This window comes from Zingiber officinale, chromosome 4A, assembly GCF_018446385.1.
Source record: "Zingiber officinale cultivar Zhangliang chromosome 4A, Zo_v1.1, whole genome shotgun sequence".
Classification (NCBI taxonomy): Eukaryota; Viridiplantae; Streptophyta; class Magnoliopsida; order Zingiberales; family Zingiberaceae; genus Zingiber; species Zingiber officinale.
The window spans coordinates 159967349-160039260 of NC_055992.1; the positions used below are offsets into that span (position 1 = coordinate 159967349).

The 71912-nt window shown below is 37.7% G+C and overlaps 4 protein-coding genes across 7 annotated transcripts; 2 read left to right on the forward strand and 2 right to left on the reverse strand.

The window, feature by feature from the left end:
• Positions 1-209: 209 nt before the first annotated feature.
• On the forward strand, positions 210-19429 carry LOC121971957 (zeta-carotene desaturase, chloroplastic/chromoplastic-like). Of its 2 annotated transcripts, XM_042523506.1 has the most exons (15): positions 210-708; positions 2577-2701; positions 3128-3262; positions 9947-10019; positions 10177-10250; positions 11437-11541; positions 12380-12433; positions 13734-13924; positions 14024-14111; positions 15049-15091; positions 15177-15333; positions 15510-15638; positions 17282-17354; positions 18092-18256; positions 19073-19429. In XM_042523506.1, exons 1-15 carry the CDS (start codon positions 552-554, stop codon positions 19238-19240), a joined length of 1737 nt encoding a protein of 578 aa, XP_042379440.1. In that variant the 5' UTR covers positions 210-551; the 3' UTR covers positions 19241-19429. The 2 variants fall into 2 exon arrangements, with proteins under 2 accessions (XP_042379440.1, XP_042379441.1); XM_042523507.1 differs by lacking the exons at positions 12380-12433; positions 13734-13924; positions 14024-14111.
• Positions 19430-20914: 1485 nt separating this feature from the next.
• LOC121971958 lies at positions 20915-32799 on the forward strand. 2 transcript variants are annotated; one of them, XM_042523509.1, is made up of 3 exons: positions 20915-21277; positions 22767-22835; positions 32005-32799. In XM_042523509.1, the coding sequence occupies exons 1-3, from the start codon at positions 20990-20992 to the stop codon at positions 32593-32595; spliced, it is 948 nt and encodes a 315-aa protein (XP_042379443.1). In that variant the 5' UTR covers positions 20915-20989; the 3' UTR covers positions 32596-32799. The 2 variants fall into 2 exon arrangements, with proteins under 2 accessions (XP_042379443.1, XP_042379444.1); XM_042523510.1 differs by having other exon boundaries at positions 22767-22800.
• A 6607-nt stretch (positions 32800-39406) lies between these two features.
• Positions 39407-51051, reverse strand: LOC121971959. Its single transcript, XM_042523511.1, has 13 exons — positions 50800-51051; positions 50636-50698; positions 49109-49195; positions 46126-46224; positions 45886-45981; positions 43096-43161; positions 42922-43012; positions 41650-41717; positions 41517-41582; positions 41143-41193; positions 40259-40323; positions 39977-40045; positions 39407-39688 (listed from the first exon to the last, which is right to left on the reverse strand). The coding sequence occupies exons 1-12, from the start codon at positions 51013-51015 to the stop codon at positions 39985-39987; spliced, it is 1029 nt and encodes a 342-aa protein (XP_042379445.1). The 5' UTR covers positions 51016-51051; the 3' UTR covers positions 39407-39688; positions 39977-39984.
• Positions 51052-52344: 1293 nt separating this feature from the next.
• On the reverse strand, positions 52345-53823 carry LOC121971960. 2 transcript variants are annotated; one of them, XM_042523513.1, is made up of 4 exons: positions 53250-53823; positions 52849-53146; positions 52684-52761; positions 52345-52574 (listed from the first exon to the last, which is right to left on the reverse strand). In XM_042523513.1, the coding sequence occupies exons 1-4, from the start codon at positions 53492-53494 to the stop codon at positions 52527-52529; spliced, it is 669 nt and encodes a 222-aa protein (XP_042379447.1). In that variant the 5' UTR covers positions 53495-53823; the 3' UTR covers positions 52345-52526. The 2 variants fall into 2 exon arrangements, with proteins under 2 accessions (XP_042379447.1, XP_042379446.1); XM_042523512.1 differs by having other exon boundaries at positions 52345-52590.
• Positions 53824-71912: the final 18089 nt, after the last annotated feature.

Here is a 71912-nt window from a genome sequence, read left to right on the forward strand (position 1 = left end):
AACTATTTCTAAAGCGCGCGCGAATCACTGTTGAGTGTTGAATTTGTTGATGGCTGGCGCAGTCCGTGTGGCTAAATTTGTTTTTCTTTTTTCGTCGCCGCTTATCCTACGACTTAGCGTACGACCCCGACTTGTAGGTGCCGCAGACTTGTCGTGACTAAAGTCGTTGCTCGGGTCGGGGCTTGGTGGCCTATTGTGCGTCTGCCGACCGTGGTTGGCTTGGCAGTGGAGGGGAGTGGTGAGATAAGGCGCACTACGGCAGAGGTGCGACACCTCGCCACCCGATCCCGTCACCTCCTCCCACTTCGCTTCGCCATTAACGCGGGTCGGATAGCTCGACCCCTTCTTGATTCCTCCAGCTGCTCCTCGATTCCGCTTCCTGATCCCTCCTTGTCGTTTCTGCGTCGCAACAAATTCGACGTCTCCCGCATCTCTGCCACTCGAGATACCTCCGCTCGTCGGCGTCGTCGCGCTCTTTGCGCTTTTCGCTTCCGCTGTTGCTGATCTCGAGAGCTTCCCTAGGGGACGTTCCGCTCGACTTCGTGGTCGGAATGGCTTCGGCCTCCTGCCCTTCCCTGTGTATTCCTGCTACCTCGTTCCGTGATCCACGCAGGGGGGCGCTTCTGTCCAAGTCCCGACCTCCGCGGTTTCCGCCAGCGGCGGCACGATGTTCGCTGGATAGCCAGGTTTCGGATATGAGAAATAACGGTGAACTTCTTCAGCTGAGCTTTTGCCTTCCCGTGTCAGTTTTTAGTGTATAATTGGCTTGGGTTGGGACGCCTGTTAGGGATTTACGCCTCTTTCCGTTCTTTCATTACAAAATTCATTCTTTTTTTTTTCTTTTTAAGAATGCCACTCTTCCCTGAATTGTATTGTTGTCGTGAATTCAAGCGGTCGGACCTTTTTTTCTTCTCTCCTTGCAGAGAACTATGCAAGGAAGTCAATTTTATTACTGCCCTTAAAAAATGAAAGAAACATACTTAAAAGGTCTTTTTTACATACCCTAATCCATAGTATTATTTTTCTGTTGAAATTTGCTAGTTTATGACATTAATAGATTAGTCAAATCCATTTATTTTGGTGGAAAGCAGATGTTGTCAAGTTTGAAGACGGGTCAAAGTGGTGCTGCTAATGATGCTTTCTGAAACATAAGAATTTATTTTGTATTTCCAATGAAGCTAGGCAGGCTTGACACTCAATGCTCTCTTTGTTAGTATCAGAAGTCTAAGATAATTGTAGCAATAATATCAAAAATAGGTAACCAGCATAGAGGAAAAGAATTCACTATATTGAAATTGGTGCAAAAGGAGAGTTGCAACTTACATCACATGACTGTGAAACCCTAATTACCTATATATAAATGTGTGCAAAAGTAATAATAAAAGTCCATACCTTGGGATGCCCCACCTCCACCATCTTGCTTGGATTGTGGTGAGCTCCGGATTTGGCAAATCCTTCCACTAGTTCCACAAATTTCCAAAAATTCTCATAATTGAAGTTGCACAATATACATTGCACCAGGATCTTTTCGGATCAGGCCTAACAGAATATAGGTCATAAACTCTTAACAAAGATAGACTGAAAAACATGTTTGAGGATTTTACAACTTGGGAATTGAATCAAGCATTGAAGCCTCAAGTTGCGGTGATATTGATTCAACTATTGCTAATTAGCAGTAAAAAGAATATGTTTTGTCCAAATCTGATCAAACTTATGATATTACTGCCATTTTGGCCCAAGTATAATACTTATGCTTCATACAACTATGGTGGCAATATTGCTGCCGTTATTTATATACTTTAATATTGCAGTTTGCATTGTTTAAGCGGGTTCTTCTAAGGATTGATGGAGAGAGAACTCCATATATCAATCTCCAATAGTAGGTACTTAAATCCTTTTAATTTTGTTGTAACAATTAGCAATTACGAATAAGTGATGGGATATTTTCTTCTCTTAATGGTTACGGAAGGATCATTATTTTCAAAACAAACCTAGATCCTTCACATTTCATTATATTACTATTAGGAACCAAGTTCTAGATGTGGGCACTTTGCTCGATCATGAGGGAAACAAGCCCACAACACGACTTGTGTATTCTAGGGGGAGTAAAACAAAAAGGGTACTGGACAAAATTAACACATAGGAAGTTATATAGTAGACAATTATGTTTTAGAGTCAGGTATATCTGTGTGGTAGTTATATTAGCATGTTTCAGAGTTAGTTACCTAAATATGCATGGTTATAAGTATGTGTGAAGTTAGAGGAACGGGAATGGATATATTTTCTGGTTTGTGGAAGAGAACATCGGCTCTAGCTAGTTGAGAGAGTCTCTTTACCAAATTTGAGTGTTCTTTGTTGTACTATTTGTGTGAAACCTAATTAAATTCTGAGTGCTTTTCTATTTTGACTTTTGGTATCCTAACACGCACAGTGTTTTTATTAGATAAGATTAGCTGCATCAGTGCATGATCATTTATCTTATAGCCTCATTGGTTTTGAGTATGAGTGTATTTAATAGCCACTCTGTTTTCAAAGTCTTTAGTGTGTGATATTGATGGATTTTCATCTAATGACAGCTCCAAAAGGTTTATTTCCACCAGAACCTGAAGTCTACACAGGGCCTAAGCTTAAAGTTGCAATTGTTGGAGGTGGCCTTGCTGGCATGTCAACTGCAGTTGAGCTTTTGGATCAAGGACATGAGGTTAGATGCTTAAATACTTTTTAATATACTCTCTTCAACTTTCTTGTCAAATATACTGGCAAAATTTCTAATTTTTACTAGTAACTTTGTTGTAGATCTATTACCCAATCAGACTATGTATTTTGGTGTCATATGCTTGCATCATTGGTATTGCTCTTTACCTAGTTCCTGTTAAATCTTTTATGCTGCCCCTTTTCCTTCACAACATCTGTCAGGTTTTGGATCAGCTTTCTATGTAAACATTGGTTGATTTTTTAGAACATATTTTATTTTGCAATATGCATATAGCTTAGTGTAGGATAAGGTTCACGTAGCTGACCTCAAATAGTTTTGTTAAACATAGATGATAATGATAATGACCATGACAACTTGCATCTGCAATATATTTACATGTATGTATGACAGTCTCCTGATGTTTACATGCAGGTTGACATCTATGAAAGCAGACCTTTTATTGGTGGAAAAGTGGGCTCTTTCGTTGATAAGCAAGGAAATCATATTGAAATGGGATTGCATGTATTTTTTGGCTGCTACAGCAATCTTTTCCGTCTTATGAAAAAGGTAAAAGCTCTTCACATGATCAAAAAAATCAGATTTATGCTATCCATTTCAGATGATATGATGCATGGAAGTACTTGAGCACTCTTGATTCTTAAAGTTAGACTTTTACTTATTGGTATCCATAAAATACATGTATAACTTTTTAATATGAATCCTCACTTAACATGGTAATTCATATCTTCAAATTCCCAAATGATGATTTTTCAGACTATCTTTTCTGTTTTTTTTTTTTTTTGCATCTAGAATAATAGGTTTTAGGTGCTGTGCCTACTTTTTTTTTCCTTTAAAAATATTTCTTCTTATAAAAAGTACCAGTGTTTGAAATCTCATTCCATATCATAGTTTTGGTGCTTGGTTGGAATAAGCTAATTAATGGTGCCAAGTGAAGTACCATGTGTCAGCAATCAGCATCAACCAAGAGAAAGAAGTGGAGAGAGAAAAAGAAGAGAAAGAAGAGGGCGAAGAAGAGGCAAATGTAGAAGAAAAGGAACAAGGAAGAAGAATCATATCAAGGGTTCCACTATTAGCTAGAGAGGTCTACTCTATTGCATTTCCTGCCCACTAAGATCTTAATTTGTTGCTTACTTGACTCTCCCTTGCCCATATTCACTGTCCTAGGATTGACATTTGATGTGCTTGTGCCATGTTTGACCAATGCTAGCATCTCGATATTTGGGAATGCAACATATATACTTGCTTCTGCTGATACAAAATGATGGCTAAAGCTACGCCTTATATGCTATCTCTTGAAATGTATGCAACAACACCTAGAAGAGAGATTACCAAAGAAAGATGCCATCGTGGTATCTCTATCATACTAAATTCTTGAAGCAAATATGGTTTCAGACATTTGCTGTAATTTAATGGATCATCTGTTGGTAGCCTTTTACATTGGCTATTCGTTTAGGTCAAATTGTTGTTTTATTATGAATTAACATTCTTCCTATATGAGAGGGTAAGCAATCCACCCTTTAGTTGCATAGTAAGGGAAGGCCTTCTTGGACATTCAAGTACAGAGGAGCTCCTATCTAAGTGTCTTAACATTTTTAGTTGGATTGAGCTTCTCCTTGGACATCTTCATGGTATCATAGCTATAATAGGGAAAGATTAAGGCTAACTTTTTTCCTTCTACCTATATGTAATATTCATAATTGTAACATTAGATTATAATCCCTGGAATATATGTTATTCACAAAGAGACCCATTTCTTGAAAACCTAGTGTATTACAACTATATGCAATCCTAGAACCTCTTAAGGACCTGCTTAGTAAATTCCTTGATTATTGGAATTGAAAAATAATGAGATAGTTTTATTGGACACACCATTCTCTCAAATAAAGCGAGAATCAAACCCTGTATTTTATTCATTTCTTATCTTTTGATATTGATAAACCGTCACCTAGAGTAGGTAAGTCCATTTCATGGGCTACTCTTAATTGCAAAATGGGTACTATTACTACTTTGATGAGAATTACATGTATTTATCAACACTTTAAGCTCACCCTATTTTTTTTCATACTTATCTAACTTATGTGTTTGTTAGTGTGGTGCATTCAATTCCGACACCTTTGTCCATTCTATTATCTTCTCCTGCTTGCAGCGGATGCCCACTAGACTCCATTGCTCATCTGGCATTGCCTTCCATTTTGGATGCAACTTTTGATTTGATCTGTCTATCACTCTTTAGAGAGGTTTTTCTAGTTGTTTTATGTCTCGTCCGATTTCTTGTTTCTTAAATTGTTGCATTGTCACGTAGATATTGTGCTTTTATTTCTTCTTTGAATTCACATTATATTCCTAGGATTACCTTAAAGGCACTTTCACATTCAGGGTGGAGATGAGGGACTAGTTAAAGAAATTCAAGGCTTGCATAGTTGCATTTGAATGCTACACGGGAGGTGATACCTCTTCCTCTTAGTAAGTGCACAATAGGTTGTAAATGAATATTGTCCAAAGTGAACAATATCATACTATTTTGGAGATATATGAATTCCATCGGTCCAACAAGTTGTATAAGAGTCATGGTCAAGATGGAACGATGTGGTGAACCTTAACAAAGGAGGTGGAGGAGGTCTGAACCATGGGAATAATGGTAGGGGGCTTCCAGTAAAAATCCATGATAAGCTCTCGAGGCAGATGATGCTCCAGGTATTTCACATAAGGCGTGCCCCCAATTGCAGTGGAAAGAAGTGACTTCGATCGAAGTATGGTGGTCCTTATCTTCGTTGGTATGAGGACTTTTGGGTAGAGTTCAAAAACAAATCAATGAGGGCTTAGGTCCAAAGTGGACAATATCATACCATTGTGGAGATGTGTGAATTCGATCAGTTCAACACACTCAAGTTATGGAATGGTTTACTTGAATACCTTTTCAACTAGGCTAAAATTGTTCCAGCTCGATTTTTCCTTAATTTGACAACCATAGTTGAATGACCTTTTATCTCATGGACACGAAGACTTCCATTGTGACCTTAAGGAAGATGTGTGTATGTAGCAACCTACAAGATTTGTTGCTCAAGAGGAGAGTGATTTACTGTGTAAATTGAAGAAGTCTTTCTTTGGCTTGAAAGACCCTTAGAGCATGATTTAGTAAACTCTGTTATGCTCTCCTTCAATTCCAGGTGATCAGAAATGTCATATGATTTCATTTTGCCTCTCCATCTAGAAAACATATTGTCTTTATTGCTTATATGGATATTATCATTGGTGATGACTTGGCAAACATGGAGTTGAAATGTCACGGCCCGGGGGAGTCCTTGTCCGAAGAAATTTCGGTAGCATCTCCCTTGTACGGGTGACAATCTGAAACTTTTCTACAATGTCCTCTGGGCCACATATACATCGGCCAATACGACCGAAACAATAACAATAATATAAGCACAACACACAGACATCCATGCTGTTTAATAGTTAACAAACTAGCACAGTAATAATAAGACTCAAAAACAACCCTACTCAACTACACCCATAAAGCACAAAACCGATGTCCTACTCCACTACACCCATAAAGCTCAAATCCGACGATAAAATCAACTCACCTCTTCTGCCGTCTAAGCAGGCATATAGTAAAACAAATCCAATAAAACTCATAGGCAATATCCAAAAGTAAACTAATACAAATCCAGATAATGCAATAAGAAACATAACAAAAGACTAAATAACTCTGGATCTTCAGGGGACTAGCGACTAGAACTCTCCGAACAACATCAACCTGAAAATAGCAACGGAGTTGGGTGTGAGTCCAACACTCAGTGGGTATCAACTGATATGCATAATAAAGAAAATAACATCCAGCACTAATCATGCGTACAGTCTCATGATACAAGAAGGATAAATGCAATTGAAATAAGCAGGAGAAAACTGTACTAATCAGGACCAGGGTATAAGTACAACAGGTCGTCAGACCGAGAGTGTCATAAATCCTGTATGCATGTCAATCATATGCATCCATACAAATGCAACAAGTAAATGCAGCAAACACAAACAATAAATGCATCATGCATATGATGCCAATGTCATGGTCACCCCTGACGCCAGTCAGTGATCTCACACACAATGGTGAGACTGAGTGGGTAGGGCTGTGACAACCGTGCACTCTGCCGTCACTGCTCCTAATGAGTGACCGAGTGGACGGAATGCTGTCAGAGTACACACATACTCCTACCCCAAATCATAAATGGGGGAGCACAATTCTTTCATCTCCCGGAACACCATGACGGGGAGGGATCCCGGCGTGCTACCACGCTACAGTACACTACCCATGAGCGTCCCACGGAGCACCACCGAGCAAACTGACGTGCTACCACGCTGCGTCACGCTACCCATGAGCGGACCAACGGAGCACCGACAGTGATGAAACTGGCGATGTGCTCAACAATAATGAAGCAGACTATCGCGCAGCATGCAATCATGCGAATGGTGCATGATACTAAGCATGACAAAATACTGAGCAGCATAGCAATAATCCATATATATGTAAAATGTGTACCATCGGAAAATGAATCAAATCAAAGTACACAAACCATATAAGGTATCAAAAACCCTAGGTCCTGAACATGATAAATAACATGGTTGTGTCACTACCTCTATAAGCATGTAAAGTCAGATAAGTACTAACATGATGTGCATAACAAACAAACAACCAAGCATGTAACAGATCGGGTAGTGATCAACCGAAACAGATAAGAAAACACAATCGTTGCTATTTGTTAAAGACATTATTATGCATATCAAATGACATAAAGTCAAAGTACCCGCCTCCAAATCGAAAAGTCCAAACCGGTAGTCGAGATACTCGTCTCGTGTCAAAGTCCTGTGTCAACCGTATAATGTACATTTTTATTTAGCTACAAATTTAAACGAATAGCTAAATAAAATCTTCTAAATTAATTTAGGGTAAAACCCTAATCATTCCACTACCCGAATACATTAAAACCTACACATGAATCCAAGTTAACAATTTTTGCTAACACAACTAGCAATCATCTACAACGAAAATCAAGACCCTAAACCTTACCTCAATTCATAGCCAGGGATATTGCTAGAAATTGTGGCCGAAAATCACAGCTGCCGCCGATAAACCTAATCGGAGCGAGGTGGAGCTGTGGATTCCCAAAGCAATTACCCTAATAAAAATCATTACATCCACTGCTAAACATTAGATTAAAATTACTAATGTATAATCCTCTAAACCAACTACTTACCCGCCAAATCGATACTCTTCTTCTAGCCGGATCAAGCTTGTTTGCCCGGTACAACCTGTCTGGAAACTTCTGGCCGAAACAAAGGAAGAGATCTAACACCAGGTGGCGGCAGCCGGCTCTAGGGCTGAGGAGGAGCGGCGGTGAACACAAACTAGGGCAGCAGAGGAGGTCGGCGGCGCCACTGGAATCTCCACAGCGAGAGGCGGCGCCGGCAGTGAAGCGAGGAGTCGGCGTCTGCGTCGGCCAGGGGAGAGGAAAAAGGGGGAATTGGCTCGGCCGATTAGGGCACGGCTGCGGTTGGCGAGGAAGACGCGAGGAAGATGGAAGGCGACAGTGGATCGGCGGTGGCAGATCGTCGCCGGCGCTTGGGGGAAGAGGAAGAAGAAGGCGTCGAGTGTGCGGCTCGGAAGGAAGAAGGAGAGAGCTTAGCGTCGCGGAAGACAAAAAAAAAAAAAAGAAAGACAAGAAGGAACCGCCTTGGAACGGTTAGGGCACAGGAGGAGGCGGCGTCGGGTGAGGAGTCGGGCACGCGGGGAAGAGAAACAGAAGAAAGAAAAAGAAAATAGAAAAAAAATAAAAAGAAAAGAAAATGAAATAATAAGGGAAATCAAACATTTCCTCGCTTAAATTGGGTAGCCTAAACAGGCTTTTCCCGAGCTCAATTTTCATCCCCATAAACTCGTCCATACGAGATCCGAAAAATTCTCGAAAAATTTCTAAAAATTCTGGAAAATTCCCTTATCATTATCTGCCCTTTTTTTTTAAAGTATTTTACATGAAAGCCTATCTTCATCCATACTTTCAGTCCAAGAATCTGAGCTGTTTCTTGGAATAGAAGTGGTTCAATGAAGAGGACATTTATATCTCCCAATAGAAATATATAAATTGTAATTGATACGCTAGAGAAAATTGGTATGTTGGGGGCTGAACCAGCTGATACCTATCTTGAATCCAAATGTCAAACTGATGCCATGATAGGGGAACCACTGATTGATCTAGTCCATCTCCTTGAGCTTGAGAGTAAGAGACAAACTCCTTTGTTTACTTCAACATGGTTAAGTGAGGCCCTGGTTGAATGCTTTAGTGTCAATCGACCCCATCTAAATGCCTTGTTATTTTTTTGTTCTTTGCACTCCCATTGAAATTCTACCTTAGACTTTTCTACTTTGAATAAAACTTTTGTCAATATTTGTCTAGGACTATTCAAATGAAGTTTCATTTGGTTGATTTGCTACATCATATGAAAGCTTTTGCTATCTTCTTGATCATCAGTTCTGTTTTTTTTTTTTTCTTTTCATTTTTATTGTTTTTAGAATATTTATTGCTCACTGGCATTGACTTCTTTGCATTTTGATACACTCAACTAAATCATAAATTAGTTAAGCGTGGCAATAGAAACTTATGGGAGTCTGATAACAAGATGAGATTTGAAGTACCTGTTGTTGAGTAGATATTAGAAACACAACAGTCACAAGAAAATGACAATAAAAAGGAGTTGCAAGTAAAAGAGTTCGCTGTTGATGTTGGGTTTGGAGATGTTTGATGTAGATTGTCTTATTCTTGCATAGCAAAACAAGAGAGACGGTTTCTATGACTAGAACCTTGATCACAGTAAAGCAACATACTGTTGCACTAAAGCTCCTTCTCTCTCAATTACAAAAAAAAAATATTATGACATAAAAAATACTATCACAACATATTATTATATCAGTACTTTTTTATCTTGTTGTGTCTATTATTGGTGACATCTAATGGAAACGTAATGTTCATATTGGGATAACTTTTATGTTGAGTAGACAATTCTGGCCACACACACACACACACAGAGACGCTATATGTATTATATTGGTTTATTTCTCTTAAGTTATCTGTTTGTCTAATTTCTTGGATTGTATTTTGTTATTTCTTATTTCTATTTTATTGCTCACATGGAGATATATAGCATTATACTTTAGCTTGTTCTCTATGTTTCACTTGTCAGGTAGGTGCTGATGAAAATTTGTTGGTTAAGGATCACACTCACACCTTTGTGAACAAGGGGGGTAAACTTGGCGGTATGGCATGATTTTTTTTTTTTGTTTGTTGTGATATCTTTCAAGCAAAAGGATTTAAAGCTAGGATATTTTCATTCAAAAAAAAAGATGGAGAAGAGTTTCTTTCATGTTACATTTTCTCAAATTTCATATCTATAAATTTAATCTTTTGTTGCAGAACTTGATTTTCGGTTTCCTTTGGGGGCACCAATTCATGGAATACGAGCATTTCTAGCAACCACACAACTAGAGGTGTGAACTTAAGTGAAGTTATTTAATCACTAAATTGATGGTAGCTTATTCATCAGTTACACTGTGATTGCATAATCTATTGGAATAGTTTAAATACTTCTGCTAAACTACTTTGGTGTGAGTTATCAGTACTTTGTGTTCCTTGATATTGCTTATACTTGGTACAAAAGATCATAAAATAATGTCTATGAGGTCATGGAACATGAGAAAGTTGCCTAATTGTTAAAATGGAAAACATTCAGAAAATCTATTCACATGCTAAGAAATGTTTGGTATTTTATTAATTGTTCTGGTGTTGCAATTCTTGTCTTTCTTTCTTTGTGTTCACTTCCAGTGGAGATACATTTTATACAACTGCCAGGAGGACTATTATTACTCTTCTAATGTGATTACTCAGTATAAATTGATTTGTCTTGCTACAAGTTCAAATATAGAGATCACAGAACTCAACTCTCCAAAATTTTATTATCTCAATAATTTATTGTGAGCCATCACAGTTCATTTCCTCCAAAGCTAATTAAGTATTCTCTCTTGAATAATCACATGACTGTGTGGCCATTACGTATACAAAAATTACCAACTTAATGTGAATATGGACATCATTATCCTATATGTGTATTCATGTTCCATGTTTTTACTTGATGTTTCTTTTGTTTCCGTTGATCTATAGTTCTCTGCAAATTGTTTGGAATAAAGTTCATTCTGAAACTATGCAACAGACAGCAACATAATAAGTAATTTCCAATTTATGCTGTCACTTTGAGTACAATCTGTGTCATATTGATGTTTTTATGCTTGTCTGTCATCATGGCTTCAAGGTGATTATTTCATGTAAAGTGAGACTGTCACAGTAGTGCTGAACCAGCATGTCCTATTTAGTATTTCTAGAACCGCCAAAAAAGTTTTGAGAACCTATCATTCTACAGAAAAAATATTCAATCTTTAATAACTAGATACTTTTGTTTGACAATTAAATAATGTGTTTTATTTGAAAAACAATGTATTCCATCGTGTAACATGTTTGGATTAGATACTAATGGTGTATTATGTATGAGCATGTCTCGGCAGTTCCCCTTTCTTTCTAAATTTTCTTTTATTCTGTTTGAGAATGCATTTCCATTCTCCTTTTTTGTGATTTTGTTTTCTTCAGTTGTTGACACCTGATGTTGCCTTTACATTTTAATAGCTCTATGATAAATCACGGAATGCTTTTGCCCTTGCTCTAAGCCCTGTTGTTCGAGCTCTTGTTGATCCTGACGGTGCATTGCAAGAGATAAGGGACCTAGATACTGTAAGTTTTTGCTATTTATGGTATATGAACTGTGATTGATACCGTTATTATGTTATTGGAGTCATCACTTAGATGCTTTGTGAGTTTGGTTTACGGCTTAAAATTCCGTACCGGGCTAGACGAAACGGGCAAAATTTAGTTCTGTCGCCCAGCACCGGTACTAGTCTGCGGCAATCTCCATGGGGTCGCGGGGGCGCCGCGATCCCACAACAACGCCCATGGGGTCATGGGAGCGTTGCGATCCCGCAGTGACCTCCGCAGGGTCAATGGCTCTGGGATCCACATTTTTTTTTAAAAAAAATATTTCTCTCTTTTTTAAAAATATTTAGGCTAAATTTTTATTTAAAAATTGATATATTTTATATTTTAAAAATACTGAAATCATATCTGCCGTATCGTTCAGATGATAAACCAAAACTCCGATACGGTTCAAAATTTTAAAACATGGTTCGGTTCCACTTTGAATATTTTAATTATAGAATATTATGTTGCCCTATATGTCATGTAATAGTTGTCTCTTTATAACAATAATATAATATTTCCTCCCTACTAACTGAAGCTTTGTTCAAAGGATTCTTGCAAATCAGAAGACTCAGACAACTTTAGTAATATATATATCATCTTATGAAGTGGTTACATATGATAATACTTTGTATACGTTGACATGGATTTGCCTGCATCTTATCTGATATATTGATTGGATGGTATCCTTATCACAGTAATTGTCTCTGCTTTATCATTTCCTTCCTATTGCTAGTAGAAAAAATCTGCTGATTATGCTCTCCTGTCTAATTGCATATGGAAGTTAATAAAAATTTTGTTGATTGTGCTTTTCCAGATTAGTTTTTCTGATTGGTTTTTGTCGAAAGGAGGTACACGTACGAGTATTCAGGGGGCGTTTGGTTTAGGGTAATAGGAGTGGGGAATGGGAATGAGAATCATTGATTCCCATTGTTAATGTTTGGATTATAGGAATAGGAATACAAATAAGGGAATGAATCCTTGAAATTGGGTAATAACTCATTCCCATGTACCCCCCTTCAATGAGCCATTACCCTATTTTCATCAATCAAAATATTCCCTTATTCCAAAAATACCCTTGACTTAAAACTAAAATTTTCTCCATTAATATCAAATATCAAATATCAAAATATATATATTTATTTTTTCTTTCATATCACTTATCTCTCCTTATTCTCTCTCATTATATTTTCTCTCTCATCATAGTTTCTCTCTCATCATTTTATCACACACTTTCTCTCTCCTATCACACTCTCTTTCCTCTTTTTTCTCATTACACTTTCTCTCTCATCATACTTTCTCTCTCCTCAATATCTTCCATCGCATTCTCTTTCTTCTTTTTTTCCTCATCACACTTTCTCTCTCATCATACTTTCTCTCTCCTCAATCTCTTCCATCGCATTCTCTTTCTTCTTTTTTTCCTCATCACACTTTCTCTCTCATCATGCTTTCCCATCACACTCTTTTTTTTCTCATTACACTTTTTCTCTCATCATACTTTCTCTCCCCTCAATCTCTCTTATCACACTTCTTCCTTTTTTCCTCAACACACTGTCTCTCTCATCATACTTTCTCTCTCATCATACTTTCTCTCTCATCATACTTTCTCTCTCCTCAATCTCTCTTATCACACTTACTCCTTTTTTCCTCAACACACTTTCTCTCTCATCATACTTTCTCTCTCCTCAATCTCTCCCATCATATTCACCATACTTTATCTCTCCTCAATCTCTCTCATGACACACTCTCTCCTCATTTTTTTCTCACTATATTTTCTCTCTCTTCATCCTCTCCTATCATACTTTCTCTCACATCATATTTTCTCTCATCATGCTCTCTCCAATCACACTCTTTTTTTTCATTTTCTCTCATCACACTTTCTCTCTCTTCATTCTTTCTTATCACACTTTATCTCTCATAATACATTCTCTCTCATCATTCTCTTTCATCATATTTTTCTCTCACATTCATCTTTCTCTCACATCTAATTTTTTCTCTTATTTCCCTTTAAGGGTAAAAAAGGAAACTTTGATTTATTCCGATAGAAGATATACAATTAACCAAACATTACTTTTAAGAGTGATATCCATGCTCATACCCATTCCCATTCCACAATACAATGATTTACATTCCGATTCCTATTCCTAGAAAAGAACCAAACGCCCCCTCAGCGAATGTGGGATCCTGTTGCTTATGCTCTTGGATTTATTGACTGTGATAATATAAGTGCCCGATGTATGCTCACTATTTTTGCACTTTTTGCTACCAAGACAGAAGCTTCCTTATTGCGAATGTTGAAGGGTTCTCCTGATGTATATTTAAGTGGGCCTATAAAAAAATATATAATGGAGAAAGGTGGCAGGTATGACATGAATAGAAGGCCTTCTCAATAGTTAATATTAACTTGAATTCTTTGTCAAAGGGCTGATTATATTTTCCACCATTTCAATTTTTTCAATAGGTTTCACTTGAGATGGGGCTGTAGGGAGATACTATATGAGAAATCACCTGATGGCGAGACATATGTCACTGGCCTTGCTATGTCGAAGGTTGATCCATGATCCTGTATTCATTATATGTGGTCACACTCATTCTTTGTAAGATGGTATTCAGAGATAATGGTTGAACACCAATTAAGTTGAATTATACGAGTTGCAGTTATGACAGGTTGAAGATAAGACTCAAGCTAGCCCTACTTGATATAAAAAATGTGATTGAAATGACCTTTAGTATTACTGGTGATATGACCTTTCAGTATAAGTGATCCCAAAAAGTTGGATACATTCATCCATCTAAATTATAATGAACACATATGTCATTTATATGATTTCCTGTATACAGTCACAACCTTGCACATCTATGCATTTTTATGGCATAAAACTACAAAATCTCTGCCAAACTATTCCAAGGCCAGTTAAATTGATGCATTCATAATTGGTTCTCTGCTATTGTTAGGTTTGTAAATTCTGTTGCATCAATGCTTCAAACAAGTTATCAGTCTGTCCAAGCCATGTCACCTGTATATCATAATACAAGCAACTATGTTTGCTCAGTCTCATTTAGCAGTACAACACGTGCATGAATGTAGGAATCTGGCATATTTTCTAAAAGCTTTTGTGTGACTCCGAGTGTGAAGGGTAATCGACCAAGAACTTGATCCTTACCAGCATATCATAACTATACTATTGAAATGCTTTTAAGTTGTCGGAAGAGCAATGGCTGCCCAGGCACCATGCTACGTATTTTTAAACTTCTAGAACAGGTATAGCTTTGAGTTATGGTTATAGGGTATATTCACCAAACCTTGAACCTATGGTAGCATTATTTATTGTGTTCTCCCTACCATATTCTGCCAATATTATGTTTAAGTTGATTCTGTATTTCATCTACATTGTCTATGTTTCCTATATGAATGGCTTCGAAAGTTAATTTTCTGCTATTACTTGCAATTACCAACCTTTTAATATTGTAAATTTAACTTAACAGGCTACACACCAGAAAATTGTGAAAGCTGACGCATATGTTGCAGGTCTACCATCATTATCTTGCATATTATGTTTATTTCCTTTTTGCCTCATCATATTGTTTGAAATGATCTGTTCATCTTATTTCAGCATGTGATGTTCCTGGTATTAAAAGATTGCTTCCATCTAAGTGGAGAGAGTGGGACATGTTTGACAATATCTACAAATTAGTTGGAGTCCCAGTTGTCACGGTTCAGCTGCGGTACAATGGATGGGTAACAGAGCTGCAAGATTTCGAGATATCAAGGTAACTCCATCTTTATACATTTTGACTACAATGCGTTAATAGTGCAAGGGACTTTATCCAGTACTAACCTTGCACTATGACAAAGGTTAGTACTGGATAATTGTTGTTTTTAAGTTGATCCTATGATCCTCTCTTTCTATTTCCTTTCTGAAAAGTTTATGCCATTGTGATTGCAGACGACTGACTCAAGCTGTAGGGTTGGACAACCTTCTTTACACCCCAGATGCAGATTTTTCTTGCTTTGCGGACCTTGCACTTTCATCACCAGAAGATTATTACATCGAAGGGCAAGGCTCACTTATCCAGTAAGAATACTTATTCCGTCATATGGCTGTGTATTAGCTTCTGAACATACTGTGCTTTTGCTGATGTAGTATTTCTTCTTTTTGTTTGATAACTTTCCTCTTTCTATGAACTTTTCCTAATTTGATCAAAATTCTAGAGGCATTTGGCAGTCTGATAAATGATAATGGATAAATATGTTCCATTTTCAAGTCTCATCATTCATGATGTAAAGTGATGGTTAGAATCAGAACGTTTGTTAACAATCCTAAACTATATAGTTGAATGCTTTGCTAGACCATCCAATAGACAATATATTTATGGAACAGTACATTGCTATGTAGTATTCATCATATCTTATGTCTAAATATTGACTTGATGAACACTTTTGGAGAAGCAAATGGAAATATCAATGTGATAAATAAATTGCCAAAGATGTCATGTTAGAGCCGGGTAGTCGTTCCCCCTGGATCCACAAGCTTTATCTTACTTCATGAGGAAAACTCATGTTCTGTCAAAATAATTGGCTGCAGCCTGTAGTAAAATAACTGTAATGTGTGTCTCAAATTTGGTGTACAATTTTGTCCCACTGCTTTGCCATGTTTAGTGAAAATATTTCAAGCAGAAAAATGCGAGTCAGTGGAGACCAAGAGTCCAGGCTGGGGGGTTATGATATATATGCAATTGTGAACTGAAACCATCTTCCTTCTTGCCTATTCTTTTTTGCCCTTTTCCATCTTTGGGTTTTTCATGTAAATATATTGTGCTTGTGTTATCTTAGGTACTGCAAGTGGTAAAAAATTGTCTCTAGTTTTAGAAAATAGTTGGTGTAATTTTTAAGGATATTAATGTAAATTTTTTTAGAGTCACAATGAAGAAATAAGTTTGGAATGAATAGATTGATAATATTAATGCAACATGAAATTTGTGATAAATAAGATTAGAAGGTAATAGTTGGAGAGTCCAAGAAAGTAAAATGTATAGGGAATTGGTGGTGGTGTGACAATTCGCAAAAGCTATTAATCTGATGATGATATATCTTAAAGATTGCAGAGAAGTGAGAAGTTGAATGTGTAAAAAGTAGCTAAATTACCATCTTGCATCTTATTCATCAATAGTAGAAAATTTCTTTTGCTATTCATGTCTGACTGAAACCAGGTGATGCATCTTATTAAAAGTCAGATTGTTATCAACTGATGGGTCTTGAATGCTGAACGTTCTTAAGAACACCTACCTTGTGATCTTTTTCAGATTTATATCATTCTCAAGAGAAAATATGCCTCCTTCAAGTTCTGAGAAATTATTTGATCTGCTAATGCATTCTTGCTGCTTCATAAGTGATACATAATATCATCTATATTGACAATAGGACAAATCAAAAATCTATTTCTGCAAGTGCTATACTGTACTGGTAATTTAAGTTAGCACTAGGCAGCACATATTCCTACTAGCATTTTTTGATCATTTCTTTTGATAATATGCTGTTTACTTATCATCCATGCAGCACATACACCCTTATCCTCCATTCCCATGGTTGAAACTGTCCTTGGTAGAATTGATGTTGGCTTTACTTTCTTTGTTGATAAGCTTCCTTCACCATAATATGTTCTCTTTCAAATGATGTTAGGTGCATGATTGAAAACTGATCCACCTTTCTTTTTTGTAGAGCTGTACTAACACCTGGTGACCCCTACATGCCATTGCCTAACAATGAGATAATCGAAAAAGTCCAAAAGCAGGTGGTCATTTACTCTAATTGAGTATTAGGTTCAAACTTTTTTTTTCCCTAATCAATCATTTGCATGATTCACTTGCAACGTTCAGATTTTACATCCACTTCCAGTGATTATAATACAGTGGATTTTTTCTTGTTTCCTACCCGTATGCTGCAATGTTTTATCTTGTAGAATATTGTTTTCATGTCGTGTGACTGGTATGCTGACAGTGAGTTATTGGTTTATTAGCTCTTCCTGGTTTTTTTTAAACACTTTTTTAAATGCCTGTTATATGTTCACACAATCCTTCTTTTTGGTTGCTGTTTTTCATTGTTTGACTAATAGTCTGTCATTTTCACGGTCACTGCTGATAAAAAGAATAAGAATCACCTTTTGAAATGCCTTAGCAAGAAGTGTTGTACTTGAAACTTGAGATTGGTTTTAACGAATAAAAGATTGAAGCGGAGCTTCTCGCCTTGGAAAAAATAGTGTATACATAATCTGCATCTGGTTACATGAGTCATTCATTTAATATAATTCAATGTCTGACTCATGATAGTTCGTCTTTAAACATGATATCGATTTTTTTTTCATATATGAAGTAATTGTTGGCAGAAATAAGCTTCATAGCACTATTCAATATATCCCTGCTGTAGAATCTTTGTACCTCCTTTACTGCTCGATCCGGAAAAGGAAATAACTTCATGTGATCAGTTAACTGGCACATAAAGATATAATTTCATTTCATTTTTTTTTATCAGGTCTTAAATTTGTTCCCCTCCTCTCGAGGATTAGAAGTTACTTGGTCGTCAGTTGTTAAAATTGGGCAATCTTTGTATCGCGAGGCACCTGGAAAAGACCCATTTAGGCCAGATCAAAGGACACCAGTCAAAAACTTTTTCCTTTCTGGTTCTTATACAAAACAGGTAAATGAGCTGATATTCTTTTTCCCCTAAATATGTTTTATTGGCATTAATCATATTCTCTAATCATATTCTCTTACTGTCTTTTATGCAGTATTCTGTAATATTTTCTTGCTGTTTAAATTCTCCACATTCCAGTCTCCTCCATTAAACTGAAATCAACAGCCATCACTTGTTTTGCTATGCTGATTATAATGTTTGAATAGGATTCTCTACTTTTTTTTTCTTAAAAAAATAACATTTGAATTTTTTGCATATTAAAAATTGGATTTTGCTTGCGTTTTGTACCACATGGGATAAAAACTGTTTTATGCTGCCGTTATGACATCTTGACTGGGTAATACAGTGATCGAGTTAGTCATGACCTTCCAACCTAGACTATTATTTGGTGTAGAATGTGTGGGTAGGCCATCTAATTTGGATGCCCATGGGTACTGATATAATCACAGTGAAAAAAGAAGTTAATTCAGATCGGGCACTTTGTTTGAATACTATTCTCGTTTTTAGGTTGATACTTAACATTTTCTAAGTTCTTGCGATGCTACTATCATCACTCAAAAGGGTTACTAGTGAATGATCTGCGTGTTTCGAGTTTTGGGTGTGTCGTATTAATGTGCAGAATTGTCATTTTTTAGGATGAGCTTTGACTTCCTACAAGATTTACATTGCTTTCTTCCTTTACATCTATTCGATTAAATACTAAACAATAGTTCTCTCAACCAATTTATACCACTTTCCCCTAGGGTTTATTTATCATTGTACTTCACAGAAATGGGTCACTAAGTGGATGAAACTTTGGTTTGCTCCTATTTCGCACAGGATTACATTGATAGCATGGAAGGTGCAACTCTGTCCGGCCGGCGGGCAGCAGCCTATGTCTGCAATGCCGGGGAAGAACTAGCAGCTCTGAGAAAGAAGCTTGCTTCCGACAATCTGGGAACGACGGAAAAAGACTTGAACACGGCTGAAGAACTGAGCCCGGTTTGAAGTTTTGGTCAGTTTTCTCTGTCCATGTGGTGCATCACCATTGAATTGTTGCAGCCTCTAAAACAATCTTCATATCTGATAGTTGTGTATCTGTTTTTTAGGACCAAATTACATATGGCATACGGTATTAATTCAGGCAAATGACAAATAAAGTCATTGAAAAGAAATAAATAAATCTTTGTTGTATTATTCACCTTCAATAATTAAAATCATTCATCAATAATAAATTTAAATATATTTTATAAAATTAAAAATATAAAGTAGAGAAAAATCTCCAATGACAATTTGAATTTTGCATGCAATCCCTACTCATAAAAAATTTTGTTTCCACTCTATGTATGTAAAGTTTTATTTGTTTCAACTCCCTCATGTAAATATTGTGACTTAATTGTCTCTCAGATTTTTAGGTACAAAAGGTCCAAAAATGAGTATAATTCCTATTAAATTGAGTATATTTTTTTTCCTATTTTAATATAATTCCTCTTAAATTTAGTATCATGTAAAAAGAAAATCTAGTATATTTTCTATCCAATTAAGTATCATTTAAAAAAAATTTAATATATTTTCTATCCAATTGAGTATCATTTAAATAAAATCTAGTATATTCGAGTATATTTTTTATTAAAATTGTCCTTCATATTTTTTTTAGATATAAATAATCTAAAAATGAGTATAATTCTTATTAAATTCAGTATTTTAAACTAGAATCGAGTATATTTTCTATTTAATTGAGTATGATTTTTTTCCTATTTAATATAATTCTTCCTAAATTTAGTACCATTTGAAAAAGATTTAATATATTTTTTTATCTAATTGAGTATCATTTAAAGAAAATTTAGTATATTTTCCATCCAATTGAGTACCATTTAAAGAAAATCTAGTATATTTTTCATCGGTGGAAAAAGAATCATACTCAATTTGATAGAAAATATACTAGATTCTAGTTTAATGTACTGAATTTAAGAGGATTTATACTCATTTTTAAACTTTTTATACTTAAAATATCATAGACAATTATGTAAGTATATTAGATTAGGGAGTGAAAACAAAGAATTTTTTCAATGGGGAGTGTATGTAAAGTTGTGTTTGCTAATGGGGACTATATGCAAATTTTTCCTTAATTTTATTTATTTTTTAAAAATTAAAAAAGTAAAAAAATAAAAATCACTTCAGGGTCTGTGTGTTTAGATTGAGCCCCATTGAATTGTGCTAACCTCGGTCCAACTTGGGTGGATCCATGCCAAGTCCGGAAGGACTTAAATGGTTCGACAACTCTACAGCTAATAGCTGCTTGAAATCCAACTTTGACATGCTTAGGATGGATGGCACAGAATCTAATTTTCTCGAGCTTGTAATTGGGGTGGAAGGAATTATTTTTCAAGAATTAAGCAAGCCTTGATCTTGTTGAAAAAGTGATTAGATCATTAAAAAAATGTCGATTTTCTATTAACAACTTAACTATATTTTTGGCTATGAGATCAAAATATTATTTTTAAACAATGAAATAAATCAAGGATAATATATATTCAATAACGTATGAAAGAATGTTTACGACTTGAAAAAAGAAATTTTTTTTTTATAAAATATTGTTTTACCCACTTAATCCATCTAAATGGCCTAACAAAAATTTTGAAAAAGTGTAGGTGCTTTTGTAAAATGGACCATTTTCAGTACTTTAGTGGTGGAGCGGGCCGGAGCGGATCGTCGAGGTCGAGACCTACCGCCTTCCTCCTCTCGTCCCAAGTGCCGATGGGAACGAGCACCACGGCCACCTCCTCTACGGCCGCCGGCGGTGGATTTGGCGGGCGGCTGTGCCTTCCTTCCCGAGCCCCGATCGCGTTCGTGGGTCTTTGGGCCTGGGCCACTGGCCCCGTTCGGGGACCGGCCGAACGGGCAGGACATGTGTCCGCGGCGGCGGCGGCATCCTCACGGAGAGAGGACAGAAGGGGTGAGCAGGACCACTACGAGGTCCTCGGTCTTCCTCGGAGCGCCTCCAACACCGAGATTAAGCGGGCGTACCGCCTCCTTGCTAGAAAGGTCCCTGATCTTTTTGCATCATCATTATCCTCTTGTTCTTCTTGCTCTTTGATTTTTTTTCCCCTTCGGATCTATCTGTTTCTCTGAAAGGATTCGTGGAAGTTCCCGGTTTCCATTTTTGTTCGACTCGTCTTGTTGAGATTTAATAAACTAAAATGTGGCAATAGAATGGTCGAGAATTGCCTTCTCTGTTTTTCCCGAACTTCGAAACTGTTTTTTTGTAATGTTAATATACCTTCAAGCAAGTTTTACTCAGTTTTTCAGCGGTCAATTTGGTCTTGAAACAGTTTGTGGTTGGATTTGGCTTCTTCTTCATTGTTCTCATCTTATTTTACTAAGGATTTGGGTGTTTCTATCATTTTGCTTGCGTGTTTGGACTACTGAATTGTTGAATTATCATTCACTTCAAAAGTTTTAGCATGCTAGGAAGGGGCGCAATTTATATATGTTATTCCCACAAGGTAGGGTTATTATCTAACAAAGCCGTCGCTGCTAAATCAAGCAGAATTTGGACCTGTGTGTAATTAGGAAATAGCAATTAGGAAAATACCAAGGGAAATAATTACAGCATAAGGGAACGTTGTTGATGTGTAAGAATTTGACTGTATCCTCTTCCTAAAAACTTAGTCCTTCGAAAGGGACCAATTTGTGCTTTTGTGATTGTGAAAGAAAGAACTTGGACGACTATCAAAGGATAGGGAATTCAAAAAAAGAGATCATGAGAGTGGAGAGTAAACTAAATGCTGGTTGACCAAGTTTAGGCTAGTTCTAATGGGTATAAGTACATGTTGATCAGGCATGGAACCATGTGTTGTACTCCATAAATTAGCCCTATACAGGGTGTCATGGTCTGTAGAATTATACAGAAAATGCAATTTTGTTACTTGTGGAAGTACAATTACTCAACAAGTCATTGAGAAATTTTCACATAAAACCAGCAAAATCACATGGCAGCTCTTATGAGGAACAAATACACTGCTAAATTAATAACTATGCAGGTGAATTTCAATTTTACATCTGATGAGCTACATACTGTGTTTAATGCATTGGTTACTCCATCTAATAGCGGAGAGGATGCCACCAGTGCAATATTGGTAGCAAAAGTACACCACTATTGTTGGATGAATATGAATATATTGACAGTAGTGAAATGGGCTTAGTGGTCAAATTTATATGAGCATCTATCATACTTCCAACTGGTAGTGACAATGGATCATGCTGAGTATGTGGCAAATTAAAAGTAAACCTCTCAATTTCATCTGGTTCAACAATTGGGTCCATAGTAAAAAACCCATTTTGGAGTTTCTCAAATAATGTGAGATATGCTACCTAAGAAAAACAGATATTTAGAATTTCAGACCAATTTTAGGGCATTTATGCTTTAAAATATTTTGAAATTTGGCATTATCTGACCTATTATGAACTGTTCCCTATGCATTGAGACCTGAGCTCCTTGCTAACAGGTTTGCCATAATATTGTTTTGTGCAGTATCATCCTGATGTTAACAAGAACTTGCAAGCTGGTGAGATTTTTAAAAGCATCCGTTATGCATATGAGGTGATTATCATCAATATTGCATTAATTTTCTCCAGAACATGCACAAAATCTAGTTGGGTATATGATTCATGCTCAAACATTTATGTATAGTTACAAACATCGATTATTTGCTTTATTTTCTCATATTGTTTCTTGCTCCATGTCTGGAATTTTTTGCTTCTTTTGCTACCAATATATGTATAGCATCAGTATACAAGTTCTGAACATTTAGGTCAAGTATTTATTTGCACAAGTGATTTTTTATGGATCATCATAATCATGATAATCATCTAGGACCTTGGTCGAGTAGTTTTCCATGAGCAGATAGAAACTTTTCTTTTTCGCATATTCACTTATTCTTGGCATGCTGCATGGATTGTTTTCCATATCAAATAGTATATTGGGAATTACTATTAATATAGTTGAGAGGGATGAAATATTGTACTATTGTTCTGAAACTCAATCATAACACCCTATAACTAAATAGCTAATGTGTGATTAAATTGATTGAACATGTAGTCATGACTTTAAAACTATTAACTATTGGTATTAATGCTCTATTAGTATTAAATCTAACACCTTTCCTCAACCTTGAGTATGGGTATTATCTATTTTCAATTTGTTAGATAAACAAAAAAAAAATTAAACAGAGAGAAAAATGAAAATGACAAATACACTTGATAGTAACAAAGGAAAAGGCACAACAAAATTGACTGTTCAGAGAGTCATAGGTCTACGATGCCTAAACACTACAAACACTGCCCAATACAAGGGAAAGGAATAAAAACTTACCTTAAGCAATCAACTCATTGCTTGACACATTGTTGCTCAAAGGATACCCAATGATTTGTGTTGAAATTTGATTTATGAGGAATTAAATTCGTTATCAATCCATAAGTTGAAGCTCACCAAGAGCAGCACAAGTATCATCAAGGGGTTGCACTTATGGCGAGTTCATGAGGACCTAAACAAGGTTGTCAAACTAGAAGTAGTGTGACCAAGGGGACTCACAGTGGGGTACAACAAAATGCTTTCTCAACCAGAGGAGACAATGTCAACCATAAACAACAAAAAAAAAATGGTCTTTATGCATCCTAAAAAGTAATAGGATCACATAGGAGAGGACCCCATTTAGATGCAATTATGCTATGTCCAACACAAAGAAGTTCTGAGAGATTTGTAGTATTTCTCAATGTCACTATTATTGAACGACAAGAGTTGAAGAATTGCTCAATTGTGTGTACTATCAGGAGGATGGAGACCAATAAACATAGTTTATAATTTTGGTTTGTGTTGGTCAACACAAGCAAAGCTTCTCATTTTGCCCTAACTGGCAAATGAAATTCACTAAAATGATAAAATATCACCACGACAATGTGAGGCTTCATGCAAGGACAAAGACCACAAAAGGCTTCATGCAACGATGATGAGGCTTTTGATAAACCCTGAGGCTTCTACAAGATTTGCAAGTTCTCCTCTTCCTCGATCGTTCTCCTTCCTCATCTAGGATCGGTGCTCGATATAGCCACCGATGTTAGGTGTGCTCCTCCACTTGCGATTGGTGCTCAACGGAACCACGACACTCAACATGGCCAACATGTTTTATTTTGATTGTGAAATAAAATCCCATCTTAGAATGAGATTTCAAACTTTGTCAACGATGATGATTCCAAGAGATCATTACAACACTCATCTAAGAGGAGACTAAGTTGCTCAACTTTGAAGTAGGCAACAAGAGGTGCAGGGATGTAGAAGATCATGTGACAATCTTAAGCTGGACTAGGGACACAAATACATATTAGGTCACAGCTCAAAAATGGCCTTTAAATATATTGTTTTATCCATAAACCAATTGTTTAGCCTAATATACCCTAAATATGACTAACTGGAAAATGACACAAAATTAACTATTCATTGAAGTTGTAATCAACAGGGATTGAGGTATTGCAAATTAAGGTCATTTCACTCCTTGTGAGAGAGATGTTAGAATCAGAAAAATTAGCTAATATCATCTTAAATGGCTCACAGAAAAACATAATAAGGATGGCAAATCTACGAGATAGAAATTTGTGATATCTCAACTCAAGATAACGAGGAAGGGAAGATGAACTTAGCATGTAAATAATGTAAAACAAATGCTTTAAATCTTTCACCAATTTTTTAATTGCTCTCTTTCTTTTCAATTATTTCTTCATTCTTTTTATAATTATTTTTCTTTTCTATATATATTTTAAATCTAATTCCATTTTTTAAGTTTGCTATTTTTTTTTTTTTGAACAGTCATCCTCTCCCTTATCCTCTCTTTATTAATTGGACCCTTCTCTGTCTTTGCATTTTATCAGTAAATTATTAATAAGAAATTGAACTAGGTCTTGACACTTGAGGCCACTAACCTAGAACTGGTTGATATTGACTCTTGGCGTCTTCCTTGAATGGATTTGGATAGGGGTGTTCATTATTTGATCAGTTTTCTTCAAAATTGTTTAATTTGGTATAGTGTTGATCAAACTATTTAAAATTATGGTTTGGTTTCAGTTTGCATAATTGTAAATCAATCTAACTAAAAAATTTGAATATTTTCTGATAATAATTTTTTTTTTTCATTTATAGAATAATCAAATAAGATGTATTAAAGATAAATGTAATATGATACTAATAAATGATGAGAAAATAAAAGAATGATGAAAGAGGTATTTTCATCAACTTTTTAACGAAGGTTTAGATGACTAACTTAATTTAGATAATTTAAGTATAGAAATTTAAATTTTTATCCTATAATTCTAACTTCAGAAGTAGAGCAAGTTTAAATAGGATGTAAAATGAAAAAGCAGTTAAAGCAAATGATATTTTGATAGAGGTATGAAAGTGCCTTTGGAAATAAGGTATTGAACGACTCACAAAATTATTCAACCTAATATTGAAAACTAAAAAAAATGTATGATCAGATGGTAAGTACTTTAGCTCTCTTATATAAGAATAAAAGAGACATACAAAATTGTGTAAACTGTAGGGGTATTAAATTAATGAGTCATATCATTAAATTTTGGGAAAGAGTAATAGAAAAAAACTAAGGAGACTATGGTGACCAAAAATCAATTTGGATCTATACCTAGAAGGTCGATAATATAAGTTGTACATCTTCTCAAACAACTAATTGAAAAGTATCGGAAACAGAAGCAAGACTTACACATGATATTCGTCGATTTAGAAGAAGCTTATGATAGAGTCCCAAGGAAAATTATATGGAGAATTCTAGAAAAGGAAGACCTTAGCATAGCGTATATTGAATTAATTAAGGATATGTACGAGGAAGTAATGACAATAATGAAGACTTAACCCAAGCATTTCACATAAAGATAGGGTTACATTAAGGATCAGTTCTAAGTCCTATTTTTTTACACTAATCATGTTAGAACTCATTGTACACATCCAAGATACAGTATCGCGATGCATGTTGTTTGCAGATGATATTATTTTGGTAGATGAGACACATGAAGAGTAAGTGATAAACTCAAATCTTTATGGGAAACAATAGAAGTGAAAGGTTTTTTAAGACAGAATATATGAAATTTAAATTTAGAAATATTAGACGTAATGAAACAACTATTAAGATAAGAGATGACAAGTTGTCTATAACTAGAGTATTAAATATCTAAGATCATTTTTTACAAAGCAATGGAGGGATTGAGAGATGTTTATCTAAAATACAAACGGGGTGGTTGAAATAAAGGAGAGCGTCAAATGTTTTTCGTGATCGTAAAGTACCTTTAAGACTTGAAGGAAAGTTTTACAAAACGATGGTTAGACCTGCTATGTGGATATGCGAACATACAAGAATGGACAGGATAAAAAATGAAAATATTAGAGAGAAAGTCGGGTTGCACCTATTGAGTGAAAACTCTGGGAGACACGTTTAAGATAATACAAATATATACTTAAATGACCAATAAATACTTTAGTTAGATGATGTGAAACTATGACAAATGTTCATATCAAACGAGAAAGAAGAAGAAAAAAAAAGACTTGATTAACAACAATAAAATAAAATAAAATTTATTTAAATATAAATGATGATATAATATGAGATAGGGCCAATGACTTAGAAGGATTCATATGGCCGACCCCACCTAGTGGGATAAGATTTGGTTGTTGGTTGTTGGTTGTTGTATTGATATCTTTTTTGAATATTTAGATGTTAAATTTATGTCAACAAGCCTACCCCACTTAGTGAGATAATGTTTGGTTGTTGGTTGTTATTGTAAATTTATGTCAATAATTTCAATATGACAATCTAATTTAATTTCTTTTTTATAAAAAAAAAATCAACGGAAAAGATACGGTGAGTAGATGTAAAGTCAATTCAAATCAAGCTAAATTGAATTCAATTGATAAGTATGGTTCCATCTCAATTTAGAGTGCATACTAACTTAGTTTGATTTCTTATTCATTTTTCTTTCATGCTCATTAGGCTCTCATTATTTTGAAGGCGTTTGGCATTAGTTAAGATATACAGAAAAGTGGTACGTGATAGACATAGCAAACTAGGAGACCTTCTAAAAAACATAGTCGTCATTCTATTGAGGTTGAGAGAGTTTAGAGGACATCAATGAGGAAGAGAAATATATAGCATGTCAGTGAGCCAAGCTGCGAGGCCCTTAAAAATAAAGAAGTCAGATTTGGATAACTTAATGACAAGGTGGCAGTGATAGGAAGGACTAGGACAAATCTATTTGAGCTAGAATGTCAAGGAATTTACATGTAAAAAGTAGTTATAGAAAAAGAGGACACAATAATGAAGTGCTCACTGTAGGTGGGTCACATAGCAGGAGTCACTAAAAAATGACAAGTGATGAAACACAGCCTAAATATATAGGGTAGGCAGTGGTAGCCGAAAGAAAAAGAAAAATTATATAGGGGGAGAAAAATTATGTTTGGCAATGTGTTGGTGGAGGATGAGGAGAGAAGTGCACAGGAGTGAAAACTGAATTATGGTTGGCCAAACAATGACGATTGGGGAGCTTATATCACCATATCAAACTCACAACCTCCCTTAAGGAGATTGAGGAAAACTTTAGCCTTAAAAGAACATTCTATCTTGCTAAATTGAGAGGGATGAGATATTATATTATTGTTAGGAGAATAGGTACATTATATTTATAGCACAACCATGACATCTTTAGCTAGATATTTAACGAGGGACTAAATCCATTCAACGTATAGTTGTGACTCTTGCAACTGTTACTACTAAGTCTGACAATTCTCACAAATATATTTACACAAGATTTTTATTTTGATGTATTTGGGATCATCATTTGTATCGTTAGAGTAGCGTATTTGGGTATGGAACTAGATATCCAGTACGTTATTTTTGTATCGTTATTTTTGAAAAGGTTTTTTACAAGTGATCATTGGGAGTGCGTGTCTGACTTGAGGTGTTGATGTTAAAGTGCAAGCTTTTTGACATGGTTAAAGGGGCATCTAAGCAGTTTAGTTTCTCAAGGTTTAAATGCTCCGATTGTGGTGCAATGTGTGGTATATCATTTGGGCCCTAGTGTTCAAATGGCAATATCATTTTACCATCTCAATTTAGGCAATCTACCTACAGTTATCTCCTATTTTCAATATTAATTGAATAGAGGGCTTGATGTTTCAAAATTAAAACAGCACTGGTGATAGTCTTTTCCCATGAACCCCTCACTTTGTTCTAGTGTGCTGTTTGGTTTTCCCTCCAAGTTGGATCCACATTGGGCTAAATTAAGCTATTTCAATTCAGTTGATATTTATCTAAATTATATGGTATTTTATCAATACATTTAATATTTTATGTGACATTAAAAATGTCAAGCGTATAAGGTTATCTAAAATATTATAAAATAGTAAACTATATGATTCTGTCCGAAAATCGTGGAGATGACAAGCTGGTGATGTGGTTGCTGCGTTGATTGGATATGGACCTCACTCCACTCTGTAATCACAAGAAACATCAGTGTCGAGCCAGGGAAGGGGTCCTCGACGTTGGTCTTCCGACGTTCAAGTCAGTCACCAGAAAGAGGGAAGAAAACGGAACAACAACAAACGCAAACGCAAGCGTGAATAGTGAATAACACGTACCTCCGCCGTTGCATGGATCCCTTTTATATAGTGCCCTGGTGGGTGACGTGCACGTTCCTCGAGGCGTTTACATGTTCTTCAATTTGCCCTATGAAAGGATCTATTAGGAAAATACCTTTGATGTCATATCTTAACAGGGCATGCATATCTCTGATAAGACAGTAGAAGCTTCAGTCGTATGATCCGCCTATTGACCATGTCTCGTGTCAGCAGCACTGTCTCCCAAAAGGATGTTCAGAGATACGTCAAGGATCTCGCTGCTCGACCGAGCGAGGAAGCTGCTTGGCTAGGGACACCTCCTCTTGGTCGGTATCGGCTGCTCTTCCTTAAGGTAATTAGGTACAGTGGCTCGTTCTGCCCGACCGAGCTAACGCTCTGGTCGCCCGGACGCTCCTTTGCTCCGTGATGAGCGCCTGATGATCTTGGCTGCACGGGCATTCTGCTTGGATCAACCCTTTGCCGGTCTGGAGCTTTATGCCCGATCGGCCATTGCAGTAGAGTTCCACTCGGACCCCCTTTGGTGAGCCCGTTGGTTTTTTAGCGTTGATCTCCTTGACTCTGACTACCACGTTGGCTGCTATCTCATTCTGACCCGCACTTAGTGGACCCCTTTATCATCGCATCACAAGTCTTCCCTTCAAGTCTAGTCGAAGGAGACTGCAAGTCCGACTTACTGGACGAGTAGTGCCTTGGGTGACCTCCCCTGATCGAACACTATTTGTGCTCTGGCTGTCGGTCGGCTCATATCTTCCAATCGTTGTTTGACTTTAGTTTATTAGCTGGAGCCCAAGCGTCCTTCGACAATAATAAGCGTCAAAGTCTTATCGTTGACTCGGAGACCTAGTTCGCCGATCGACCATTCCTTTCTCTGTTCTCGACTCCTGATCGGATCACATAATCTTCGTCGTTTTATTTCATTTGCTGACCTGAGTGTGTAGCTGCCGCTCAGATCATACCTCATAAGCCTGATGGGGATCGGTCGCTCGGCTATATCATAGTAAGACATCTGTGCCGATCGGGATCGTTGACGACCACACTTAGTGAATTTTTCCATTTCTTTGCGGTTTTCTCAAATGAGTGCCTTTTCGTAGTAGTTGACATCATCTAAATTTTTGGAAGATCGTGCAAATCTTTGATTATTATGGTTGAGCACGTGGCCTCGCCTTTTAATTAAGTCCCATTAATGCTCTCCCATAGCCGACTGCCACGTGTCCCACCTTCTGCGGCCGCACGTTTGACGTGACAAGCGGATATCCGCTGATGATGTGATAGGTGCCTTTTCAAATTCCACGGCCAGATCTCATCGTGGTTTTGCGCAACACTTGATAGGACGACTTTGGCGATTGGCCGCGAGTTTATAAATCTTCATCTGCTCGTCGTCGTCTTCACATTGCCCATGCGATTTCGTCTTCGAGCACTCTCTGCGATGCCTCTCCTCCTCATCTTCGCCGGTGTCCTTTCTCAGTAAGGTTCTTCTTTCTTCCTTTCGTTGAATCCGTGCTTTGCTTCTTCTCGCTTTCCTTGTTTTCGATGGCTAGTTCTCCGTAACCTCCTGTGCCCGTCCCCGAGCTTTGGTACACTTCCATCGCGTCCAAATTTAATGGGGACGAGATAGACCAAATGAAATCTACCTACCATTTCCCCTCTGACTATAAAATAGTCATTCCCTCCGCTTATGACCAGTCCCATGAGCCTCCAGCCAGCTTCCTGCCTTTCTTTACGGACCAATTTTGCGTCGGTCTTCGATTTCCTGTGCAGCCTTTCTTTTCTGCCGTCTGTAAATATTTCCACATCTCCCTACATCAACTAGTGTCGAATTTGTTTAGGTTGCTGTGCGGGGTTGTCGTGTTATTTCGTTTACATGACATCCCTTTAGTGCCTTGGGTCTTCCATTACTTTTATTATCCTAAATTGTCCGAGCTGGGATCTTTCTGTTCCAAGCCCGAGTCAGCTCCGTCTTTTTTGATAAGATATCTTCCTCTAATAATCACTGGAGGGAACACTACTTCTTCGTTCGCTTTCCCGATCGGCCCGACTTCCTAACCAGCTGACAGTTGGAAGTGATGACGTCTCCGTCACTCGGGATATACCGAAGTCGATCGGGCTATCTCCAAGCAGCCTCTAGTTTGGCCGGTCAGAAGTATCACATCCACCGGTTGTTGTTGGAGGGCGTCCGGCCTAGGCCTGATTTGAACATGGCTGCCGTCCTGTCTAGGTATGCTCTTTCTTCTCCTCATCTTTGAATCTAACTGATTTTTCTTCATTTTTTGCAGCCCAAATTATGCTGAGGGCACGTTTAAGCGAAGGCCAAGATCAGTCACATCCTCGTACACCAGATGATTGCAGAGTGGAGCAAGGTCCACATCCAGATGAAATGGTGTGACACTTGGTGTACGGCTTCACACCGTTTCATCTAGCACTGACATTTTCTTGTGATCATAGATCGAAGCGAGGTCTACATCCAGTCAACGTAGTAGTCACATCCCCAGCTTACGATCTTCACAATTTTCAGAGAAAATCACTATATATATAGCTAGTAAAGTTTTATTAATTTGTAATTATAGAAAACTATACACTCTACAAGCCCCATAACTGGCATAAAGGAAATGGCTTCTTTCTTCCTACCTCAATTCATCAAGTCATGAAGATTTCTTTCAATAGTGTTATGTAAACTCTTAAATATGACAGCACTGAATGTCCTCATATAGTGGTATCTTTAGTATTATTTATTATTTTGCAACCTAATCAAGAGATTAATAAAAAGACTCCTGTTCAGGTAAATCACACTCGTAATTTAATTTAGTTTTCATTTTTAGTTGGTTAAGCAAAGCACTGTGGTGAATATATGCAGGCATTAGATACTAACTAGGTTTTCTTTGAATGTATGTTCTTAAGAGAAATCAACATTTTGTTACTTATTTTACCTGGCATAAAATTGTTTACGAAAAGGAAAGAGAAGATTATATGCAATTGCAATCCAGAAAGATCTGATGTCTGCTATGATTTGGAAATTTCAGGAAACATAAAATTGAGTTTGTACCATGATTTCTCACACCATATATTATGATCTCCATTTCAGGAGCTGTCGGATGAAGACTCAAGGGCTCGATATGACATGAAACTGAGATTTGTTGGGCATACAGAGAGAACATGGCGAAGAAATAAAACGCATAATTTTGAAGATGATGAAAGGAAAAGGATCCGCAGATGGGCAGAATTGAAGCAACGGATGTGGAATGAGAGGCAGAACAAGGCGTACTCCCAGTATTACAAGAGAGAACGAAACCAAGAATCTTCACATTACGAGAGGAGTCCATTCATCGGAGTGTTAAGATTCACTTTCCTCATCCTCTTCTTGATGAAGATAATTGGGTACCAAGTATCACTTGCAATCTGTAGCTCCATTGCCTTTCTAGACAATCAGTTGGATGCTGGATACAAGATGGGTTACTTGATCGCCTGGTTTATGGGAGGCCAAGCCGGTATCATGCTCGCAATATTGATCCGTTTTGCGAGTTGGCTGTGTGGGAAAAACAGCAGTAACCTCGTCGCGGTGGTCGTGATAGCAATGTGGGTCGGGTCTAATCTTGCCAGAGTTACTCCCCTTCCTCAGGGTGCAGTACTTGCCTTGCTGTACATGTCTGTCAAATTTCAGGCTGATCTAAAATGAGCCCTATTCCATTGTGGCCACATGATTCTTTTGATTTCCAGCGCTGGTCGAGGTTTACCTCTGTAAATATTGCTGTGTCATGCTTTCTTCAGATGGTAGTACATTAATTTGGGATAGGGCAAAAATTAAAGGACGCTATAAATTATGTAAAATGTTTATTTAAAAAAAGTCAAACATGTCTAATTAGATATTTTATTCCAAAAATATTTTTACTTTCAGTGATGTTATGATTCTTTACTTTCAACTATTTTAATAGTGATGATTAATTGTTACCGAGTGAATAATTAATTAGTTTAGATATACTCAAGGAAAATTTTCAAAATTTTTTTTTTAAGGATAGACATGTAAATGATGAGATTCATCATTTCATTTTTTTTTAGTCCCATCATTTATGTGTCTATTTTTAAAAATTTTTCTTGAGATTTTTTTTTAAGAATATCATTTTTCATAATTAATATAATGTTAATAACTATTTAGTAGCTATTATTGTAATAATGCAGTAATTATTTAAGTAGTTGACACAGTATCTTGATCAATTTTAAAAAAAATTGATAAAATTTAAAATTTTTGATAAGTCACTAAAAACGTATTTGGATATATTAGTATTTAGTCACTAAAAACGTATTTGGATATACTAGTATTTAGTATTTAGGATTTAAAATTTTAAGTTTTAAAGTATAAGATTTAATTATAACGGTACACTAAGTATCTAAATAAAAAATAATAATAATCTTGGTTAGGTTTCACGGAAATTTTTTATCGATCATCAGGATAAATCGAGAAGTACACGCTGCGGCTAGTCTAGAAATCCAATATTCTTTGGTTACACTCCTCATTTGGAGGAAAATTTTTTACAAATACATCATAGTTAGGGTTTAAATCACAGGTGTCTGAGTGATAACTTGAATGTCTTACTACGATACCATGGCTAGGGACAACAAGTATCTAAATAGTTGTTACGTGTAGTTGCTATTATAAATATTTATAGTAATTTTGATAATTTAAAATAATTTTAAGACAATTTAAATAATTTTAAACAAATTTATTAGTAAAAAAATAATATAATAATATTTTTTTGTATATTATTATTATATTAATTTTGATTAAAATAAAAAAGCAATTTTCTTAAATAAGGATTATTTTAGATAGAAAATATACGTGCTTTCTTTCTTTTTTGTTCTGGATTTTTTTTAAAAAAAAAAAAATACCCCCTCAGCCATTTACATAGGGCTATAAATGAGTCGAGCTGAGTAGAACTTTGGGATGCTCAAATTTATTTGATAAGGTAATCAAGCCAAGTCTAGTGGAGCTTAAAATGAATCAAACTTTTGAAATGATTGTTCAAGTTTGGCTTAGTTTATTTTTTATGAGCTTGAGCTTGGTTGAAGCTTGACTTGAGCTTAGCTTGTTTAGATGTTATTGAGCTCGTAATTCAAAAAAAATGTGAAACCGCCATATCAGCAGCCCCCTAGAACCGGTCCCACGGATATGGAGGGAAGTAAATACAGGTACACAGTTGAAAGGGCATGGTCGAAACGCTAACCCCAGGCAATGACACTCCGAGCTCTCAATTCAAGCTTGGCTTGAGCTTGGTTCGAGCTTGTCTTGAGCTTGGTTCGAGTTTGGTTTGTTTAGATGTTATCGAGCTCTCAATTCAAACTTGTTTGATTGTTTGAAAACTTTAATTGTTTGATTAGTTATTGAGTTTGATAATTTAAACTTATTTGTTTATTTTATTATTTATATAGCATATTGAAAATAATTTTATTAATAAATATGATTCGTGAACATTGTTCGTGAATGTTAACGAGTTAAACACGTATGTGTTCAAGCTTGTTTGTTTAGTTTAACGAGTTATTCAAGTTTATTTATTTAATTAATCTTATGTATATTGAACGAATATAAACAAACTCTTACCAAACTAAACTCCAAACTTGTTGACGAACATTTGATCCATTTACGGTCCTACATTTACATAATTTAGCGTGCTCTTTTAATTTTTACCGTTTGGTCAATTAATTTACTATTATTATTTAGAAAAATGATATGTAGAAGAAAAAAATCTCAAAGAAAAACTCAGGAATAGACACATAAGTGATGGAGCCCACAAAAGTGAAATAGTGGGTCATGAATTTATGTATCTATCCTTCAGCTTTTCCTTGAGATTTTTTCTCTCTACATATCATTGCTCTATTATTAATAAAATATCTATCTATTATCTGTATAAGAAAAATGATATACTCAAGGAAAAAAAACTCAAGGAAAAGTTTAAAGATAGACACTAAAGTGATGAGACTCATAAAAAATAAAATAATGGATCATGAAATAATGGACCATGACTTTATGTGTTTATCCTTGAACTTTTTCTTAAATTTTTGTTGGTGAGTATATGATTGCTATTATTATTAAATTCCTTTGGCCTCTTTGCACGCCCCAATCCTTTCTTTACGATTCGTGTCTAAACATCTGGCCGTTGGATGCACATCTTGACCGTAACCGTTTTGAGCTAAGTTATTGGGGTCGACAAGGATTAACCCGATTCGCTACCTCGTGGGCCCGCCACTGTCTCTTCCCTGACTGGCTCGTCCACTCGGCCACCCTAATCGCGTCGCGGTAACGAGGCCTCTGTTTTATTTTTTTTTTCCTTCTTCTCTCCGCGTTTAAAAAGTCGTCTTCCTTCCTTCCTTCCTTCCTTCCTTCTTCCCCACGGCGGTGGTACCGCGGAGGAGAGCCTGATCGCGAGATCGGGAAGATGGTGTTCCGCGCGGGGTGGGCGGTGGCAGTGGTGCGGCTGTCGGCGGAAGCCTGCCAATATGTGGCCTGCAACCCCGAGCGGATGAGCAGCGACGAGGCGCTCGATCTCATATGCTGCCTCCCCCTCCGCCACATCCGCCGCCTCTCCGTCTGCATCTTCTCCTTCTTGTGGTTCCCCCCATTCTTCCCCGACGACCCTCGGCCTCGCCGCCGCTACGCCTACCGCTACACCCTCTCCCCCTCTTCGTCCTCCTCCCTGACCTCTTCTTCCGACGAATACGATTCGGCTGGCGGTGGCTACGAATACCACTCCGAGTGAGGGATTCTCTCCCTGTTTACAGTAATTAATCCCCTCTCTATTTGCTTCCGATTTGATAGGGGAAGGTATAACAAATGCTTCGTATTATTGTTTATGTTTATTGATCGTAATGATAGGTGTCGGCGGGTAGCATTGTCGTGTTGGTGAGTTAATTTCCCTATTCGATGCTTGACATTAAAGTTATTCAATTGAGTTTTTGTTTAGCTCATCATTCTACAAAGCTATGATTGTCGTTATAATACATTTAGTTTGCATTGTCCATTTCTAAAATCAATACTGGAATGCACATGTTGTTGAGAACCTTGATGCCAGTTAGGTACATTACTAAATTTAAGCTTGAACATGAAGTCTAAAATACTTGTGTAGCTTCTGAATCGTACTTATAAGGCATATTTTGACCTTCCATACTTGTTGAGATGTGAGGAAGAAATTCATCAATCCGCATACTAATAACTTCTACCTTCAAAGTTAGGAGACATAAATTTTTACTAGTATCCTCCCATAGGCACTTAGGAAGTAAACTTAATGTCATGGTGAATACATTATGCTTTTAACTTCCTAATTCTAGAATAACCTGCTATTGGGTATATTAAAAGATGCTTCAGATGGTGGCTTGTATTTACCTATCAAATGTATCCTTGAATGAAACTTCTTTTTTTCTAATAAAAATGTGTTAATGCTACTCGGCTTTAGTTTCGAGTTACTGACATTGTTGAAGAGTTATCAGTGTTTTGTTATTCTCTAACTCGTCAAGCTGTACCTTGCAAACAACTAAAGGCTAAACATCCCATATCCATTAATGCCTAAATTTTATAATATTCTTTACTTGAAAATGGCAAAAAGGTTGCATCTTGTTACCCGCTTTGCAATCAACTTAGAAGGCTGATCTTGTCTCACATGTGGAACATGTGTCTCTTTTCTTTGTTTATAGTTTTCCTTTCATTGTTGACCAATTAACAGATTGATAGATAATGCGTTCGTAAGAATATAACATGTCTTTCAAGTGCATGGTTATTGGATTGCATATTTGTTCAGAAACACACATATGGAAGACATCGTAAATTTACATTGTATATGCTTTTAATGATTAACCAAGTCTTTGGAGTGATTTGTTAATACATCTTAAGTGTTACATTCCCACATAAAATTATAATTTGTTTAATCTCATAGTAGTGAAAAGTGATTAATAAAGTAGATGCTAGATTAGTTTTATATTGTCTCACATACGGTTGTCATGTTACTTGCCATCTAATTTTTGGATCAAGGAATATTTGTCTCTAAAACTGATGTGTTAAACCTGATACTCATTGCTCTATACCTTGATGTCTATATATATTATCCCATTAATCACACCCTCATGCTCCTATTCAAGACTATAGTTGATTTTATTAACTAGAAATTGCTTTAGTTGTTGAAGTGTTGGTCTTCTGTTCTTTGTTAGTGAATTATTTCTTGTAGTTATCTGTAGGGAAAATGCCTTAGCCTTCTTTTCTTCTTTAGATAGTTGTTTACTTTAGTTTTAAGAGTAAAATGTTACTTGAGTTGATTAGAAAAGTGAATAACTACATATGTATTATCCCACTACATAGTGACTAATAACCTAATAAGCGATCTGGGAATCCTAACACACTTTCTCCAACGTAGGTTAGGTATTTATCATGGCAATTTGTTTTACTTTAGAAAATTCTATCTCGCTAAAGAGGTTTTATGAATGTTTCTGCAATATATATGTATTTGATTTTTTGATACCTTTCTCAAATTGAAGATTCTGTGGGAATATAAATTTTGCAAAGGTAGAAGATTGTTGATCTGAGATTGGGGTGAGAAGAAAGAGAAGAGAGTGACAAAAGGTAGTAAAACATAAAGTTTGAGCATTCTTTCCATTGAAAGAGAAAAAGGAGCAAATGTTTCAGATTCTATTCCATTAAAAGTAATGCTGATTAATGTAGACTTATAACCATATAAACCAAGATAACATACCAAAAGTTTCCTTAGCAACTGATTGTCGAAGTTTCATGAATCGTGATTACTCTGGCTTGCCTGGTTCGTCCAACTATTTGGTTCCTTCCACCAGTGTGGATTATATTAGGATCGTCAGATGTCCATCTAATTTCCCAAGCGAGAAACCGGACACCCTTTAGATTACTGGAATCTAGAAAAATCAAGGTAATATCAATACTGAATTCATGATTAGTAGTTGGTAATCAATTCAGGTAGGGGGGAAATTTGGCTCATTGGGAGAGATTAAATTGATATCTCTTATTCTTGTTTGGGAATCTTTTCCAAATGACTCCCATGTGGGTCAATGTGTTGATGATAGAAAAGAATGAAAATCCAAGTGAGGTTTCAATGTCATGTAGTAGGAGAGAGACGACAGATAAAAGCAGAGGTTAAGGTAGATGGCCAATGCCTATTCCATTTTGTGATGAAGACGAAATTATGCTTAGCTAAGCTTAAACATATGATGTAGACAAATTTCAAGTAGAATTAAACAAATTTGTAAAAATCTAGTTCATCTCAAATTGTCATCTTTTGTGTAAGTGACAAGATATTGTCAAATGGGCAAAAAATAAATTCAAAACCAAAATCACAAGTTTCAATAGTTTTATAAAATCTAAGGCCTAAAAACCCACTGTTCTTGACTTTAAACCTCATTATTCATGTTCACCCCCCTTGATAATTTAATACAAAAACTTCAAATGTAATAGTTTACTTAATTCAATTGACTTACTCTCATGATTCATATTTACGTCATTTTATCTCAATTTGTTCAAGTTCTTGGATGTAAGAAAGAATCTTCTGAACCATTTTTAAACATTGTGCACAATGTTTACCAAAACAAGATTTTCTATGTTACCCGTGTCCAAAACTCAGTATTCATTTATTTAGTTTTTTAGAAGGTATAAAACCAATGCACTTAATATTATTTAGAATTTTGAAATGTACAAGATTGCAATTATTTAGGGTTAAATAATCTCAAATTCACAGTTAATGGTTTAGCCTTTTAGCAATCTGAATAACCTTAAATTTATATAAAACCAGTCATTTTCACCATGCATTATATATTTTGTCTTTAACTTCCATAGAATGATTTGTAGTAATCTCACACAATTTCAATTGTTGTAGGTAAAAAAGTATTCCCAATGGCAAGTGACCGTACCCACAGGCATTGCCAAACATGATTTTATATTTCTAAATATCAATATGAAAAAATGTCAAACTTATTGTTGTAGGTAATAACACATTCATATGAGAAAATTTAAAAACTTATATAATTTGAATTGTTGTAGGGAACTAGTTGTATTGAAAATTTAAGATTTAGTAAAGAAAAAGAAAAATGGTATATCAAAAGAGAAGAACAAAGACACCGTACCAAATGATCAATAAAAATGTTATCATGTTTGGCTAAACATCATATCAGAACAACAAAATGATTGTCCTGACCAGTGTCCAATTGGTTTGAGGATAGCAGATTTATTACAGTGGAGCATAAATTAAATCCCAACCAATGCATATCCTCTGAAAAAAAAAACTCCTCTTATCTTTTAATCATTTGACAATCAATTATAAATTAATCATGTGATTTATCTCTCAGGTGGCAAAGAACATTTAAATTAAAATGAGCGTAATCATCTTCTTCTACCATGAACAATAAAATGATCTCTCTATATTTTTTTGTCCCGTCTGGTCTAAATTGCCATATACATTGAACATTGGCTTGGAATAGCCTCTAGAATATAAAAAAGGCAAAAAAGAAGAAATATGCTAATGATTTATTTTAATTTTGAGTTCGAATTTTTAAATTAGGATTAACACTCTTATCAAGATAAACCTAATCAACAAATGCGTCAACATCTGATTATGCAAATAACATCATCAAATTTGTGAACAAATTGCTCATCTGTCTAGAACATTGACGTCATTTTGTTCATCTGTCTTAAATGCACTTGCAGATCGTACTACCTTGCTTCCTTTCCCCTACGTTCTTCTGTTGTAGGCACCGTATCTAATTTATATAGCCTGATAAAATAAATAATTAAAGCAACTGAGTTTCAACAGTGACAAGGGGTCGAACATGATAGTCGATTCATGAACTTTCATGCAAAAATATGCACACTAAGTAGAGTTGATGTGCTGCGTGAGGATTTCATGAGAAAAGAAAATTGCACTTAGAACAAATGATCAATGACTGTAATGACTGGATATTTTTTTCTCCCATAAATGCTGTCCAACATCAGAGAAATTGTGTGAACAAATTATGTAGGAACAAAAAGAATAGTTGAAACTATGGGAGCGTCAATCACCTACCAATTCCATCATGCTCGATTATTTGATTTGGCAGCTTGAAGCATTTCCACTATTAGAGTCTTCACATCTCTACATGAATAAACAAAAACTTGATCAGGTTTTGCAAAGATCTACTTGCAGATTCAATAGATAAGAGAAACAGAACAATGAATTTTTTTAAAAGCAAGATTAAATGGTATAAAGGTTTATGTGCTTAATCTCTTAGATTTACATACCATTTAACATTTGTTTTAACACAACAAAAAAGAAAATATAATTTAACTAGGTGCTGAGCATGCTTACTTCCTGTCTTGTGCTTGTCTAGGGAAAGGGATTCGAAGTTTCAAATTATTTCCTCCGAAGCCAGCCTGTATAAAAGATGTATTTTGCCTTTCAGTACTCGAAGAACACAAAAAACAGAAATCAGGCTTCCCCTAAAGCATCAACCATGAAAAGAGAAACATACAAAAGCAGTAGTAATTTGGGTAAAAGCCGACCAGAGAGAAGACAAAACTAAGAACTGCAATATGCTAAATTGGCAATTTGCATCCTGGCAATACTATTTCAAATCCTATTTCTTAGTTCTATATCTAAATATATGCTTGTTATAACTAGTATTTGATCTGAAAGACAAATGCATCACTAATCAGAAAGTAAATGAATGCTCAATTTGTTGAATAAACTGTACAGTTTTAGATCCCAGATAAACGACAAACATACTATTTGCTAAAGCATTTCATAGCAAATAAAATGCATGGAGGAAATATCATTTAGTTAATCAAACCCAGAAAACGTCCCTAATATCTTCAATTAACACAAACCATGGCTGGAAGGATACAAATTATAGGCAGCTATAGTTGTATGATATAATATAATGAAATTGAACTAGAGATATCTATATGAAGATCATACTAGTACTAAATTTTCAAATTAGATATATCTGACACCAAGAAGAAAGGTCTTGTGAAATGAAAATAAAAAACTAGAAGATTTGTATGGTACCATAAATTTGAGATCCTGTGCACTTCAAATTCTCTGAAATATTTGAACTATGAAGTAACAGAAAACTCAAGCGCAGAGGAAACCCTAAGGTGATCCAAGTAATATTCAAAATAAACATACATCAATACACATATATAATAGGACAATGCAGAAACAAGACTTGGGTATTCCACCAAGCTCCCCACCTTTACGTTGAAGCCTAGGCTATCCACATCAAGCATCTGAGCCGAGTCTACCTGAAGGTATCATTCATATGTTAGTACAATCATAAACAGATGTTGATTTAAAGTCTCTGGGGCTTGACAAATGAATGGCAAGGCATGGTTAAATAGAGAAAGTAGTGCCTATTATACAATGATAAATGAGACAATTGAGTAATTAGGCGAAGGTTTTGTTCACCTTATTTACGTTGGGATTCACCTTGTCATCACATAAAGTATAACTCACAATGAAAATGTGTCTTTCATAGTGAATGATACATTAATTATGATCAACAATTGTAAAGTGATGCTCGTTACGAAGAATTTAAACATGCAAACTGTAATGTTCATTTAAATACCTTTACTGAGGTTGAATATTGTACAATTGCTTGGGTGTCTTCAGCGTGATCCCTGTTCATATGTGACTAGCAAAGGAAGTACATGTCAATAAACATAACACCCAAAAAAATGATGCGAAAATCATGACCGTACCGCGATAGGTTTTGTAAATTGAGCTATCGGATCGACTTTTGCAGCTTTATATTCCTCACCATCAAATTCTAGCAACAAAAGATCACAAGGGACAAATACAATGAGATAATCATTTAATTGTATTGCTAAAATTTCTTTTGCTATATTTTGATACAGTTACAAATCCTAACATAGTTAACACAAACATAGAATCAAAAAGCAAATACCATCAAGATGGCAATAGTATTCACTACAGATTACTTGTATAGAAATAGGTAACTTGCTTCCTTGATTGCATGATACCATGTTGATTTAGGTGTTAGAATTTCAGCATTAAATGAGCTGCCATTAGTCGATATGCAGTGTTTGTAAAAACTAGTAGGCTTAGATCGAACTAATATTGGTGAGCCATGTTTAAACCAAACTTATGATTCATTTAATAGACCTTGAACACATCATGTGGACCAAGTGAGTGATGTTGTATAGGCTTTTATCTTCAGCTTTTGATGGGAAGGGCCAAATAATCTTTCTATAAATGCATGGAAGGTCTGCTCTCCTACCCTAGTAGCGTGTTCAACCCATTGTGTGTCCCCATGGGGATGCCCAGTTGGTTAGAGGGCGACAACTTTGCTACAATGGGGCAAGGAGTCAATTCTTTGCAGACGCATGCTCTCGAGGGAAAAAAACTCCTACCCTCTAGCCACTTGGCGGTCGGCTATAAACTGACCTCTTGATTTACCTCCCTTCACATAACCTGAGGACAGATTGTGAGGGGTGCCTAGGGTGAGCGTAATCACCTTTTGCTACAGTATTCAACAAGGGAGAAGTGAGAAGAAGAGGAAGACCAACTGCAGTTTCAAGGAAATTCAATTCCTCATTTCCATGGCACAAAGAGGTATTACATGCCCATCTACTCATTTAAATTTATGTACTTGAGATAATAACTCTTCTCAAATTAGGATGGTCATTGTTAGTGATTCAATCAAAGGTGATTTATTTTCCATGTGAAATGTCATAGAAGCCATACAGTGGTAGATGTAAGTTACATGATGAAGGGTATTTGACTCCCAACAATTAGGTAGATTATTTCATAAGGGTGATCCACAGCCACCACTACCATGCCAACAGCAATGAGATCACCTTCATGATCATTCATCATGGTAGTTCGCAATCAATGTCATGCAGTTAAGGACTCACTCTTACTTAACTGAAAGTTGCTTTAAATTAATATACCAAGCACTGCTTTATCTGAGATGGAACTAAAGTTTGGTTACATGAATTCATGAAAATTACCTCCTGATCCTAGTAGTGCTGTAGCAATTCCAGAAACATAGCGAACATATTTAGGTTTGATGCGAATCAAACTAAAGTCACCAAAATCAACCTATGATTGCAGAATACATCTTTCATCACTCGTAAATGTGTAAAACAGCACAATGTATCATGGAAAAGACATTTTATAGTCACCCAAAATGCATCTGGATGTTTTTTGAGGTAAGCAGTACGAGCAGACTCCTTATCAACATCAGAAAGCTGCAAGGCAAAAGGCATTTTTAGAGGAGGTTTAAACCAAGAGATTTATAGTAGGGCTAAATTATCAAGGAGGGGAAAGATGAGAAGAGTGAACTTTCAGAACATTATTATCAAAAAAACAACTAAAAAGGTAGCATTCCTAGAATCATACACAGGAACTATTTGTTATCATTGAAGAAAGAGGATACATAATCTGAGATTTCAGACAATTTAGCCAGCAAGTAGAGTTGTCATAATGACAGAATGCAGAATTAATAAAGTTAACAAGCACAAGTCATTAGCATTTGTAAGTTCTTTAGTGTCATGCGAGGCATATCAACTGTCATGTTTGTTTCTAAGCAATTCCTGATGATGGTAGTTGAAAATTCATGTACATTAAAGGCATACTAAATCTCTAGAATCCAGAAGAGCAAATGGTGAAAGAACAAAACCCTAGGAAAAAAAGGATATTTCCTGACACAATCATCGTACTTTTCCATGAAAAATGTTTCATTTCATAACTAGAATATCATTCGCAAACCTAGACTAACATTTACCGCTTCTATTTAAAGAATTACAGTCACACTTTCTCCAATGTCAACATAAACAAGTCATTTTAGTACCACATAGATGCGATCAACTATGTAGATTTTATCCCACCATTAACTTTACCGACTCCTTGATAAAAACTATGGATAATCTTGTGTGGAGAATGAGTAATTTACAGAATTAGAATATCATCACAAAACTGTATTACCATTTAACACTTCCATTTAGAATCTCATATTGATTCAACAATATCACATCAGTAAGGCATCTTAGTACCAACTATTAGGAATTAACTTCATAGATCTTGTGACTCTATTAATTCTATCCAAGTTTTATCTGCTATGTTTACAAAAAGAAGAATATTGTGAGGTATTTTATATGAGATAATCATTACAAGATATAGGACCCAGGATAAAATCCTAATCCCAAAGGTACCATTGTAGGACTAAACCCATTATACCTAATAATCCTATTAATTTTAAGACTCTAAACTCTAGTCCTCAAGGTAAAGCATGGATACTATGTCCAACTTATTACATTATCTAGAAAATGTAGATTGGCACGATGAGAATGAAATAAACACATAATACACTATGAGAATGAAATAAACACATAATACACTATGAGAATGAAATAAACACATAATACTCATAGCAAAATGGCACTTAAAACAGAGAGAGAAAATAGTCAATGATCCATTCGACCTCTAATCAACACAACCAATGATGTTTTTGACCTCAGCTCAGCACATTGACAATGAGTGAAGATAACGAGAGAAAGGATGCAGTGAATGAGAACAAAGAGAGTTCTCAGGAATAAATCTTGTGTAAGCTCCTCCCTGCAGCGTCACATACAACACCACCAAATTGACTAAGGGAAAGGGAAACACTCAGAAGTCTAGAGGAAAGATGAATATCATAACTCAACTCTTTGTTGTACATAACAAACTGAGAACAGATTATTTGTCCCTGTTCAATCTTCACAGTAGATGAATAATATAGTTAATTTCTTTTGAAGAAGTAGCAAATTGAGAATAGATCATCTCTGTTCAGGTCTTCACTCCAGAGTCCAGATCGCTAGAAATGGATGGCACAATTAGACTCCTTGCTAAAAGTAATAAATTGGGATCATGATATTTCATTATTGAGGTCTTTACTAGTTTCTAGTCAACACAGAAGCAACATGCAAATAGAATAAATATGATTCTAAATGATGATGAGAAATTGAAAGAAGAAGAAGAACTAGACGTATATCTGTAAAGAGGGAGAAGAAACATGGAGAAGGCATATCAGCAGAGAGAAGCAACAAAAAGGCAGATATAAAAATACACAAAAAAATTGGAGGTGAGAACAAGATCTTAGGAGGTATCACTGTCATCGAACAAGGCAAGATTTGAAAGAAAACTCCCTTCATGTCAAGATGCAGAAGAAAACCCTACTAAGACAGGAAGAATGGCAGAAAAACAAGAACTAGGCAGACAAATCTTCAACTCAAGATCACCAAAAGTAGAAGAAGAGACAGTACAAGATTAGAATCTAGAGTTCTCAGAAGAAATCCAATTCTATAGGAGAAACTCGGCAAGATGAATGGTTCAATAAAGAACAATACATGCACAAATCTGAAAAATCTAGATCAAACTTACACGACAGGAGGCAAGTGATATAGATTATTACAGCAATTCTTAGCCCACAAAGATGATGGAATCCTGCAAGGAAGAAGAGCGCACTTCTAGAAGTTGACTCATAGATCTCCTGCTACATGCCATACAATGCTGCAGATGTTGCAATGGAAGTGGGAGGTGAAGTATCTATTTTATCCACACTTAATTATTTTTAGATAATAATATTTTAAATTTTTAACTCTTCAACAATTGAAATCATCATCTCAACAAGAGGACCCTTATTGATATAAGTTCTCCATTCCTAATTATATTAATATGACAAATAAAATACAAGGTTTCAAATTGGTTTGAATCAATCACCAAGGTTTGAGATGAAAAGCAATTCCCCCAGCTTTGGCAACTAACTTTACATGTTTCCAGACAAACCAACACTTAACCCATAGAATGTGTAGAATCACATGTTAATTTAGTATTTAAGACCATATGTGTCATCCAATAAATTAAGATACACGGACAACGTTATAAATAATTCTCACCACAGAGCAAGAAAGAAGAGAAAAAAAAATTGCACATACTGGAACAGCATCACCATATATGGTGACAATTGTATCGGTCCTATCTTCTGGATCCTTTGCTACAAGCAATGAGCACTTAGGATTTGCCAATAGATTCTGCATGCATTACAAATTTCCCCGTTAGACTGTTCAAAATAAACTCCAACCGATCAAGAGATAAAAAGTAGAAAAATGAAAAGTTTCAAAAAAGATAATGTGGATTCACAAATGCATGATCCCAAAAGCTAGCAGCATACTCACTTTTGAATGGACAGCTAAACTACTGACTGCCAGTATGGGAGAACCACTATAATCACATGCAAAATCAACCATTGATCCAGAAGGATAACCCTGGTGGTCCTGCACAGCCACATGTACGAAATCAAAGATTCAAAATGTTGAATTGGAAAAGAAATAACAATATAGATTATTCTTTTTAATTGTTCATCTAAGAATCAAATGTTAGTTAAAAGAAAAAAAAATATATATTTAGTTCAATTACAATCCGATTAATGTTGTGATCAATATTTGTGAATAGATAAAAAGGAAATTATTATCTTGAAGCCCAAGATAAAGGAATTTTCTGTGGGAAATCATTTTATCTTTGCATCAATTTGTTTTCTGTCCAATTCTCAGGAAAATATAGGGTCGGTATATCAACTATAATAGTATGATGCAAATGACCGACCTTCCATTATCCAAAACCCACATGATCTGTGTAGCAGTTCATCACTCTCATTAAGGATAGAGATTCAGAGCATGTAGTTTCAATTAAGCCTTCAAATGTTCAATAAATTAAAATTGACTTACTCATTCTAGCGAGCTACCTTATTGTTCCTCTTATGCAACCATGGAAAATGGATACAAAAACTTAGATAGAATATTTGAAAAATGTTGCCATATGGAAAATGAAAGGAAACAAGATGTAGCTAGAACAAATAACAAAAATGAAAGAAACTAGGTTTAGATGATTTAGCACATTCAATGACAACAAGTTGAGTTGATTAGAATTGAAAGCATTAAGGCTAGAGGAAGACCAATTAACTTTTACATAGCTAAGAGTGATTTAAAAGATCATACCATCACGTAGAGCCAACGGTTGAGCAAAATCCATCTAGCCGACCCCAAAAAATTCAGGACTCATTATTTGATAAGTGACAAAATATAAAAGTTTAGAAAGGTAAAACCAATAACGTAAATGTCTAACCCAAATCTAAATTCATTGCTTCAACAAGAAGAGTCAAATGGATCTCTTTTTTCTACTTTATCTAGACCCAGATTTCATCTAAAGAGTGCAACAAAGGATAGTGTAAGTACTTCAAACATTATTTCCTTTATAGGTTAATCAATTCAAGTATTTGAAAAGGAAAATAGAGGATCATCACTTCTTTGACCCTGACAAGTTGGACCTGTCTCAACTCAAGTCACATCCACTCTATAATGTAGGTTAATGCTGAATTAAAATCCCTGAAACCACTCATCCAGTCCTTGTCGAGGCTAACTATAGCACTAAGCAAGGTTCTAAGTGATAATGCCACAAAACCAAAAACAAGAAGGTTTTAACTATCATCTGCAGAAAAATGTTATGACTACATATTTGTCAAGAACAACATTAGGTTGGTGCTAGTAGCTTACATAGATGTTTCTGCACCATAAAATCACAAGAAAGAAAAAGTCTAAATTACACTTTTCATGCTTTTCCATATTTTTTATAGTTGGCGTTGTTAGAACCCCAAGGTTATTTTGATGTGATCAACAAGTTAAATTAAGTCCTGTGGTGTTTTAACCCTGTGTCTAAGTGTGCAGGAATTTAGGAGCACAGGAAGTCAAACGGAAAACGTGGCTAGCGAGAAGGACGGCACGGGGAGAGAGCCAACGGACTCGGTGCATCCGAGGGACGAGAAGGAAGCGTGCGTTGGTTCCAAGGGACGAGAAGCCGGAGCGGAAGATTGCTCGGGGAGCAAGAGACGCAACTACCGAGAAGGTCGGCACGGGAGAGAGCCGACGGGCTCGGTGCGTCCGAGGGACGAAGAGCTGCGGATGAGTATGCTGGCGGACGAGAAGAAAGCACGCGGCGTTTCCGAGGGACGAGAAGCCGGAGCGGAAGGCTGCTCAAGAAGGCCGGAAGTTGGGTTCGGGTGAGCCCTATTCCGGATGGTCGAGATCATCCAAGCGAGCGGAAGACCCGGACCGAGGCGAACGAAGTTGGAGCAGAAAACCCGGGCTGAAAAAGTCAACAAGGTTGACTTTCCTCACCCGGGGCGCCCGTAACAGTCCGGGGCGCCTTGAACCATTCCGGGCGCCCGAAATGCTGATTCTATCCAGAATGATGTGGACGCTGACCGTTGCGTCGGGGATAAAGTTTTATCCCCTCCCAAGCGCCTGGAACCCTTCCAGGCGCCCCGACCAAGGCTATAAATACAGTCTTGGTCCAGAAGCTAGATAACAGACAAGCAATTAGCATTTCCAACACTTGTGCGCTTTATTTGTAGTTTAGCTTCTTTATTTTCTGTGCTTAAATGTTGTAAGAGGCTTTTTCGCCTGAAGGAGATAGTTAGTGCGCTTCAACTTCCTTGAATTAATAACCTCTCCGGTTGTAACCAAGTAAAACCCCTTTGCCTCTTCTTTCCTGTTTTATTTGTTTACTTTATTTATGCAAGTGGTTATTCGAAATATCGAGAAGGGTTATTTTTTATTTTTTACAGGGTTGTTTCAACCCCCCTTCTAGCCAGCCAACACGGTCCAACAGGCGTTTGTTTCCTCGTTAACCTATTATTAGCATAGAATAATTAAACCAATTGTTACCACTTGACAACCATGTAAAAATGGTTAATAATATTAATTAAACCAAAAAGTTAATGGAATTTACCTCTCTGACCACAGGTGCAGTTTACAATTCAACACCAGTAACTGTACTACACATTTCACTTATGGTTGTTGGTTTATGCAATGAGATTAGGTGGCAGAAATTAGCATATGGTGTTATACAAGTACTGCATTATCGTATAGGTCTGAGAGAATACAGAACTGATTGGATCTATTGTTTAAAACCATGATGCCAAAAAAAAAAAAAAAAGAAAAAGGTAATCAATCACACTGTAATCAGAAGAATCAGGTTTGGCAAGTAATATAACTTCAGAATGTTAGGACAATATTACTGTCACCATAAAATAACAGGAGAAAAATACAACAACAAAAAGAGGAGAAAAATAAACTGACTAAAAAAATGTATGAATTTAAGAACCTGAGAAAAGGTCGAAAGAACGCCTCGAATACTGAAATCAAGTAATGTCCTTATTTCTTCAACAGGAGAGAGTCGAGTTGCAGCTTCCTTTGATAGCAAAAAAAATAAAGTTAAGGAAATGAAAGCAGTTGCAAAACTATAGGAGTAAGATTGTGTTACTTCAAATCCATGTAGCTCTAGAATGTAATCCTTGTATTGTAGAGATTTATTTTATTTTGGTCTTTGCCCGCAAGGTGTCCCCACAACACATAAGATATGAGATAATTCAGTGTTCGGGGTGGGAGTACAAAAGGTTAACCTCTCCCAATAATGCTGAAATATGAATTCGGACCGCCGAGCTTTGACGGAAAGACCTTCCAATCTAGTTTGCTTATAATTGAACCAAACAACTAGTGATTGTATCATAGAGATCTCATCTTCACATATTAGACCACAAATCATTTTACGGTGAAATTCCATGAGTCAATTATACTAAAAAGTCAGTTATGCCTTACTGTTCTGATAGGTGGCTACATATTGAAATACTTCAGTCCTCATTTATTCATATCTTTAGTTAGTTCTTACCATTTCTCTAGAACCATCACATTCACCTTTAAACAGATTAACAGATATTATCCAGAGTCAGTGGAGTTGAAATCCAGAATGAACACATAATAATCAGATAGATCAGAAAATGACACTTTGTAAGGCATTTCAATGCCATTTCAGTTAATTGAGAAGTTAAAATCATTAAAAATATATATATATCAAACTTCTTTGAAGGAAGGGATGTCTCACTTTCCATGCTTATAAGGGATATCTGGTTTGTATGCCTGTATAATCGCAAAGCATGAAATTATGATAAGAATCCTTGTGATGTCCTAATTTAGCCTCTCATGTAGAGTTGTCAGTTAATCGAGGGGATCTAAAACTTTAAGACATCAGTTGCTGTCGATGTGGGCTAAAGCATTTTGGCTAGTGGCTGTTCCTATGATTGTTAATTGGTCAATTCTCTAATTTGGATTGGTGGTAACAATCCGAATCAATGTAGTCCTAACCTGCAAAACCAAGAGTGAATTTGCAAACCCGGGGCTTAGGAAAAGAATGAACAAATGTCAAAAGAAAAGACATGCCATGAAGGAAACCCTGTTCTACATGTTTGGAAATAGTTGCTTGTTTGAAAGTGGAACTATCATTTGGCCACACTTGTTGTCGATTACAGATGATTATGTGGTATTAACGACACTTTAGATCTTAATAGGGATGTCGAGTCTTAAGTGGAGGAGATTAGGAATCTGGTAATCAAGGGTCTACAGTATTAGATTTGACAGCTGCTACAAATTTGAGCTTGAACATTTCGAGCCAATGGTAAAGAATAACAAAGTCAATCAACCAAGTCTTTCATCTGGACAAATCGTGACTTCACCATAGTGACTCTGCTTTATCGCTCGGAAGACCACCTCGAGACAAGTGTTGGAATCGTTTCTACTTTAATATCACCAACAGAAAATTTTCAATATTTTCAATCAAATAAACAAGAACTGGGACCTGATGAACCCTAATCTTCTCGAAGGCGTCCGTAATACTCGTCGTATCGCCAGGCGCCGGCGCCTGAAGTCAAAATTACGATACCAGATTCCGATCAACACAGAGGCACTAAAATTTCCATAACTAATTCCCCTAAAAAAAAATACACAACCCAATTAGCAAACCTGGGAGGAGGACGACGACGAAGATGAGGCCATCGCCAGAGGAGGAGAGAAAGTAGATGAGTAGAGAGGGTGCCTTGGAGGGGAAGGCACCTTTATCAGATGGGAAAATGGCAGCGAGCGTTTGCTGCAAACCGCGAGGCCATTAAAGAAGCAAGAGGCAGCGACGGGATGCGTGACGGAGAAGCGGACGGGCAGCGGCCTCAGCACGCTCTTCATCTTTCTTCCTTTTTCGCCAATTTTTTTTTTTTTTTTTGACTATTTTTTGCCTTCTTTTATATTCTTGAATTATTTGAGAAAAAGTCACATTGCCCCCCCACAATTTCATCCCTTTCTCATTGCCAACTATTTATTCAAAATGCCCACAATTTTCTAAATATTACAATTCGCCCCTAACCATAAGCAAATTTTAACTAAAACACTTGAATTCTATAAAAAGAAAAACTAAAAACTCAAGTCAAAAATATTAAAAAAAAACACTCGATATTTAATAAAGATATTTAATCTGCATTGTGAGTTTTAAATTTAGTAATCTATTATTAGAGAAAAGGTATCGTTGATAAATAAATATAAATAAATTATAGAAGATATTTTATAATTTATTAAAATAAATACTCATACCGTGAGAGATAATTCATAATATCTGTATGATAATTATCTGAATGTGATAAACTATTTTTTCCCTTTTTTTTTATAATCCAACTAATTTTACTCTATCCAATTATACAAACTGTGTTAGAGTATCCATATCAGTTTCCTTTTCACTACACACTATATCAAATACCCTAAAATTTTCATCGTCCTTAATTTTTTTAATATTTTCTTCTCTTTCTTCTAATTTTTTATTATTATATTTATGGAATGAATAGAAGAATAAAGATTGAGTGAAAAGAGAGATTAAAAAGAAATATTATTTTATATTTAGGATAGAAATTTCATTCCCTAAATTTAGAAAATCACTATTCATTAAATCTAAATTTAGAAAATGAATAGGGTAACTAATGTAGAAAATTTTTAATTATCCTATTCAAAATTTAAGGTAAAATTTTTGGATAGAATAATTGATGTGAATTTTGGATAGGATAGCTGATGCAGATATTTTTTATATTTTAAAAGACAAATTAGCTAGCTAGTCTAGGTCTTAGGAATTTATTATTTAAAAAAAAACTGTTTTCCATTTCTTAAAAAACAAAATTTAACAGTTGAAAAGAAAATTAAAATCAACATTTGAAATTAAATTTTCTAACGCATTTAATTTAAATATTTTTGCAAAAAATAAAAGCTTTCTTTTTGAAGCATCACTAAAAATCTGCTTTTACAAGAGAACTGAACAAGCAAGGAAGAGGGAAATGTTTATCTTATCATCATCTTCTTTGCTGAGCCTTTCTCAGCTTTCCTTTATCTGCTCTGTTCATTCTCACTTTCCATTGTAATGAAACAATTGCAGAACATAACAACTGCCTTAAAACAAATCACTCATTTCATCCACATAGTTGCTCAACAGTATCAGAGAATGGGATTGAGGATAAGAATAGAAGCAATCTACAGTGATTCGACAACTAGCTGAAGAACTTATTTCAAATAGTTGATACAAAATTTCTTGATCTAAGAAACAAGTAACATGCCCCCCAAAGGAGTGAGGGGAGGAAGGACACATTACATATTCAATACTTAGCTGAGCAAGTCTTATTCAACAACAAAAGGAAAAGGAAGATTTCAGTCTCTTTGATTCATTCTGAATCACTCTCTAAACTCATCGCCTTCAATCCCCTTTTTCTCTGCGGAGAGAAAGAGCTAACTCAGTGGGCATTTCAAGAACAGAAAAGCAAGTTAGGAGAAGAACAAGCACATGATCAATGGGCATTTGGAAGAGAAGAGCATGTGTACCTTTCTTGATCCTTTCTTCTCCCTCACCTCGTATCTCTCTTGGGAAAGATCTGACAGCCATGCTCCTGGACTCACTAGCTAGAAACAAATCAACCAGAAAGAAGAATTAGTTTCATCTAATATAAAGATCAATTCGTTTTTCTGGAACTCGGAGAAGAGGCGTACAAGTATGCATTTTTGGATGTATTTGGAGCGTTTCTTGGGTCTCTGTGGCAGCTTACAGCCTTTCATGGCCATGAAATCTTCTTCTTTCTCCTTGTTGGAGAGGGATATAAAGAACCTGGGCAGGGCCACGGCCGCTCCTCTCTCATCCCCGCCGCCTCCGCCGCCGGCCGCCCCGTTTTCCCCTTCGCATCCGTGGGCCATGAGCGACCCCCTCGTCGTGTAGCACCGATCCTCCTTCTCCGGCGACGACGTCACCGACCGCGATCTCTGGTTCTCGCTACCCACGGATTCGGACCTCCTGCGCGGAATCCAGGCATCAGCAACTTCAATCTCTTCGTCGGTTCACCAAAATGCCTAAAACGGCAAAAAAAAAAAAAAATCATTCCTTTTGGTCATTTTACCTGTGGGGGAGTTGCGCGGGGTGCCGAAACCGCGGCGTGGGGAAGTCCCTGTCGCCCCCGATGACGATGCGGCGGTTGATCCGGGACGTAGCCCTCCTCCTCCCGTCGGATTTACCCGGGGAGCCTTCCTCTCTGACCTTAACGCAGCGGAGGCGCTTGCAGCTTCCCCACTGCAACGGGAAATCGCGCTCCGGCGGAGCCGCCCTCAGCGGCGGAGCTCTCTGCTCCTTCGATTCCTTCTCCATCCAAACGAATCCCACCAAATTCTCAGCCCCCAAGCCCAAGGTAACTCACAAAAAAGACGCCTTTTCCTCACCCCAAAGATCCGATCTTTCTCGATACCCAGGGCGAAGCGACCAAAGATGAGAGCTTTCGTGCAGATGCACGCTCGCAGATCGGGAGGAAGCGGGAATTTGACAAGGGAAGAGGGGAATCGAAGGGTGTAGAAGCCTTCCGAAGAGAGGCGGATGGGGTTGGAGGCAGGGCCGCCCACAGCTGTTGGTCTTCGCTTCGGTTCGCCTCTCTTCCCTTCCCTTCCCTTCCCCTCCCTTGTGTGTACCCGCAAGTAGACACTTATCTGCAAGTATTGATGAAATTGTCGAGCTGCGATTTGGACCGTACGTTTTCGTATGAACGAGCAGATGTTCCACTGGATCTATACCCCAGATGGGTAAGCGGCTTTAGGTTTTCACAACTTCAAATTTGAGAGATCGTGAAGGATGGTGGCTCTTTTTTAAATAAGAAAATAAAATAAAATGATTCTAGCCGTCAGTATTTTCAGATCAATTATCATGTATGTTGGATGTAATGGAGCTCTGAACCAAACATTTATATGTATTCAATTTGATATGAATTTATTTATGCTAGTTTAAAATATATATAAAATTAATTAAATAAATAAATTTAAATAATTTATTAAATTAAATAAATAAATTTAAATATATATATTCAACTTATTAATATTTATGAACAAGATTTATGAATTGTTCATGAACAAAATTTTTAAATCATATTCATTAATAAATCTCTTATCAATATGATAAATAAATAAAGATTGTTAAAATATATAAATAAATTTGTATTATCAAACTTAATAATCAATAAAAAAATTTAAATGATAAAATTTTCAAATAATTAAAAAAGCTTAAACTAAGAGTATATAACATTTAAATGTATCAAGTTCAATTTAAGTTTAATTCAATCTTAATCTCATAAAATAAAAAAATCAAGCTTGAACAATTATTTTAATGTCTTGGTTTATTTTAAATTTGTTTTGTTATCTTATCAAATAAAATTGAATACCATAAAATTAAAATTAGGATAGTTTACAATACCATATATTTTCTCTAAATTAATAAGATTTATATGATAAAAATGGGTCTTAAATTAGGCCAAGGGCCCAATAAGTTTCTCTATCGACCATAGTGACCATGTAATTTTTGTTTGTTGGCAATCGATATCTCATTTCAAATTGACAAATTTTGGGAGTGACTAATTTTTAAGGATATTTCTTATTAGAAAAAAAAAATCTTATAATATGTTATAGCTGAGACTTAAATATTAAATTATTTAACTATTTATTAAAAGATCTAGTCATTACATCTCTCGAGGATAACAGACACCATTTAGAATAGATTTATAGTTTTTTTAGAGTTTGTTTTTTTTACTTGTGTGTGTGCTCTATCAAAACAACTCGTAGGTTTTAGTTCTCTTTACTTTTCATCGGCTTGGGAGAAAATGTTTTTTTTTGGATTTTAGTCTTTAAATTCAATTATACTTTCAAAATTATATCTGTCTTTTATTACTATACTAAGCAAATGTAGTTGGCTAGTCCGTTTTGCCAATATGAATATTTGAAGGACCGATTTGAAATATGAGTGCTTAGAATTTTATTTAGGCGTTGGTGAAAAGAAAGTTTCCTCCGACAGCAATGTGGATGAATAAATGTGGATTAACACGCGTCAAGGGGTTCGACAAAGTCTCTTCGATGCTTGAATTAAACTTTGATTGTGAAACTTAGGAGAGAAAGAACAAAGTGTAGTGAAAAATAAAATTAGAGATAATAATGATTAGATTTGTTTACCATGACTGATTCTACCTCTTTATGACTGTGCTCCGAACCGTGCAATTGGTTGTTTCTTAGGAAGGAGTGGTAGAATTAAGTACAATTTTTTAAAACAATTGCAGGTTACCTGGACCAAGTTTGAAGAGGACAGGCCAGACCGTGGTGCTTCCTTACAAGAGTTAGGTACTTGGGATGTCAAACACTTCGAGCACTTTAGAGATTGAGTTTGGGTGTTTGGGATGCCAAGCATTTTGGAGATTGAGCTAGATGCTCAAGATGTCGAGTACTTTAGAGGTTGAGCCGAATGCTCGATGATGGAGAGTATTATCATCCTCTATATGTACTGAAAAGGTCAATAGTCAAAATATTTTGAGATGAAGTCAAAGTCAAACTTGGTCAATGGTGAACCCTTTTCAATAGTCATTTTGAGATGAAGTCAAAGTCAAACTTGGTCAATGGTGAACCCGAGACGAGAGGCTCCACTACTCGGCTTGGTTGATCGATTTCTTCAATCATTCCACTTGGTTTAGTAATACAGATTTCTTCCACTCAACTACTCAATTCTGTCAACAGTGAATTCGAAGTTCCACCGATCGGCTTGGTCATAGCACTCAGCTTGCCCACGCTGATTCCTTCAGCTCAACTACTCGACTCGGTCACTCCGACTCATTTTACTAGACTTAACCTTGTTGTATTAAGCTTTCGATACCAAGAGCATGATCCACGTAGGAGGTGGAGTCAACAAGACATGGGATGATCATACAAGCCACAAAACATGAGATGACGTGTAAAATACCGAAAATGATAAGGGAATTTTTCGGAATTTTTGAAAATTTTTCGGGAATTTTTCCGAGCTCGTATGGACAAGTTAACGGGGACAAAAACAGGGTCCGGAAAAGCCTGTTTAGGCTACCCTGTTTTAATGAGGAAAAGTTTTAATTTCTTTTCCTTTTTCCTTTTTCTTTTTATTGTTTTTCGCCGTCCCGTTTTCTTTCTCCCTCGCGCACCCGAGTTCTTCCCCAACTCCCCCGACGACGATTCCTCTCAGCCCTCTACTGTGCCCTAACCGCCCGCACCCTTCCTCTCTTTCCCTTGTGTACAAAAAACCGCCGCCTAAGAGGAAATTGCGCCGATCTCTTCTTCCTCACTGTCCAAGCGGCGGCGACGCGCAAGCACCAGCCGAACCAAGCCTCTCTGCCCTAGCGCCGGCCCACCGCCGAGCCTAGCATCCTCTCCCGCCACCACAGCGACGCCACTGCTGCCGCTCGATCTCTTCTTCCCTCTGCCGGTCAGTCTCTTCTTCTCCTCCTTCCCGAGCCGCACCAGGCGCCTCCACCACCTGAGGCTGAACGGAGTAGCGCCTGACCTAGGGTTTCCGGCAGTGGGCTGATACATGATTTTTCCAGCCATTGCTGGTTGCTACCATCGCCGGAGAAGAAGGTCAGGTAATGGTATTGTTAATTTCAACAGTGATGTAGATTTTTGGTATGCTATTGTAGGGATTTCCAATTAGTTAGATATGGAATTTGTTTTCCAATTGGCAGTGACAGTGGTGTGAAGTTGTTGGATTCCGGCCACCACAACACTGAATGCTTTGGTTGTTTCCTTGATATCCAACTTTGATCCGATCAGTGAAAGGTAAGGTTCTTGTTTAACGTTGTGGATTTAGGTCTTGCTGTGGAGAAATTAATCGATGACCAGTTAAGGTTGATCAATAATTAGGGTTTTCCTAATTGAATTAGGTATTTTGATGATCTATTATTTGGGTTGTTGTTGATGGTGACAATTTAGTGGTATCAGAGCATGTTACGATACTTGCTGTGTGTTCTGGATTTATACGATCTTTGTTTTCGTATTATGGATACTTTGAATAATCTGATATCAGTTTATTGGGTATCAGCGTGCCAAAGTTTGGCGATATTTATTTGATTTTCGTGTGTTGGATTTTCGAGATTTATCTGATACCAATTTATTGGTATTAGAGCAGGTTATGGATACCTGTTTTTGGTGTTCTGGATTTTTGGATGTCTATTTCGGTTTGTACGGATTTCCGTTATGGTTATGTTTCGGACTTCCATTTCGGATTTATATGGATTTCCGGCGATTTTCTCGTTCGGAATTTTGAGGTCAGAAGTTGGGGACTGGACAGCGATGGAACATCTCCAGACGACAAATAGGTATGATGTTTATTTTATGATAGTTAGGATATCTATTAGCACTTTATCTTTATTACTTGTCTAGTTGTTATAGCCATATTACATGTGATGGGTTAGCCACTGATCTTGGTCGACCCTAATAGAGATCAAGGATTATAGTTTCTGGTGATTTTTCATATCATACCATCAGTAGTTTTAGCTTCTGTTACTACTATTAGAAGATGGAGGCACATATCAGCCTCTGCTTTTGTTAGCTGGGTAATGGATGATACTTATATATTCCTGTGGACTTAGCCAGTAGAGTTTTTATACTCGTATCTTTTAGATATTAGGGTATCCGATCCGATGAAAATTGGTCATTGGAGAGTTATTATGTTTGATCATTGTTGGGAATGATTTGAGGTTGAGGGATATTGGGAGATCAGATATTGTGTTGTGTTGATTTCTAATGATTTATGAGAGTAAATGTTATGTGGTTGTTTGATGATCTATTAGTGGATAACTATTTTGATGATCTATTATTTGGGTTGTTGTTGATGGTGGCATAGTGAGTGTCATGTATGATATTCACAGGTTTGATGTTTATAGTTGGTGATCAGATTATAAATTGGGTGCTAGAGAGTTTACGGTTGAGTGTGCTTATAAGATTTTAATAAATCTGGTTAGTTGTGATTAGTTAACAGGAAAAAAAAATTGGTTGATATTTACTTCCTCTGATATTGGACTATGTGGATAAATAATGATTTGATGTTTTGAATGCTAATTTGCCCTCATGGGGAGTAGAGACTGATTCATCTGATATTATGTGGGCTGATAATTTTGGAAAAAAAAAATGAGGGTGTCTTGATGATCTTGAATTCTGACTTTTTATTTTGGGTCGTACACATTTATACATATGGTATTATTTGGGTTGACATTCTCTAGTTTGAGTTGATGTAATTAGTGTTGAATTGACCCATGAACTGATTTAGTTTTGTTGATTGATCAGTAGAGGATTTCTATACTCTATTTTTTTTAGAGGTTTGAACCTTTAGGTTATTTATGTTTAGTTATGTATCTAGAGCACTTTTTGTTGGGATCTTAGATGGCTAGAGGGGGGGTGAATAGCCTATTTGAACAATACTAAATACAAATTTCTTCACGAACTTTGTTAGCACAGCGGAATTAGAAAACTAAACCAAGAGAGAACACAACACACTAACTCAGAGATTTACGAGGTTCGGGGATAACTTGCCCCTACTCCTCGGCGTGTCCTTAAGGTGGACGACTCCTTGATCTTTCGGTAGATCACACCCCGGACAAAATCCGGCTAAAGATGTCTCCTTCTCGGTGGAGCAACCTCTCAACAGAGTCTCAGATGATTATAGAATTAAGCACAAGACTTACAGTGGCTGAGAAGAATAATCAGATGAGCTTACAGTCACGCGAAGGAAAGCAAACAGAGCAGAGAGCGCACTACAACCTTCTTCGCAAGGAGCTCACAGCTTCACCAACTTGCTTTCTCAAAAGATTGATCGCTAGGAAAACAGAGAGTTCTATCTCTTTTTGAACCTCTCTTCTTCCTTCTTATTTCTCTCTGCTTTACTGGCTCGAATCACCGCCGCCTGCAGAATCGCTGCTGCCAACAAGGCGTAGCCAATCACCTCTTCTCCTCATCTGGTTCTCTGAACCCATGCCAATGGAAATCACTGGCATCTCTGGATACGAACCAATAAGTAGAGGTCAAACTGAGCGCAGCCCCATCGCAATCAGATTCGTCAGTGAACGTTCATGCCTCAAATGCATCTGTTGCAGCAAATCACAGTGAAAAGAGCACTTGTCTTCTTCTCTTAATGAAGCTCAATTTGAATTTAACCATGAGAGTGTGGCCTGCAACCTGCAAGCTAAAAAAGACTCACAGCAGATGGTTAAAAACAGATGGGTGAAAACAAATACGGCAACCAGAAAAAGTGCATGCAAAATAAACAATACCGTGGGTCGGTCTGCAGACCGATCCACGCCGCTTCGATCGGTGCGGCGGCATCGAATATCTGGTACAGATCCCCCGATGTTCTTCCTTATTGATGGTTGTCGATGCTGTTGCGGATCGTGCATGGCTCGGCTGATCGATGAGTGCTGGCCTGCTCGGTGAAGTTCCGATTCATGATTGTTTTAGATTCTCCCTTTGTTTTGTCGGTTTCTTTTTCTCTGTTATCTTCTCGTAATGTTTAGCTGATTTGTCATCTTGTTCACTTAACTAAGAAAGAAAGCCTAATGTTAGGACGAATTTTATCTATCCAGATCTATCCACGCTAGATGCATCGATCAGACTCCATCATGATCTGAGTGGGGATCCAAGATGTGACTTCTTTCTCTGGGTCGAGCCCTCTCTGACCTAGTCCGGAGAAACGAGCTCCCTAGCCCTCTCCGACTTCATCTGGTCCTAGAGAACGAGCTACCGAGCCCTCTCTGACTTTGCATGCCAAGCTTCCTTCTTGGACTTTTCATCACCAGATGTCCGATCATCCTTGATCCATCTGGATTTTCCCTTGCCTGGCTTCACTCACCAGGACTTGCACCTAGCTTCACTCACTAGGGTTTTCACCTGGCTTCACTCACCAGGATTTGCAATCTGCCTGGCTTCACTCACCAGGACTTTCCAACTGCCTAACATCCCAGTTAGGACTTCCTCAATCAGGTCAACCAAGTCAACCTAGATTAGTAATTAATCTGAGTTAAATATCTGATACAAACTTAAATCAGTGTCAACAGCAAAACAACATCCAAGTCAGACTGTATCAACAATCTCCCCCTTTTTGTTGTTTGACAACACGATTTAAGTTTAGATCAGAAATGCTCATATACCCATAATTTTTAGGGAAATCAGGATCCTCCCCCTAAGACGGATATACCTTAGTTATCTTCTCCCCCTTTTTCATATTGACTTGATGAAGTCAATTCATCACTTAACTTAACTTAGTCGAATAGGTGCGAATTAGGTAAGAAGATTCAAAAAGACTCAAAATCAACCTTTCATTCATTTCTAAACTTAGTTATCTCTCCCCCTTTGTCAAACACCGAAAAGGTGCGAATGGGGTGATGAGACTCAAAAGACTCCCCCTTAACCCATACTGTCGTTTCTTAATGTACCTAGAGTTCCCTCGAAGTATATTATATGACAGTAAGAGATAAAATACAATCAAGTCATGGCATAGAAACAGCATATGAATATGAACTGAAGCATAATGAAAGGCAAGAAATAGACAAATGAATAGTAAAAATATATGAGTAGCATAAGTATCCAGGTCAGACAAAGATATCCAACAAGTAGCATCCAAAATACAGAATGTATCAATCAATATCCTCAACATGAGGAAACTCATCACCATCCGCGGGAGGCTCGTAACCCTGGGACGGCATGCTGGAGCTCGAAGGTGGATGGCCCGAAAAATGCTGCGGAGGTGGGTAGTTGGCCATCTAGCCCAGAAGTAGCTGCTGCGTCACCAGCTGCTGACTGCGCAAGTCATCGTAGCGCTGGTCGATCTGAACACGCAGTCCATGGAGCTCAGCAGCCAGCAGCTCATCGTGTCGATCAAAGCGACTCTCCAACTCGGCGATCTGTCAGCGCAGATCAGGATCGGCCTCTCCATCGTCAGCAGCAGGAGGAGCAGCAACAGGAGCAACCTGTCATGGAGGTCCCCGTGGTAACTCACCTAGATCTCTCCCATCCTTCCACCAAACATTCCCATTTTGTCCTATGATTCCAGACTTGGAAAATGCCCGCTTCCCAAGTCTGCAATCCTGTCTGACCATCTTAACTATTCTACCCTTAGAGACATCAATTTGAAGGGTCTCGAGCCAATCGGTAAGTATATGCCCATAAGGCATATAAACGGTGGAGCTGCTAGGCTGAGAATAGGAGATGATCGAAGTATAGATGCTGGACATAATATCAAAATCGAGACGCCGACGTAAACCATAAAGCATAAGACAGTGGTATGGTCGGATCTCTGATAATGGTTTAGATGTGATAGGTAGAAGGCAGTTCGTGACAATCTTAAAAAGAATGTAGTCTTGAGGAGATAATCTCAAGGCTGCAAAAGTAGGGAAGTCAACATCTAGCTCATCTAGTCCATCAGGTCTAGGATGTCCAAAGAAATACTCATAGATAGAGTCAGGTGATACATCAAGTGGAGGAGGTAATGACTCTGGTAAATCAGGATAGATGGGAAAAAGATCTCCTGAACACATCCGACAACCTAGATACCCAAAGAATTCGCTGATGGAGAAATCGATAGTTCGTTTAGCGACTCGGGTTTTATAAACACCATCACTGTTCTGATGAAGATTATTATAGAACTCAGAAACTAGGTCAAGGTTGATGTCCCTTTCTAAGTAGACTACCGAGTCAAGTTTATAATAGGCTAGGGTTTCGGATACAGAGGGACAAAATTCATCCATGTACTTTCGATCCACAGATCGACATGGAAGCAGCTTGAATGTCCTCTGTTGAAATGCTTGCTCAAACTGGCGGTTCGGGAATCTTGAAGAAGAAGAAGGTTGAGGTAGGGAGGGTGCCTGGGACTTGGATTTCTCAGGTGACTTAGATTTAGAGGTCCCTTCACCCACTACTTTCTTTCTAAGGGTTATCAAAGTGGTAAAATGGGGCAATGAGTGAGCACCGGAGCCATCAGCACCAAAAAAAAACATATATGGTGAGAAATGAAATCGAACTGCCAAAGTTTTAGAGAGGTAGAGAGTTAACTTGGTGCCATTGAACGTTTAGCTAGAGTTTCGGAGAGTTAGAGCTTCAGCTAGGGTTCGGCTAGAGGTCCGCGTGCAACGAGAAGAGAAAGAGTGAGGTGAGGGAAGGAGTCGGCTAGGGTTCCGCGTGAAAGAAGAAAAGAAGGGATCGGGAAGTTTTAATGGTTTACTGATGGGTATACAGTTGATGAAATGATCGGACGGCTGTCCGATCAGGAGAAATCCTGACCGATCAGGGAACGTCCTGATCGGTCAGGGAGTCTCCTGATCGGTCGTGGAGACCGATCAGGAAGCCTCCTGATCGGTCCCTGGACCGATCAGAGGTGAATGCGTGCCAGAGCCTCCTGATCGGTCGTGGAGACCGATCAAGGAACCTCCTGATCGGTCCCCGAACCGATCAGAGGTTGATCAGGAACTAGTGATACGGGCCAGAGCCACTAATCGGTCTGCAGACCGATCAGATATCGAAGAACACTCCTGATCGGTCGTAGAGACCGATCAGATATCATCCTGATCGGTCCCTGGATCGATCAGTGTCTGATAATAGTGACTTCAGTCTCTGAAATTCGTATCGAAGACTCTGAAACTTTGTTCAACAACTTCTAAGGTCAGAACCTAGAATTTGGAGAGCCCACAGACTATATTCAGTGATACCAATGAATATTTTCTAAGGATTTGTTCTCCTGCTTTGGAATCATCCAGGGCTCGAAAATTTCAGATACTTAAACTTCTTCTTGAATCTGAAAGTCTCAAAACCAGAGAACTTTCAAGACTTGAGAAGTTTGTGTTATTTATTTGCTGAAACTATAATCTATAGTGAACCAAGGTACCAAAATGAACTTAGGCTATCTATAACCCGGTCCAAAATTCGTCCTTTCTATGAATAGTTTCAAGTTTATCAAAATATGTCTAAATTGCTGATATTTCTTCACCAACTTGTCCTATTTTCAATCAAGGTCATGAAATGTATCAAGCAAAGGTATCAATCAACCACATCAACCATGTTAGATGTTTTTTTTTGTTTTTGTTATTAGGCAAATGTCCAACCAAGATTCCTTGGTTGGAATATATGAGTAAGATCTAGGAACCAAATACACATAAATTATGTAATGGTCTTCCCCATACTCAATTTATATCTCGTCAACCTCATTATTCAAGGGATGCATGATACATTTTGAACAATTTGGTTGATCCTAGCATCTCACCCCATTTCTAGCAAGCAAAAACATTTTGTTCAACCTTATAGTTTGTGTGAGATGTTCCCAAGTTGCCCAAAATCATTCCCAATTTCTCTTGTCATTTTAATTGTCCTTATTGATCATGATGAAGTCCTAAGGACCTAAGGAGCCAAACACATTCCCAACTCCCTCCTTAAATGACTAAATTCATTCTCCGGAAGGGGTTTGGTGAAAATATCAGCTAGGTTTGACTTTGACTCAACATATGTGAGTGCAATGTCTCCCCTAGCTACGTGATCTCTTATGAAGTGATGACGCACTTCAATGTGTTTGGTCCTCGAATGATGGACTGGATTTTTAGTTAGGTTGATCGTGCTAATGTTGTCACATAGCACTTGTACACCCTTATAAGAAAGTCCATAATCCTCTAGGGTGTGTATCATCCACAACAACTGTGATACACTCTCTCCCATGGCAATATATTCGGCCTCGGTCGTGGAGAGAGCAACACAATGTTGCTTCCGACTTGACCAACTAACTAAAGATGAACCTAAAATTTGGCAGCCCCCACTAGTACTTTTCTGATCCAATTTGCACCCAGCATAATCGGAGTCGGTATAACCTATCAAGTCAAAAGACTCAGTACGTGGGTACCAAAGACCTACTCTAATTGTGCCTTTAAGGTATCTCAGAATTCTCTTAACTGCAATTAAGTGAGATTCCTTGGCACAGACTTGATACCTAGCGCACATGCAAAGAGTATGTCCGGTCGACTAGCTGTGAGATATAGAAGACTACCAATCATGCTTCTATATTGCGTTAGATCAATTGGTTTTCCACTCTCATCATTGTCAAGGCGAGTGTTTGTTGCCATTGGAGTGGACACTTCCTTAGAGTCACTCATATTGAATTTTCTAAGCATCTCTTGAGTGTATTTTGTCTAATGAACATAAATTCCATCTCGAGTTTGTTTGATTTCAAGTCCGAGGAAGAATGTCAACTCTCCTACTAGACTCATCTCAAACTCACTTTCCATGTGAGAAATGAATTCATTCAAATAGCCCTTGTTATTTGAGCCACAAATTATGTCATCGACATATACTTGGGCGACAAAAATGTTTTCACCATCTCTACGTAGAAATAGTGTTGGGTCTATTTGACCTCTTACAAATCCCTTCTCTAGTAAATAAGTTGACAGCCTTTCGTACCAAGCTCGAGGTGCTTGTTTAAGCCCATAAAGAGCTTTCTTGAGCTTGTATACGTGGTTTGTGTTGGTGCAACATCCCTTAGGTCAAGGTTGACCTGGGTGACCAAGCTGAGTCTTGGTTTGAGTTTAGATGTTTGACAATAAGAAATTGATTGAAGAAGAGTCAAGTAGGTCAAGGTTGACCGGATACTTGACAGGGAAGTCCTAGTGAGTGAAACCAGGTGAAAACCCTAGTGAGTGTAGCTAGGTGAAAGTCCTGGTGAGTGAAGCCAGGCAGAAGGAAAACCCTAGTGAGTGAAGCTAGGTGAAAGTACTGGTGAGTGAAACCAGGTGAAAACCCTAGTGAGTGAAGCTAGGTGAAAGTCCTGGTGAGTGAAGCCAGGCAGAAGGAAAACCCTAGTGAGTGAAGCTAGGTGAAAGTCCTGGTGAGTGAAACCAGGTGAAAACCCTAGTGAGTGAAGCTAGGTGAAAGTCCTGGTGAGTGAAGCCAGGCAGAAGGAAAGCCCTAGTGAGTGAAGCTAGGTGAAAGTCTTGGTGAGTGAAGCCAGGTGAAAGCCCTAGTGAGTGAAGCTAGGCAGATGGAAAACCCTAGTGAGTGAAGCTAGGTGAAAGTCCTGGTGAGTGAAGCCAGGCAAGGGAAAATCCAGATGGATCAAGGATGATCGGACATCTGGTGTTGGGAAGTCCAAGTAGGTCAAAGGATTGTTGGATACTTGGCACAAGGAAATCTGAGATAGGTCAAAGGATTGACCGGACATCGATGGAAGTCCAAGTAGGTCAAAGGAGTGACGGATACTTGGCATGAATAGAAAAGTCTAAGTGGGTCAAAGGATTGACCGGACACTTGGTGGGAAGTCCTGGCAGTCAAAGGAGTGACCAGATGCTGGGCATGATGTACCAACAGTCAAGGTTGACCGGATGTTGGTTTGAGAGGCTTGGAACTTGGTTTTGGGCAAAACCAAGTGTTGGATCGATCGGTGGATCGATCCAGGAGCTGGATCGATCCGTGGATCGATCCAGGATTTTCAATCGATCAGAGAGCCTCTGGATCGATCCGTGGATCGATCCAGAGTCCGCGTTTTCCAGAGCACAGAGGCGCCCTGGATCGATCCGTGGATCGATCCAAAGCCTCCCCGATCGATTGGGAACATTCGAATCGATCGGGATCCGACCGTTGGCGTCGATAAAGGCCGCAGGCGTTCATTTCCTTCGGCATCGCTTCTCCGATTCACTCCAGATTTCTCGCCAGCTCCTCCGCAGCACTCACAAAGCTCAGATCGCCAGTTCTTGAAGGATCTTGGAAGTTTTCCAAGTCAAGAGGCGGATCAAAGCCAAGAAGAGAAGCTAGGGTTAGGGTTTATACTCATTGTAAGCTTGTAAGCTTGTATTTCTTGTATCCTTTCCCTCTCTTCTTGTATTGAGTCTTGTAGGACTTCTCCGCCCTTGGTAGTTACCATAAAGGAGAGTTTTATTTAGTGGAGGGTGTGTGTGTTGGTGTGGATCCTTGGATTAGTCACCTCTTGTGAGGTGGATACCAAGTAAACCAACCGTGTTAGCGTTGTGTGATTGTTTCTGTATTTTCCGCTGCACATCTTTGAAGGAACAAGCAACGCCGAGCAACGAGCGAACACGACGAGCTATTCACCCCCCCTCTAGCTACTTTTGGTCCTAACAGTTTGGAGCTTCGGTACTCACAAACCCCGGTGGTTGTTCAACATAGACCTCTTCTTTAATAAAGTCATTTAAGAAGGCAGATTTAACATCCATTTGATAGAGCTTGAAACCTCTATGTGCAGCAAAAGCTAGCATCAAACGAATGGACTCTAATCGGGCTACGGGAGCATAAGTCTCATCATAATCGAGACCTTCGACTTGACTATAGCCCTTGGCTACAAGTCTTGCCTTGTTTCTTACAACTTCTCCCTTTTGATTTAACTTATTTTTGAAGACCCATTTAGTTCCAATAATGGTGGTCTTCTTAGGTCTAGGAACTAAGTCCCACACTTGGCTCCTTTCAAATTGACCTAACTCATCTTGCATAGCTATGATCCAATCAGGATCGCGCAATGCCTCATCAACTAATTTTGGTTCAATCTCTGAAATCAATGCGACTTCATTAGACTCATTTCTAAAGAATGACCTAGTCCTAACCCCTTGTTGAATGTCTCCCACAATTTGGTCTTGGGGATGACTAGTGGCTATCCTAGATTGTCTTGGTGTTGGTGGTGCCTCATGAATGGTCTCACTAGGCACAGGCAAGGACTCAATATGAGGCAAAGGATAAGATTGAGTTCTTTGTTGCCCTTGTTCATCAACATCAGAGTCAACTTCGACTCTTTCTATGTTTCGATCATTCAAACTTAGTCTTCTAAGTTCAAATTGAATTTCTCCTACATCCCTTGATTGATCATTTAAGTTAGGGATTTCTTCAAAAGCTACATCAGAGGACTCTTCAATCAATTTAGTCCTATTGTTGTAGACTCGATAGGCTTTGCTGGTGAGGGAGTACCCGACCAGTATCCCTTCATCAGCTTTGGCCGAAAATTTTCCAAGATGGTCCTTGGTGTTCAAAATAAACACCTTACAACCAAACACCCTAAGATGTTTAATTGTAGGGGGTTTTCCAAACCAAAGTTCATGGGGAGTCTTTCCTAAAAACCTATGTATCATGATTCGGTTTTGCACATAGCAAGCTGTATTTACAGCTTCAGCCCATAAGTAACTCGGTAGTGAGTACTCATTGAGCATACTTCGTGCAGCCTCTTGTAAGACTCGGTTCTTTCTCTCCACAACCCCATTTTGCTGTGGGGTCCTTGGAGTAGAGAACTCATGCCTATATCCCTTTTCTTGACAAAACTCTAAAAACCTATGATTTTGAAATTCCCCACCATGATCACTTCTAATGGTTTTAATTGTTGTCGATTTTTCATTTTCAGTTCTTCTACAAAAAGAAATAAAAATATCTATAGTTTGGTCCTTATGTTTCAAGAAGAAAGTCCATGTGTATCTAGTAAAATCATCAACGATTACCAAGCAATATCTACTTCCATTCAATGATATTACACTACTGCAATCAAATAGGTCCATGTGCAGTAAATCTAAAGCAGTAGATGTACTTACAGTGCTTTTACCTTTATGAACAACTTTTGTTTGCTTACCCTTTTGACATGCATCACATAGTTTGGTCTTGTGGTACTTGATGCTGGGTAAGTCTCGCACTAGTCCTTGGTTGGCCAACTTCCGGATGTTCTTCATGTTTACATGTGCCAACCTTCTATGTCATAGCCAAGACTCTTCTTCTTTTGACATGAAACACTTAATCAAAGCATTAGTAGCACTTTTAAACGATACTTGATAAATGTTATCAACCCTTGTGCCTACTAGTACCGTGTCAAGTGTGTCAATGTGTTTAACCAAACATTGACTTGAATGAAATTCAACTGTGTAACCCGTATCACACAATTGACTGACACTTAGGAGATTAAAAGTCATCCCCTGAACTAGAAGGACATTCTTGATATGGAGACATTCGGATATATGAATGTCTCCAACTCCTACAACCTTAAGGCTACCATTATTACCAAAAGACACATTACCTCTACTTTTGTTTTGAATGGTTGTAAACAGTGATTTGTCCCCGGTCATGTGCTTGGAGCATCCACTATCAACAAACCAAGTTGATAGATGCTCCCCCTCGACCAATGCCTACAAGACACGGAAGATAGAGGTTTTAGGTACCCAAATCTTGGGACCTAATGCTTCTACAACGAAAGACCTAGGAATCCATGCCTTGGTCATACCTTTCCTAGTTTCATGAGCCCTAGAAACATGTGATCTACTATTTTGAGTTCTAGACATTAGAAAAATGAAACTCGACTCCTTGGGTTGATACCCTAGCCCGGCCTTGTTGTAGACTGCCCTTTGGGCATTTAGAATCATGTCTAGAGTCTTAGAGCTAGTTGAGAACTTCTCAAGCATTTTCTTGAGTTTCTCAACCTCACCCTTTAAAGCTTTGTTCTCATCCTCAAGGACTTCTAGATGTAGGTCATCGACCTCATCTTCCCTAAGGGTCCTTAAGGTTTTTACTTCTTCTTTTAACAATTTATTTTCTGTTTTTGACTTTTTAAGCAACGTAGATAAGTGAGTGATAGTCTTATAACACTTTTCTATATGAGAAGAGGTTACCTCTTCATCATCCGACGATGATGAAGCCGCGGTTGAAGCGTCGCTCGAATCTCCCTCACTTCCGGAGTCCAAAACCTCCCTTGCCATGAGTGCTAACTGTCGTGTGCTCTTTTCAATCTTCTCTTCTTCCTCCGATGAGCTTGATGAGGACTCATCCCAAGTGGCCTTGAGAGCCTTCTTCTTCTTGACTCTTTCCTCCTTCTTTTTGGCTCGTTCCTCCTTCCTCTTTAATTTCGGACACTCGCTTCGAATGTGTCCTTTCTTGCTACACTCATAACATATAACATTAGATTTATCAAAATTTTGATCATTAGTTTTACCTTTTCCTTTGTATCTTTGGCTTCTTCTCATAATCCTTCTTACGAAGTTCGCCATCTCACTTGATGATGATCCACTTTCATCATCGGATTCGGAGGAAGAGGTGGATGAGGAAATCTCCCTTTCCTTCTTCTTTTCCTTCTTCCTTCTTCCATCCTTGCTCTTTGGTCCTGCAAATAAAGCAATACCCTTCTCTTTTTGACCTTTGTTAGCAAGCTCATGAAGTTCCATCTCACAGAAAAATTCATTTAGTTTAACAATAGAAAGATCCTTGGATACCTTGTAGGCATCTACCATAGATGACCATAAAGCATTCCTAGGAAAAGATTTAAGAGCGTACCTTACTAGATCGCGATTCTCCACTCATTCGTCCACAGAGTGTAGACCGTTGATGATCTCCTTGAATCTCCCATGAAGTTCACTTACCGTTTCATTGTCCTTCATGGTTAGATTTTGGAGCTGATTCAAGAATAGGTCCCTCTTGGCAATCCGAGAATCTCGAGTTCCCTCTTGGAGCTCGATGAGTTTGTTCCATAGGTCTCTTGCACTCGAGAACGGACCTACCTTGACGAGTTGGTCCTTGGCGATTCCACATTGCAAGGTGACCATAGCCTTGGCATCGGCTTGTGCTTTGCGGAGTTGTTCGGTAGACCACCTTGACGAATCGAGTTCCTTACCTTCTTCATCCTTTGGTGGTGTGAAACCCTCCTTGACTGAGAACCACATGGCAATGTCGGTCTTGAGGTAATACTCCATGCGGCCCTTCCAATATTGAAAATCTGCTCCTTCGAAGTAGGGTGGTCGATTTGTGCTAAAGCCTTCCTTCATAGCCATCCTTGTTTGCTCTTTTGGGTGTTAATCTGAATCAAAGAGCCCCTTGCTCTGATACCACTTGTTGGGATCTTAGATGGCTAGAGGGGGGGTGAATAGCATCTTTGAACAATACTAAATACAAATTTCTTCACGAACTTTGTTAGCACAGCGGAATTAGAAAACTAAACAAAGAGAGAACACAACACACTAACTCAGAGATTTACGAGGTTCGGGGATAACTTGCCCCTACTCCTCGGCGTGTCCGTAAGGTGGACGACTCCTTGATCTTTCGGTAGATCACACCCCGGACAAAATCCGGCTAAAGATGTCTCCTTCTCGGTGGAGCAACCTCTCAACAGAGTCTCAGATGATTATAGAATTAAGCACAAGACTTACAGTGGCTGAGAAGAATAATCAGATGAGCTTACAGCCACGCGAAGGAAAGCAAACAGAGCAGAGAGCGCACTACAACCTTCTTCTCAAGGAGCTCACAGCTTCACCAACTTGCTTTCTCAAAAGATTGATCGCTAGGAAAACAGAGAGTTCTATCTCTTTTTGAACCTCTCTTCTTCCTTCTTATTTCTCTCTGCTTTACTGGCTCGAATCACCGCCGCCTGCAGAATCGCTGCTGCCAACAAGGCGTAGCCAATCACCTCTCCTCGTCATCTGGTTCTCTGAACCCATGCCAATGGAAATCACTGGCATCTCTGGATACGAACCAATAAGTAGAGGTCAAACTGAGCGCAGCCCCATCGCAATCAGATTCGTCAGTGAACGTTCATGCCTCAAATGCATCTGTTGCAGCAAATCACAGTGAAAAGAGCACTTGTCTTCTTCTCTTAATGAAGCTCAATTTGAATTTAACCATGAGAGTGTGACCTGCAACCTACAAGCTAAAAAAGACTCACAGCAGATGGTTAAAAACAGATGGGTGAAAACAAATACGGCAACCAGAAAAAGTGCATGTAAAACAAACAATACCGTGGGTGGCGCCGATCCACGCTCGATCATCGCCGATCGGCCCGCGCATCGATCAGAACTAATCGATCGGTCGAGAGGCCGATCGATGTCGCTTTCAAATGCGCATGCACCGATCGGAAAATCACGGTGAGACATCGATCGATTTGATCGGTCTGCAGACCGTCGATGTCGTTCGATAGCCATCGATCGATTCTCGATCGGCCGCATCGATCAGAACTAATCGATCGGTCGAGACCGATCGATGTCGCTCTTTGACGCACAGCCTTCGATCGATCTCCGGACCGTCGATGAAATCCGAGATCATCGATCGATTTCGATCGGTGCGCAAACCTATCGCATCGCTCGCAGCCATCGATCGATTCCGATCGGTCGCTGCACCGATCAGTGTCCAAGTTTCCTGGATCGGTCTCCGACCGATCCAGCCCTCCTGACTCGCTCCGAGCCCTCTCGACCTAGTCCGGAGAAACGAGCTCCCTAGCCCTCTCGACTTCATCTGGTCCTAGAGAACGAGCTACCGAGCCCTCTCTGACTTTGCATGCCAAGCTTCCTTCTTGGACTTTTCATCACCAGATGTCCGATCACCCTTGATCCATCTGGATTTTTCCTTGCCTAGCTTCACTCACCAGGACTTGCACCTAGCTTCACTCACTAGGGTTTTCACCTGGCTTCACTCACCAGGATTTGCAATCTGTCTGGCTTCACTCACCAGGACTTTCCAACTGCCTAACATCCCAGTTAGGACTTCCTCAATCAGGTCAACCAAGTCAACCTAGATTAGTAATTAATCTGAGTTAAATATCTGATACAAACTTAAATCAGTGTCAACAGCAAAACAACATCCAGGTCAGACTGTATCAACACTTTTGAGTACATGTTTTGTACTGACGTGGAAAGGACTGATTTAGCCATATATCATTGTCGGCTTGGATAGGTTATAAAGGATCGGTGTATCCTATTCCATGAAGACTTTGACCGTGGACTGTATATACCTGGTGGGATAACTTAGAGGGTGCATTG

Excerpts from the sequence above, each read along its gene's own strand:
- LOC121971958 (XM_042523509.1), top strand. The coding sequence starts at position 20,990 with ATGGGAACGAGCACCACGGCCACCTCCTCTACGGCCGCCGGCGGTGGA. Across the intron at positions 21,278-22,766 it reads ACCGCCTCCTTGCTAGAAAG|TATCATCCTGATGTTAACAA; the intron begins GTCCCTGATCTT and ends TGTTTTGTGCAG. Across the intron at positions 22,836-32,004 it reads GCATCCGTTATGCATATGAG|GAGCTGTCGGATGAAGACTC; the intron begins GTGATTATCATC and ends TCTCCATTTCAG.
- LOC121971957 (XM_042523506.1), top strand. The coding sequence starts at position 552 with ATGGCTTCGGCCTCCTGCCCTTCCCTGTGTATTCCTGCTACCTCGTTC. Across the intron at positions 709-2,576 it reads TTCGGATATGAGAAATAACG|CTCCAAAAGGTTTATTTCCA; the intron begins GTGAACTTCTTC and ends ATCTAATGACAG. Across the intron at positions 2,702-3,127 it reads TTTTGGATCAAGGACATGAG|GTTGACATCTATGAAAGCAG; the intron begins GTTAGATGCTTA and ends GTTTACATGCAG.
- LOC121971960 (XM_042523512.1), bottom strand. The coding sequence starts at position 53,494 with ATGGAGAAGGAATCGAAGGAGCAGAGAGCTCCGCCGCTGAGGGCGGCT. Across the intron at positions 53,147-53,249 it reads CCCGCGCAACTCCCCCACAG|GAGGTCCGAATCCGTGGGTA; the intron begins GTAAAATGACCA and ends GATTCCGCGCAG. Across the intron at positions 52,762-52,848 it reads ACATCCAAAAATGCATACTT|CTAGTGAGTCCAGGAGCATG; the intron begins GTACGCCTCTTC and ends ATTTGTTTCTAG.
- LOC121971959 (XM_042523511.1), bottom strand. The coding sequence starts at position 51,015 with ATGAAGAGCGTGCTGAGGCCGCTGCCCGTCCGCTTCTCCGTCACGCAT. Across the intron at positions 50,699-50,799 it reads CGTCGTCGTCCTCCTCCCAG|GCGCCGGCGCCTGGCGATAC; the intron begins GTTTGCTAATTG and ends TTTTGACTTCAG. Across the intron at positions 41,583-41,649 it reads AATTTACAAAACCTATCGCG|TCACATATGAACAGGGATCA; the intron begins GTACGGTCATGA and ends TTCCTTTGCTAG.